Here is a 60,948-nt window from a genome sequence, read left to right as displayed (position 1 = left end):
GCACATGAAAGGTAAGTAATTTGCCTAACGTTAACAGCTAGTACATGGGGAAGCCAAGATTCAAATTCAGGCAGTTTGGTCCCAGAGAATACACTCTTAATCCAGAACCTTTGTTGACAATCAATGAGAAAGTTTATCAGAAAAACTTAACCTGAAATTTACACATAAGCATTTTTAAAACAAGACTGAAAGAAAAAAGGATAGACCCAGGGTCTCCAAAGCATTTTTTTGTCTCTTTTATTTCCTGCCGAACATTTAAAAGAATTATTTCTACTTTGGAAATGAGTTCCATTTTGCATTGTTCCTGCCTTTAAGATGAAAGCTTCTTTGTAATATAACAATCAGTGCACTCTTTCTTTTAACTTCTTTATTAAGTTTGTTGCATCAAAGATATACATTCTCATATTGACAATTCTTGTCATGAACAAACGCAACAAAAAATAAAGGCAACAGCAAGGTGTGCTTCACATATAAACAATCATGTGGTAAGAACAAGAAATCCCTCCCTGTACAACAAAAAGATTAGGAAGCAAAATGTGAATAATCCCTGTATTCAGAATATACCCAAATGTGTGTACAAAGACAGTGCACCCATAATACAGCTCACTTAAATTTCTCTTTATGATGCATAATTCCTTAATGATCTATTTATGAAATAAGAATGAACATTAAGAAACATGAACTCCAAATTGCATTTATTTTCACAAATATCAATGCTACACTCAAAATAGCAACTTCATTGAATCTAAATGTTAAGTTTCCAAAGTAAAAGGCAAATCTTAATTTTTTTTTTAACCCTGTGAAAGGGTCTGCAAAAACAGGTGGCTTATTTTACTCCACTTGCAAGGAGACCATGTCTCAAGCCTGCACTTAAGTAGGATGAGCAACGAAGGACAGCAAACAAATACCACTGAGAGTAATGCCCGTACGTATGAAAATATCTAGCTGAACTGTGTTCTTTCTACTTATACAGCAAGTCTATTAAACAACCAGCATAATGGAAGCTTATGCCTCACGCGACAGAATCACTAAATTAACTATACATCTGTTAGAAATTTCCAAACCCCGTTCCCCAAAACAGTTTTAGTACACCTATTAAGTACTGTAGGTCGCTTAGGAAAACAGAAATAAAACATACAACCAGTCTTCCCAATTAAAAATTTTTCATACCATATAAACAATGTTCAGATACAAATTCTGAACTAAATATGTTTTTCTAAATATGATTTACGTAATCAAGGCTTTCTTAAACAAAGACAGGTTTTAGGTATATGATCTGTACAAACTTACAGTAGTGTCTATTCCAAATAGAGATTTTCTTCCTATTATGATATGAAAATGTAACTCTTTTCTGAGTGAAGATATATGTTAAGGCTTAAGGTGTAAACACTTTGGAAGGCAAACAACTTAGTAAAGAAATAAACCAGTCATTTAAAAATGTGTATCATCTCATAATAGGCCCCTGAATTTTCAAATTTACATGTGAGAATACATTTACATCTTAAATTTCTAGGAAAGGCATAGGCTTTATATAAAAAAGCAGCAAAATTTTAAACCCACCAATTTATTGAAAAAGCCATTACTTTTATTAGAAACAAATAATGCTTCTCAAGATGTTGGCAACAGGTCATAGTATAGACGTATATTTCATACAGTGTACTTCTCCTTTTAATTACATTCCAGAAGGAGGTGGAATACCTCCTTGGCTGTGGGAAGCGGAAGTGCTTGATGGACTGTGTAAACTGGTCTCTTTGTACACAAACCACGCATTTCCTCCCCAAAGTATCAGATTCAGAAAGCCAAAGATCTAAGGAAGAGAAAAGTAAACATGAAAATCTATTATTATCTACTTAAAAATTTATACCCATCTTAGTTTTCCTTTGAATATTTAACATTTCCAGGCAGTATAGCATTATTTCAATTAAAATGTAAACTACATGTAAAGTAGAATAAAAAAAGACTTTCCATTTCAATGCCAAATTTGTACAGATAATGACTACTCCCAATGAAATAGAGCTAACGTCTCTAAATCTGTAACATATAAAATTACAACTAAAAGAAAGCTTTATCTTTGCATGCTCAACATTACCAAGAAAATGGGATTAAATCTGAGAAAAATAAGCAAAACCCTATTATTACTTTGCAATTAGACTTTAGTGCTTTCAGGTGAAGAGGAACAGGAATCCATGCTGCCTTCTTTTGGGGGCTTTCACTTTTCTCCATCTGAATGGTTATAACCTGCCCCTGGGTATCTCTTCCTATATCCTTTCTTTCTCCCCTACCGCTTACTATCTCTCCTACTCCAACAGCTGCAGCCAGAAGAGAAAAGGAGTCACACAAGATCTTTACATCACATCCTGCATTAATCAATGTAAAAGGAATTAGTTTTCCCAGTTACAAAGCTGACAAGATAAAAGTCTCAGAGATGAATAAACTGAAGTTACCCTTTTTTTGTATTTTTTTTTCCTCCAAATATAAGAACAATAGTGACTTATATGACATAAGACTGAGGTAAAGAACTTGAGAGTAGTATCATACTACTGAAGGCCAAATGCTTTATGTTTTTTGCAAATTCATGTACAGAAACATTTCTGAAACTGTCGATCTCAGATCACAGTCAATATAAATGCAAAAAAAAGACACTTAAATCACAAAGTGGTAACACAAAAAAATTGACCAAATTGCCTTACAAGGTATGGTGGCTTTATCCATGGAAAAACATTTTCTTGAAAAGATAGAGGACTTCCTTAAACATAATATATGCTGTATATTAAGAACATATTTTGTAATACATTTATCCGTATTTTGGCAAAACAGATTAAATATTATTTAAATTTATATATACCAATTTTTTTTAGATCACTTAAGAAACCATAAAAGTACTACTTTCATAGACCTAGAGCAGGTCAGACCAGAGAACCGGCACTAAGTTGGATCTGGTCCCCACCCTACTTGCCAACTTACCAGCTGTGTTACCTTCAGCAAATTAATACATGACCTACATTTTTTTCCCAATTGGAAAATGAAGATAATAATCCTATCTCCCACATTCCTCTTTGGGTTACTGGATAAGTTAAACGAGATGAGTGTAATGTAATGCCCTTAGCACAATGCCTGACACGTAGTCTTTATAAATGTTAGTGATGACTATTAGTGCCTTTCAGGCTTGCCCAGTCAATTTTAATGAAAAGAAAGACTCAATCACGATCTTGTTCAAACCTGTTAACAAGTAATAATTTTCCTGAAAAACTTTTCTCCATTGTTATAAAGGTAACAACTATCTGGTAGCTAGGGTTCTGATATCTTAGCAAACATGCAAACAATACATTCATCGAGAGATAGATTAAAATCTATTGCTTTCTTTTATCACTAGTAAGGTTTTTGGTTTTTCTAAGTGAAATAAAGTATCTTATAAAAACCGCATACGTACCACAGATACATTTAAGGATCCCATACTAGTCACAGAGCCAAAATAACACATCACTTCTTGACCGCAAGGCTTAAGTTCCTTTACAATGCCATGACCAGTAGCTATTTTAATATCTGTAAGAGCTTTAGCCCAGGCTGAAGTGCTCACCAACCACAGAAAAGTGGCAACAAGAGTAACAACAAAGTCCTAAAGTAAAAAAAAGTATGAGTTAATGATGAAGAGTTAATTTAAAAATACTATACTTCATGATGGAACTGAGATCACAGTGAACTTTATGGTACTGAGAAATGGCCTACATTACATACTTTATAAAAAAAAGGTCATAATCAGCATTGGACACATCGCTGTTTAGCATGACTAGCATACTGCCTGAGCAGTGAACAAAACTCAGTCATCTACTCAGCAGTCTAAGATTTTGACACTAGAACTCAGTTTCACGTAGCCCTTACCACAGCCTTGACTAAGCCACTCACTGCCCGGATCACACCGCACACCCTGTTATCACCAAGAACTCTCTCCCCTCATAATCCCAGTTTCACCTCACCCACTTCCCAGTCTCATCTCTCTTTCCAGCGCATGCTCCTTTAGGCACCCCAACTTGAAAAATCCTTTGACTCCGCTGAGACTACAATCTTATTTTACCACTTTACTGTCTCTCAACCTCACTCGGGCTCTCATTTCCCGTTTAATTTCTATTCTAAGGTCCTTCTTACAACCCTTGCACACACTCAACTCCCTCAACTTCTCCTGCTTTCTCGTACTTTTCTGGCAAAACTCTAACTTCAGTTAAATCCAATTCCCCATGACTGGAAAGAATTCAAATAAAAAACTTAAAAAAAAAAAATCCAACTGTCTATGATCTGGATAATGAAATGGTGAAAAGCACGAATCTAGGATGACTTGTTTCTTTTGAAATTCATGACCCTAAAATTTTAAGAATACTCATTATATTAAGGACAAAAAAATTTAATAATCGCTCAAGGCATCTTCTCACTAGTAATTTCCTTCTAAAGTCTTTGCTATTTATTACATTTCCAAGAACAGGGCTAAAGTTCTAAATATTCTGGACAATTTCTTATTGAATAAGATGAAGAAAGAAAAAAAATGTATTCTCTTTACTCAATCTATTTTGCTGGGGAACTAAAATTTTGTTGACCAGCACTGGTTACAAAAATCTAAAGACTTTTTAAATAATGCATTTGTATAATATAAAACTTCCTTTAAATTAACCACCAAAGTGGGAATAATGTAAAATTTCTATCTTTTAATGTTATGTATTCTTAGCATTCACCCAGAGCTACAAGTTCTTATACATCTGCAGCAAAAATCTCTGCAAGCTCAGAAATGGGTTTTGGAGCTTATCAGAAAAGTGGTTCCCTATCCCCATCTCAAATAAATCTGATTGGTTTTTAATTGCTTTTTCCAACCAGCTTTTAGTCATTTATTGAGACTGAACACGAGTAACCACTTATGACATACAGAAACTCTACTATATATAGCTTGTCCACCAGGTCAAGATGGCAATGAATAAATGGCTTGTGATCAGAGAACCAAAACAATGACTAATTTTACAAGGAGGTATTTGCATTTTGCATTTGAGCTTTCCACTGCTCCCGATACTCTTTTTAAAAAAATGTAGATCGGGGCGCCTGGGTGGCTCAGTGGGTTAAGCCTCTGCCTTCGGCTTAAGTCATGATCTCAGGGTCCTGGGATGGAGCCCCGCATCAGGCTCTCTGCTCAGCGGGGAGCCTGTTTCCCCCCCTCTCTCCGCCTGCCTCTCTGCCTACTTGTGATCTCTCTCTCTCTGTCAAATAAATAAATAAAATCTAAAAAAGAAACCATGTAGATCAAAGAAAAAAGGACAGAAATGCGGCTCCCATGTTTTGCACTGTCGGAGTACTCTGCTTTTCACTTCTGCACTCAGCTGTACTTTCGCTGCAGGTAGGTATTTTCTAGAAACAGAAATTGTGCTGGAAACACAATGCCTTTTAGAAAACTGATAAACAGTATAGAATTATCACACCTTAAACAAGTTCCCTCTGGGCTGAAGTTCATAGCTTTGGCCCATGTATGTCAAGTCCTTTTAATTTCCAGGTTTCTTCTTCCAACTTCCTAATTAAAAAACACTCTTGATGTTTTTCTGACAATGCTTTTTAAACCTTCTTTGCTGTGGTACGCCTGGGTGGCTCAGTTGGTTAAGGGACTGCCTTTGGCTCAGGTCATGATCCCAGCGTTCTGGGATCAAGTCCTACATCGGGCTCCTTGCTCAGCGGGGAGCCTGCTTCTCCCTCTGCCACTATGTCTGCCTGTACACTTGCGCGCTCTCTGACAAATAAATAAACAAAATCTTTAAAATAAATAAAAATAAAAAAATAAAAAAACAAAAAACCTTCTCTGCTGCTCGCATGACATTCTTATACTTCAAAAGCAGGGGAACTTTTCTGAAAATGATGCACAGAGTCACCTTAGGGTGAGGGAGAGGTGGGAGAAATGAGGGCCTCTGAAGATCATCTCTGTCATACTCAGGACTCTCTTTTTAGGATGCGGCCCACCCACAGTTCTGCAATGCACCAACGGTAGCTGCCTTGGTCCCACCAACGAGGTGGGATAGGATTCATGACAGGTGTTTAGGATTTGGGATACTTTATCTTTGTTTGGTTTCAGGTTTTTGTATATTTCTGATTCTCCGCATGGCCTAGCACCCTTAAGTTCCTGCTATTTAAAACAAACAAACAAACAAACAGAAAGCTACATTTACTTAAAAAGGGAAGTTAAAATGCCACAACTGAAATGCTCCTAGAAATACCTTAGTAGAGAATTGAGAACATTGAGAAAAAGGCATGTCCTCATTAACAAAGTGTACTTTTAAAAAAAATGTCCTATTTGGCTATATTTTAAATTTGGTTTCTCAAAAAAACTTTATATTTATATGGTTAAATTAAAAGTAGAATTCAAAATTTAATTTAGAAGCTTGAATTTTTACAGACAAGCATCCTTTATATACTGTATCAACAACAACAAAAAATACTTAAAGGGCTAGTTCTGGATTATCTATAACCACTAACTGATCACTCCAAGATGGAAAATTTCTTTTGATCTTCTGAATGATGCACCTAGATCAGTTTTACAGTTTTTAATAGAAAAACCCTCTACAAAAATAGATTTAGGTGCTGCCTTAGAAAGCGTGATTTTAAAAGTTCACTAAACAAAATATGAAAAATAAAAGGCTCATTCTAGAGTTACTTGAAAGTTTCTGGGATAATGACAAAATGGCAAGAACTGTCTTCATTTAGTATTTAAATTATAAAGAATTTTAACAGGAGATAGTATCTATATGATAATCACAATTCCTTTTTTTTCTCCTTCTCAAAGTAGGCTCCACAGGGGGCTTGAATACCCCTCCAAGTGCAGGACGTGAACTCAGGACCCTGAGATCAAGACCTGAACTGAGATCAATAGTTGGATGCTGAGTTGGATCAGCATAAGAGTTGGATCAAGAGTTAGCTGACTGAGCCACCCAGGTGCTCCACAGTTCCACCTACCCCCCACACCTTTTAAAAAAATTTTATTTACTTGATAGAGAGAGAGGGAGAAAGCACAAATGGTGCAAAGGGGCAGAGGGAGAGGGAGAAGCAGACTCCTGGCTAAGTGGGGAGTCTGAGATGAGACTTGATTCCAGGACCCTGAGATCATCATGACCCAAGCTGAAGGCTGAGGCTTAACTGACTGGGTCACCCAGGTGCCCCTCTACTTTTCCTTTTTAAGTAAGTCTTGGAAAGTCTACAGAAGTTACAGATTCTTCATATGTAATTTCTGTTGGTTAAGCACTGCAAATTAAAATAGTTGATGTCCACCTTTTTGAAAGACGTCCAAGAAAATATTTTATTAAAACGTCAGGTTTAAGAATCTTTTCTCAGTTACAAGAAACAAAATAAATAAGAATTTTAGCAGATTGTTTTATTCCTTACTTACCATTTGTATTCTTATGATCCAGGCAGCAAAAATTAAAAATAAATAAGAAATAAAACCCGTTATCTTATTTAATAATTTTTTCAAACCCAACTAGCCTTCCCTTTAAAGTAACTTCACAAATAATCAGATGACAGAGTTTTCTCAAGATATAAATGACTGGTATCTCAAAAGCACCCCTATTCTCCCTTCAAGTCAATAACACTTGATACTGACTTTGTAGTTATTCTATTGTTATGGACTTCTAGCTTAAAAGAACGGCTTATATGTATTTGCACCAATAATCCAGAGGAGATTCTACTACTTAAATCTCGGAGATTATTTTTATTTCTAGCTCAGAAGACCCTGAAGCCAAGAAAGATGTTAGAGGACTTCAAATCCAAATCCTTTGTTTCCAACCCCAAGATTCGAAATTAGCTCATGAACATCACTAGTGAGCATTCTCTAATTCTTATATAATTATCTGAGTCAGATTTTAAATTAAGGAATTTAGGGATATAGATCAGGAGTCAGCAAACATTTCCTGAAACGGGCCAGACAGTAAATACATTTGGTCTCTCTCACAACTACTTATCTCTGCCACTGTATTATAAAAGCAGTTATAGACAGCATGGAAATGTTTAGGTATGGCTGTGTTATATGACAAAAAAAACTTCATTAACTAAAAAAATAAATAAATAAAACCCACGATGAATCAGATTTGGCTATGGGCCAGTTTGCTGATTTTCGATGTTGACTATTAAGCTCAATAAAACATTGCATAGACATAAAAGAGGTCTTTGAGAAAAGAGAAAAAGGTAGAACACCATCATGAGACTACTACTATGGTCAGCAATTCCCCAAATTAAAGGCATTAATTTCCACTTAATTTCTCTACCTGCAACATAATATACTCTGTATATCTGAGATCTTTCCAGGTTAAAGTGAGACTGAGAAACAGACCTCTGTATGCCCTAGAGTACAGAGGTGGTGTTGCAAACTGGTGCAAAGAATCAGGCGCAACGTGACAACCAGAGAAAGCTCAACCTCATGGCAAACAGAGATCAAAACACGTTCACCTGGTTTATGTCACAGATTTTCATTTCCAGCCTAAGAAAATCTACATCAACTCCAAATATAACTTACATACAACTTTTGTATAAAAAGAAAGTGTTTACTTACAATCATGGGAAGTTTTCGACTATCCCGATACATGCTCGTATAACCGAGATAGAGCAGAAGAGCAGCAATGCAGTAAAGGAAGACAAAGACTGCAAACGTCACATAGAATTGTGCGGAGGAAGAGTAATCTCCGATAAGCACATAACTTTTCCAATTTACATCACACACATTTGCATCTGGATGTGCCTGAAATGATGCTTCATTCAACCTATTAAGAAAAGGCTCAAATAAATTTGTGAAGGACTTGGGACTAGAATACTGAAACGACATTTCAAAAAACACTTCCAAAATATATCACAGACATTTTCCTTTGGGGAGAAAAAGGAGAAAATTCAAATATTTAAATTAAAAATTTCCTAAGAAATATACATAAACTATGCCTTACAACTGGTTTATGATAGACAGACTATAGATTCCATTAAATACTTTCACACCCAGAAACTATCTTTCTGCAATAAGAATTTAGCAGATTAAGAGAGCTGATACAAAAATCTGCAATTTGAGACGCGATATTCTGTTCTAGGAGGCAGAGTCTATGTGACTAGCACCAGGAGAGTCAATTATGATTCACATTTTAACCCTAGATTAATTAGCTGCTAACTTGAGATTGTTTTCAAATTTCCTTATCTATAAACTACAAAAACACTTATCACTAAATGTGCCATAACAGTTCCTCATATGGGAACTTTTTAAGTGAAGGGCTGGGAAATGGAGTGGCAATGACCAGGCCCTTACTATCTGATGTATTTTTACTTTAAGGGTATATTTAATCATCAAAACAACCTTAAAAGGTAAAAGTTCTGGGGCGCCTGGGTGGCTCAGTGGGTTAAAGCCTCTGCCTTCGGCTCAGGTCATGATCCTAGGGTCCTGGGATCGAGCCCCACATCGGGCTCTCTGCTCAGCGGTGAGCCCGCTTCCCCCTCTTTCTCTCTGTCTGCTTCTCTGCCTACTTGTGATCTCTGTCAAATAAATAAATAAAATCTTAAAAAAAAAAAAAAAGGTAAAAGTTCTCACTCAATGGCTAGAGATTTCGAGTCCTAGAGAGGTCAGGTAAGTAGTACATGGAAGAAGATTTACACCATGGCTTAAACACAGGACATATTCAATAAGCTTTTCAATAAACACTTAAGTTAAACAGAAGAATTCACAAAATACTCATTTTCATCTTAGTAAGAAAATAAAGAAACAAAGAAAAACAAACTCCTTGCTTTAAATACATGCCTTAAAATTATATAAAGGATACTTATTTTTTTAGTAATTGCAAATACACGAGAAATTTAAATTTTTTTAAGCTGTGACTGCTTCCACATCATGGCTTCTCATGCTAAGGTGATGGAGCAGTCACTGTTTGTTTTTAAATTTTCAATTCACTGTGGGATGACAGAATAAAAATGTCAAGGCAAGGTCATATGAAAGTTTCTAAATGCTTCCTCTTGTTTTCCGTACTTAATTCCTCACAGGCCAGGGACACAGTCTGCAGACAGACACTGGTCCACATGGCACATTTTGAAGAGCAATGATCACCACTTCCAAATGAACATATGTGCAATTTAAAATTTTCTCCCCCCACACAAACTGCTGGAAATCTCAAAAAGTCAATATGAAAGTAAATATTTTCAACTATAAAAACAAACAAATATCTTACCTGAATGGATAACCAAAAGCAGCTGTAATCGTTTTATTTTCATGAACTTTAGCGCAAGTCACCTGAATTTCTGTTTTGCCCTTAAAACCTCCACAGGTGGCAAAAGCAAAGATAGAAGCAATCTATACAAAGTGAGACCAAAAAGGGGGGGAAGAAGCATTATTGTACCCAAAACATGGGTCATTAAAACCTAAATATAGTACTAAAAACAGGCTCACTAACGTTCTAGAAATTCTTAATTACAAATTAAATGCAGATGCTGAAAAACACTTAAAATTTCACTTCCAACTGTCAACCAATGGTTTTCTTTTCCCCTGAGTATAATACAGAAGCTAGTATAACAGCCCATATAATAATTCTTCTGTTCATACTGCAGTGTACCTACTAAAATATTAGTATGAAATTCACATGAAGTATTATTAGTATCAAAATCAAAAGGGGGTGATTCGGAACTATTTTTAATGGTAACTGTTTAAGCCAAGAGACTCCTAAGCAAAGAGGAGATGCTATTTCATGAGTTTGTATAATTTCACATTTGAGTATTTCAGTATTTTCAGGTCTCAAAAAGTACTTGGAAATTTGTTCTCCTGATCATGCATATACTTAAAAAAGAATGCAATGTTCTTGTAAATGCTATACATAACAGGAAAAAACTGGAAGCTTCCTAAATTTTGATATGAAATCAAATAAAATGTAATTCATTCATAGGATGGAACATTATGCAGTCTTCAAAAAGTTGGCAAATATTTAATGATACTGAAAAACATTCATTACAAATAAAGTTTGTTTATGGGGTGCCTGGCTGGCTCAGTTGGTAAACCATGCAACTCTTGATCTCAGGATTGTGAATTCGAGCCCCACACTGGGGGTAGAGCTGTATTTTAAAAAGTTTATTTACACATGCATTGCTCATTGTGTCTATGCCTAGGCATATGATGCACATGGGCAAAAATGTATCAAAATTTCAACAGTGGTCACCTCTCAACAGAAAATAAAAATAATTTCTTTTTCTATTTGAATATTCTAAATTTTCTACAAAACAAAACAAAAAAGCCAATATACAGTGTAGTGGCCAAAAGCTCAATCATTCAGCAAATTCTGATAGTGCTATTTAAAAAACATATTTGGAATCTGATCAACATCATCACAACATACTGATGTAAACCACCATTATTACCTCTTGCCTGAATTATACTCCAAGAGCCTTCTAAGTAATCCCGCTTCCGTCCTGTCCCTCCTTCAGTCTACTGTCACTATATCAACCAGGGTGATCTTTTAAAAATACAAGGCAGAAAACTTTACATCCTCTGCTCAAAATTCTCTAATGGCTTCTGAGTTCTCTCTGGATAAAAATCAAAGTTCATATTATGGTTTACCAGATCCTTTCTTCTCTTAATAATTCTGATCAGACTGCTACTTCTCCCCTTGTCAAATTTCTCTATATAAAAGGGTCTCCTTGGGGCGCCTGGGTGGCTCAGTGGGTTAAAGCCTCTGCCTTCAGCTCAGGTCATGATCCCAGGGTCCTGGGATCGAGCCCCGCATCAGGCTCTCTGCTCAGCGGGAAGCCTGCTTCCTCCTCTCTCTCTGCCTGCTTCTCTGCCTACTTGTGATCTCTGCCGGTCAAATAAATAAATAAAATATTAAAAAAAAAAAAAAAAAAAGAAAGGGTCTCCTTGCTATTCCTTAAAGATAAGGGGTAAACTTCTCCTACAGAGCCTTTGCACTGGCTACTCTTTCTGCCTGGAATACTTCCTACTTCATAGCTCCCTGTTCCAAAAGAACTTTATCAGAGAGGCCTTTCCTAACCACACTACATTAAGTTATAATGCCCTAACCCCACAGTATTTGCTCCCTTAATTCATGCTGCTTTATTTTTCCGCCACTGTAATTACCACTGCCTATTAGTACTCAAGTATTTGTCCGTTTTTCACTAGAACACAAACTCAACGGCAGGGACTTTGTTTTGCTCAGGGTCACATTCATCTAGCAAACAGATAAAATTCAGTGCAGGTCTGATTCCAAAGCCTATACTGTTAAACACTGATACAATGCCTCTCTCGGATTAATACAGGGCCTTGAATCAGGCCATAACCAGGATCACAACTATCAAGATTTTTTTTTTTTCTGTAAAGCAGAGATACATGAAAAGGAGTCTGAGGTAATGTCCAGTACACAGTTTGGAATCTTCAGTTAAGCGTTCATAGGTAAAGACAGAAGAATGGATACTCTCTACATATAAATGTTCATGAATGAAAACAGAGGCCACAAAATTGGGCATATACCCATTTAGGATTAGAAAACAGAAACAGTTATACAAATTTAACCAATGGGACAATAAGGAGGCCAGAAAGAGACCTATGTGTAACCAGATAAATTCTAACAAAGCTGGCACTGCAGATCACCAAGAAAAGGAGTTTGGTGGTTTTTAAAGATATGTCCACAAACTCTGAAACTCCTTCCTGCAAGAGGCAAAGATTAATTTTCCTCCCTTTAAGTGTGGATGGCTTCTAGTAAATTGAATATGGTCTAAGGAATGGGAGACATCCATCCTTTCCAAGACTAGGTGATAAAGGGACTACAATTTGTCTTTCTTTCTCTTCTGAAATCACTGGCTCAGGGGGAAGCCAGCTGCCATGCTGGGAGGATACTTAGGCAACTTACAGTGAGACTCCTGTGATGAGGAACCACAGACGATCAGCAACCATGTGAATCTGCAAGTGTATCATCCCAGGCTTACCAAAGGCCGTGTGAGTGAGCTGGGTGCTAGAGATGACTCAAGCCCAGCCAACAGCTAGACTGCAAACAGGGAGACTCTGGGCTGAAACCCCTCAGGCTAAACCGCTCCCAGATTCCTGACCCACTGTCTTAAGAGCTAAGGTTGGGGTAATTTATTATGTGGCAATAGATAACTAATACAAAGAAGGACTTCAATAAATGGTCCAGGGGTGCCAGGGTGCCTCAGTTGGTTAAGTATCTTCTGCTTAGGTCATGAGGTCCTGGGATCAAGCCCCATGCTGAGCTCCCTGCTCTGCGAGCCCACTTCTCCCTCTCCCCTCTGCTCCTGCTCTTTCTCTAATAAACAAAACACAATGGGGGTGGGGGGGAAGAGAAAAAAAAAGGGGGGTCCAGATGGGCTAAAGACAAATGCAAAATGCTGAGTCTTTAAAAAATTTTAATGTAAAAGAAAATTTGTGACCTCAAAGGAAAAATTTCTTATGATTAAAAATAAAAACACATACTAACCATAAAAGATGGTTAAATGCAACCACAAAAAAAGAACTTCAGAAACCAAGTCAGCTTTTGAACATAAAACAAGCTACAAACCAGGTCAAAGTATTTGCATAATGTCACGAAGGATCAGTATCTACAAGTATATAGATCTGAGAGCAATTCTCACCCATGTGTACTACAGAACATGCACAAGAATGTTCACAGTGACATGGTTTATAGTATCAAAATAGAGAAGAACTGGAGCAAAAGGAAAAAGGATAAAACATAATAGTATACACTTACAACGGGAAGTTTTAAAGCAATAAAGATACAGGAACTACAGCTGCCCACATCAATGTGGATAAAACCTAGAAACCTAATGCTGAGTGGAAAAAAAAAAAGTTGCTTACGTTTCATACAGTATGATGCCATTCTTTAAAAAGCTTTGGTTACTTATCTACACCACCCCTGCCATTACACTATTTTTGTTTAGGCCCTCACCATTTTTCACGGGGACTAACCAACAGACTCTTCCTCTCATTTCTAATCTCTTCCGTAGCATGGGCTCATGGCTGTAGAGCATTTTGAAAATGGATTGTCTTATGGCACCTGGGTAGCTCAGTTCTTTAAGCATCTGGCTCTTGATTTTGGCTCAGGTCAAGATCTCAGGGTTGTGAGACTGAGCCCTGTGCAGGGTTCTGTGTTCAGCGGGGAATTTGCCTAGGATTTTCCGTCCACCTCTGCAAACCACAAACCTCCCCATGCTCCTTCTCCCTCTCTAAAATAAAATAAATAAATCTTTCAAAAAATAAAATAAAAATGGCTTGCCTGAATTAAGATACCTGTAAGTGTCAAGTAGACAATGAATTACAAAGATTTAGTATATAAAATGTAAAATATCTCACTGGTAACTGTTTATATTGACTACCTGTTAAAACAGTATTTGGATTTATAAATAAAATATAATATTAAAGTCAATTTCACCTGTTTCTTCTCATGTTTTCAGTGTGGCCAGCACACTTAAAATTATTATGTGGCTTGCATTTGTAGTCTGCATTCTGTTTCCATTGAACAGGTGCTTTAGAGTGATGTCACACTGATCTGAAATGAAGATCTGGTCACATTACTCCCCTGTTTAAAAGGATTTCCTCAGTAACTTTCCAGAACTAAATTTAAGAAAAGAAAAAAAGCTCAAACTTCTTCATTTGTCCTAACAGGCATGGCTTAGGTACACTCAACCTTATCCTTCCAGATTTATACGCACTGTACTCACGGCCAGGTACTATACAACTCTGTCGCACTGTATTACTACTTACTACTGCCCCTCAAACACATCCTGTATTTACAGTGTATTTATTTCTTCTGCCAGGATTTGTCCCCCGCAACCCCCTCAATTGTTCTCTGACAAGCTCACCTTAAAGGCCCTACCCAGTTTCTTACAGCAGAACTATTCTGTCTCCTGGGCTGCCATAGACTTGGGTTCATTAACTCCACTATAGGCATTTTTCTTGTGTCCTGCCTTATTTAAAAAAACAAACAAAAACAAAACCCAAAATAAAAATAAAAACTAGTTTCTAACTAAATACAAAAATCAGTAGGGGCACCTGGGTGGCTCCGTGGGTTAAGCCTCCGCCTTCAGCTCAGGTCATGTTCTCAGGGTCCTGGGATCCAGCGCTGCATCGGGCTCCTTGCTTGGCAGGGAGCCTGCTCCCCGCCCCGCCGCCCCCCGCCTGCCTGCCTCTCTGCCCACTTGTGATCTCTCTCTCTCTCTCTGTCAAATAAATGAATAAAATCTTTTTAAAAAATTAGTAAATAAATGGCATACTGTACTTACTGCTCTTAAGCACAATGCCTTTCCCTGTCCCTTGGCAGACTGTCATGTCTTTGCACTTGGTCTTACTCAAGATTTTCAGTGCCTACCTAGAAGGAGGTCTGACACATAGCAAATGCTCATTAAATAACTGCTTAATTAAAGAAAAAACCAAATTCCAATATTATACAAATAAAATTGTATTTCAGGTCACTTCAAAGCTATCTTTTTGTTACAAGGATAAATAAATGTCATCTTTGCAATTCTGGTCTTTATCTCATGGGAAAAAGGGACAAGATACACACTTTTTACTTTATGAATTACAAAACAACCTGAGGGTAAAGGATCTGTCTCACTTCTTCCTCTTCTCTACTGCTATTTTGATTTAAATTCGAAGTTATGTATTGGCAGCCCAGGGTAAAACCTGGCCTACAGATAGTATTTGCGTGATCTTCCCAGAATTCATTAAAAAAAAAAAAAAGGGAATTTATTGTCTATTTTAATACCAGCATACCGCACATAAAATTTTGATTTACTGCTTACCCTTTCTGTGGGGAAACTAAAAATACAGCACCATCAGACCCATATTCCCATAAGCAACAACCACGTGGAACTGAGTGACAGATGACATGTAAGACAGGGCATGTGCTTTTTCTAGACTGTTGCCACTCTACGGTATCAACAATCCTCAGGATGCATGTTAGTTACCAGGAATCAATGAGCTTATACTGTTGTTTTTCTTCCAAGCAGCTTGTTTCACTCACTTACTTTATGTGGCTGGTTCCTATGCACGCTTCAGTTTGTATTCCTTGTCCAAACAAGGGAGTACTGGCATGCTCATTTCTACTGCCTCACCACTTATGAAATGCATTTTCCCATTCCTCTCCATCCCATGAAGAATGGCTAAAACTGTTAGCATGAAATTCTATATGTAGAGGGCGCCTGGGTGGCTCAGTGGGTTAAGCCACTGCCTTCGGCTCAGGTCATGATCTCAGGGTCCTGGGATTGAGTCCCGCATTGGGCTCTCTGCTCAGCAGGGAGCCTGCTTCCCTCTCTCTCTGCCTGCCTCTCTGTCTACTTGTAATTTCTCTCTGTCAAATAAATAAATAAAATCTTTAAAAAAAAAATTCTATATGTAGAGTAACTAATAAGAATCTAAGGACAGGATGACAGCAAGCGTCTACTCAGGTCAAATGGTTCCATATTTCATTATGACAGCCTCAAGCTGCCCAAGAAACAGCGCCACTTAACACTACCCACCAGACCAATACCAGACACAGACACTAGAATTCTGAGGTTTGTAACTTTGAAGTTAACATTTAAGCTTGGTTCTCTAGAACACTACTTACTCTCCAAAATAAACGGTAGTAGTCAATTAACTGGTATATGAGAAGAAAATATTTGAACTTCTATTTACATTAGACTTAAGGAATTAATCACTGCAACCCATGCTGGATCTGCGGGTCCGAGTCACATGTCAGTACCACATGCTGGTATCCTGAAGGCAGGAGGAGTCCCATGACATGCAAGGACAGTGATACCTTCACCTATCCTTTCCCTTTTAGAGTTCATGTATTATAATGTGAATGTGCCTAAGTGAGTTTATGGAGTAAGTTATCTAATTTTAATCAGACCAACCCAGACCAATGGCTTAAAAATGTCTTCAAAGAAACTACAGACTAATAATACAAAAACTCACAACCCAAAAGAGAAAATAGAAGTATTAAACCCCTATATGTGCTATATTCATTAGCCACATTCCAAGGAAAAACAGATTCTACTTAATCAGATCACAAGAAGATGGCATATATATCTACATATTTATATATCAGGTGAGTGTTGAAATAAGGATTTAAAAATACGAATGAAATTTACCCGAAGCATATAATACGACTTTAAGATACTGACATACTGGGGTGCCTGGGTGGCTCAGTCAGTTAAATGTCTAACTCAGCTCAGGTCTTGACCTGAGGGTCATGAGTTCAAGCCCTTAGCTCACTTAGGGGAAAAAAAAAAGATACTAACACAGTAAAATATCCATCTAAGTTATGGATGCATATTGGGGCTCTATGCATAAAATTTTAGATAGGCTTTCATGATAAAAAGAAGTTTGGAGACCCTTGGTATTTTCAGTGAGTTATTTAGCCTATAGTCAGAGTTTAAGTCCTCAATCCTATTTCTAGACCCTGCTCAACTCACTAATGCTTCTTCAGAGAACACTAGCACTCCTCTATATATGGGTATCTTTTACAAGTTTCTGACTGCTATTGGATTTCATCATTAATATGACGTCATTTACTTAAATTTCTGTCCAAGGTTTTGTCTAGAAACTGACATAATTGACATCTTCAGAAATAGGCCTAAAAGTACATTGTATTTGAGTGTTTATACGCAAATCAAATGTATGCTCTTTTACTAAATGAACCACTCAGTGATGAAAATGTACTATCATGGCATGTTTGCCTTTATAATCAGTAAGCTTAGATGCTTAGAACCAAAGCACTGATTTTTATGAGTTAAAGTCCTCATGCATTTACTAAAGACACTCATTTTATTTGTTTATTTATTTATTAAAGATTTTATTTATTTATTTGACAGAGAGAGATCACAAGTAGGCAGAGAGGCAGTTGGAGAGAGGGGGAAGCAGGCTCACTGCCAAGCAGAGAGCCCAATGTGGGGGCTTGATCTCAGGACCTTGAGACCATGACCTGAGCCAAAGGCAGAGGCTTAACCCACAGAGTCACCCAGGTGCCCACATTCATTTTTATTTTTTTTAAAAAAATTGTAAAAAAGATTTATTTGACAAAGCATGCACGCACTCATGCACAATCAAGGGGAGCAGCAGGGAGTGGAAGAAGCAGGTTCCTCGCTAAGCAGAGAGGTTGATGAGGGGCTCCTAACCTTAACCCAGAACCTGGATCATGACCTGAGCGGATGACAGATTCTTAACTGATTGAGCCACCTAGGAGCCCCAAAAGACATTTATTCTTAAAAAATTTTGTTATCGATGCTGCTATTTCAGTTTATTCCCACTATGAACCAAGCACTTAAAGTCCGGTACAAACTGCTTCGGCTTCATTCTTCTATGATCTCCCTCTGTGTAAAGTACAATCCTAGAAAGTTCTAAATAGCCTGCTAGTACGGTTCCATAACTCTTAGGAATTTGTATCATGAGAAATTAACTGTTCCTGCTGGAGGAAACGGAAGTTTTTTTTGCTAACTCTTAACTATTACATGTTGAAAATATCTTTTCTAAAATTTTATTTTTAAATAATCTCTATGCCCAATGTGGGGCTCAAAAATCACAACCCCAAGATCAAGAGTTGCACGCTCTACCCACTGAGCCAGGCAGGTGATCCTGTTGCGGGCACCATTATGGCACCCTCACCCTTAAATAATTGTTAAGCTAGTGAATAAGGAACTAGAAATCTCTGAGGAACTTAAATATATTTATTTTAAAATCATTTCAGACTGTACTACTTTTACGTTTTTTTGGAGTAAATCCGTATCTTGATTGTTGATCTGGCTGGCTGTCCTGAAGTGCATCTGTGCCACTGATTTTTGAACTTTTAAGTGAAAACTAGTTTTCTTCATGTGTTTTAAGATATCTGGTGTAGGCTCGAATTTACAGTTTTTCCCCCTTTTTCTGTCCCTGTCTAATAGTTTTACAGTCATTTCTACATGGTTGCATATACCACATCTTAACAATGGGACCCCCAAACTACCAACATGTGAGAATACTGAAGTGTTCACAAATTCAGATCTCGAGCTAGTGGCTAGGTTGATTAAATTAGAAGGCTGTATCTCTCTCTTTCCACCTGCTTAAGTAACTGGCTCTCTATAAGTTATAAATCCAGACAATAGGTTGAAGCTTTTTTCTGAATATATTACCAAGATCATGGACACTCCTTCTTCTACCCATATTTTGTTTCATTTCTGGTCCCCAGTGATGGTTCTCAATTCTCAATGTGTGTGTGGTCTGTGGTGCCTCTTTCAGAAAATCCATGAGGGCAAAATTATTATTATTTTTTTTCTTAAAGATTTTATTTATTTTGACAGACAGAAATCACGGAGGCAGAGAGGCAGAGAGAGAGGAAAGGAAGCAGGCTCCCTGCTGAGCAGAAAGCCCGATGCAGGGCTCGATCCCTGGACCCCGGGATCATGACCTGAGCCGAAGGCAGAGGCTTTAACCCACTGAGCCACCCAGGTGCCCCCCAAATTATTTTTGTATTATTAAGATATTATTTGCCTTTTACACATGTTGACACTTGCACTGATTTGAGCAAAAGCATTCGTGGGTGAAACTGTTGGGCTTTAGAAAGAATAAACAATAGCATCAGGATTATTTCACTGTCCTGCCCTTAGAGTTAAAAAAAGGCAAGTTTTACTTGACAATGTCTTTGATGAAGCAGCAAAAATTATAATTTTTATGAAATCCTGACCCTTGAGCCTTCTTAATATTCTGTATGATGAAACAGGATGTACAAATACGTTAACCGCACGTAATGGTCGTCTCCAGGGAAAGCATTTAAAATAACTGAGTTATACACTGAACTTTTTTTTTTTTTCATGAAACACCATTTTTTACTTGAAAGAATAATACACAAAAAGTAGTTATTCAGATGTGGATATCTGGCAGATTTGGAAAACCGGTAGCATTTGTTGCATTGGTGCAATTGAAGTCTTTAAGTGAATTATAACTGTGTTTTAAAATAAATAAATGTTCCCTTAAAAGCCTCTGTTTGAATTTCTGATGTGGTAAGTATCAGTAGATACAACCCACACAAACAAAAAGCTCTTTGAAGTCCTCAATATTTAAGAGCATAAAAGGGTTCTGAGACCAAAGTGTTTGAGAACCATTGTATTAGACACTGCTCTGTTCGCTTAATTTCCCCTTAAATTTCCCTTTTATATTTTATCAGGGATTGCTATTTGTATGTGTGGGGTGAGTGTGTATGAGTGTGTGTGTGTTCTCAAAGCACTTACAACACATATATGTTGTCTATGAAAATTATATCTGATGTACCTACAAGAGTGCTAAATAAAGAGTGATAAATAATTGAGAATCAGGTAGAAAAGCCAGAGAGGAAAGGCATAGAAGTGAGTCTGTAAGTCTATCAATAAGCTCGAAGTACAGAGAGTCCTACTAGGCATAAAATGCCATTTGAAATCTTTTCCATTATGGGAGTAGAGTAGGGGTGGGAAGAGGAAGTGTACCCAAATGGCAGGGCGGGAAGAAAGGTAAGCTTCCTAAAGAGCATTCTCTTATAGACTGATAGCCTAAAAATGTAAAAATAAAGCAAATGGACAAAACATCAGTCTGTATATGCTCTGCCCCACCCACTGTGCAATACAAATAATTTGTATTTTCTAGCGTGCTCCTCTGTGCTATTTTTGAATGATAAAATTAGGATAAAACATGGTCTCTATTTGCAACAATTTTATGTTACTTGTGATGACTAAATTTTTAAGTATTTTTTTAAAAAACTATTGTGTATATTTGAAAGTCTGTTGTTTAAACATATTGATATATGCAATACTCAAAGAATTACTTGTTTTCTTATTTCTTCTTTTTCACACTAATTTTCTTGGATAATAATTTGCCCCAAAGGAATGTCTTGGTGTCTTCTGAATTTGTTTGTTAATTGTAAATATAAAATTAGAAAAAACATTCAAACTTAATAAAAGAATCAAGAACATCCTACTTGTTTTTAACTCCTAGGATCTTATTATAAATAGTATCTAACAAACAAGGAAAAAAAAGTCATTTCAGATACCTTTGGCTTTTGTTTTTTAAACCTTTGATACTCTTTTTATTAATTTATTAAAAGACAATTAGAAACACAAAGGTAGTTACCAAAATGACTAAGAAGAGAGTGTTAAAGAGTCCTGAATGTAGTAATCATAATCATGGACACTGGTAAGATACTACATTTCTCTAACATGGAGATAACAACACTCATAGGTTGTTAGAGGATTAAAGGAGAAAACACAAATAAAGCCTAGCACATACATGTCTACTCAATAAATATGTTATCACATTTGACTAGCACAGACAAAAATACTCAAAGATGGTTAATAATCCTAAAAATTCAACTTAGTTTGTAATTCCTTCTATACTCCTCAAACAGTATCTCTTCCACAATTCCATGTGTGTGGAATGAGGAAGCATATTACTTAGATTAAGGGCTAAATATCTGTTCACCATCCACCCAATGCAAGACAGCAACAAGAAAGTCCAAAACACAGTATTTAATATATATATTTTTTAAAGATTTTATTTATTTATTTGACAGAGATCACAAGTAAGTAGAGAGGCAGGCAGAGAGAGAGAGAGGAAGGGAAGCAAGCTGCCGGATGAGTGGAGAGCCCAATGGGGCTCAATCCCAGGACCTTGGGATTATGACCTGAGTGGAAGGCAAAGGCTTTAACTCACTGAGCCACCCAGGTGCCCCACACAGTGTTTAATATTTTAGAAAGATAAAATCATTTCAGGGTACCTGGGTGACTCAGTGGGTTAAAGCCTCTGCCTTCCGCTCAGGTCATGATCTCAGGGTCCTGGGATCCATGGAGCCCCACATCGGGCTCCCTGCTTCCCTCACCCCTCTGCCTGCCTCTCTGCCTACTTGTGATCTCTGTCAAATAAATATATAAAATCTTAAAAAAAAAAAAAAAAGATAAAATCATTTCAATGAAAAACTTTTACCTAAATATTAAAGATATCTGACTAAAAGTAAGAACCAAGTTAAAATTTGCCACAGAAATATTGAATACATTAAAAAGCTGCTTTGATAAAATTAATCTTTGACTTTTACTTCTATGTTCTCTATACATGGGGCATTTATTCTTACCTAAATTTTATACTGTCACCTTGACAGACTTCTAAAGGCCTATCAGACAAATGAAAAGCATACAATTTATCATTTCTAAAGTTTAAAATATGTGATAGGGGGGTGCCTGGGTGGCTCAGTGGGTTAAGCTGCTGCCTTGGCTCAGGTCATGATCTCAGGGTCCTGGGATCGAGTCCCGCATCGGGCTCTCCGCTCAGCAGGGAGCCTGCTTCCTCCTCTCTCTCTCTCTCTGCCTGCCTCTCTACCTACTTGTAATCTCTCTGTCAAATAAATAAATAAAATCTTAAAAAAAAAAAATATGTGATAGGGAACTGAGCAATCTTAAAGGACCAGGAGATACATAGTCAGTCATATGGAGCTCATAGTTGTCTATCCACTGTTTGAGTCTAGTCTTAGAAACACAGCATCTCAGTCCTGAAGAACCTACTAAGAACTACACAAGTACATTATAATCATTCATATAATTAAATATTAACTAGATCATTCCAATAGCCCTATGAAGTATTGTTGTTCCCATACAAGTACAACAAAAATTCAACCTTTACTGAGTACTTACAACACATAGAGAAATAAGACAGTGTCACTGCCAGGCACTGTAACTAGGTGCCAGGGGTAGTTCAAAAAAAAAAAAAAAGAAAGAAAAGAGAAGGAATACAACACGCACAAGATGGCGGCTGCAGTTTAGAAGCAAAATGCAACACTTCTGCTCTGGCGATTATAGTTTTAGTCTGTCAATAAATATTTACTGGCATCTAATCCCTTGAAAGTTATATATCATCAGGTTATATCTTAATCTAACATATTCTAGAAACTTGCTAGAGATGAGCTGATTGAGGGAATTACTTTTTTAGTTACACAGACAGTAAACAGCCATTATTTAGATTTTAGATTTGTTTATAAACTTATTTATTAACTGTTTTTAGAAGCAACCTGCCACACCTCAATGCGTTATGAAACTTGACCAATTCATTCAAAACAGATTTAAAAATTCATATGATGGGCCCTTCTCCTCTAGAACCTTGTTTTATTATTCATCCCCTCCCTCCCCCTGTTTTCAACCTCCAACGATTCGCCGCCTCTTCTTTCCAGCCAACAAACACATTCAGTTTGTCCCATCTTTCAGATGAGTTACCACCCAAATCCCTCCCACCTTCAAGGTCAAATAGTGCTTTACTCTCACTGTCTTCACTTTCTTACCATACATTCTATTACCTAGCCTATTACCATCTGGTTTCTGAATTTATTGACGCTGCTCTTAAAAAGCCACCAACAGCCTCTGGATTACCAAAACCAAGGTGTGCATTTTAGTCCTTATTTTACTTAACCTCTCTCTTGCACTTCTTGATATTGCTTAATTACTCTTTTCTTTAAATTCTAACAGTGATGCCAAGATGTTATTTATTTTTTTGCGTCTTCTTAACCATTTCTTCTCTCTCTTGCTGGCAGGGATCTGCTGAATTTCCAGCCCATTCTTGCCTTTTTATTAACCTCTGTAGCCATACAGCTAACTGCCTAAAGATACCTCCTTTCCGTGACCTAGAGACCACAAACTCAATACACTCAAAATTGTACTGAGCTTCAACCAAAAATTTGCTTTTCTCCTTAGTGATGTATCTTGACAGAGATACCACTACCAACCTGTTGGAAATATGGCAGTCATCTTAAATATGTCAACTCAAATATGGAGTCCTCCAGTTTCTTCACCGTCCAAGTACATTCTAATTTCTATGCCTCTCTTCTCCATTCCCACTGCAATTAAGTTTAGGCCCTCATAATTTCTCAAGCAACATATCCTCCTTCCTTCAATTATGACCTTTCTAATCCATCCTCTACACTACTGACAAAATGAAAATTTCTAAAAAGTAAATCTAATTATATTATTTACTTGTTTAAAAACCTTAAATAAGTTCCCACTCCAAATGGTAGGAATTCTGGGCTTAAGAAGAAACTATCCAATAACTCCAAATTCTGTACCTACAAAATGTGTATTTCCCTAAAGAAAGAACCCAAGCTATCAAAGATTAACCCCAGAGTATAAACTCCTAACTCTCTATAAGCCCTATGAAACCTTTCAGAATCGTCTCAAACTATACCTTCCTTTCCAGTATAAGTTTAAGCCAACCCCAACTATTTTAAGTTCTCAAACAGGGCTATGCTGCTTCAACTTTTCACATTGTTGAACCCAAGTTTCTCTTTCCCTGGAAAGCCACGCCCTACATCTGCCCTAAGTGAACAAATACTCATCCTTCAAATGTTCTTTCATCTATGAACTCCTCCCTAGTTCCCTGCAAGCATCTGATTTCTCCTCTCTTTCACCCAATACATTTTGCTTATACTTTTATTAAAGTATTTATTGGGATCTCTTATGTAATGGTATGTTGTTCACACGGAAAGTAGTATTTTTTCAAAAAGCTTAAACAGGATATTTTTCAAAATACATCAGACCTATCTATGATCATTAATAAACCTATAACTGTTTTAAAATATAAAGGAAAAACTTATGTCTATGTTTTAACAAAAAACTGACAAATAATGTAAGCACAAACATAAATGGCCTCATTTATTAAGTGAAAACTTTAATTACAAATGTAATTAAAACCCTCAAAGACTTTTTCTTAACTTTATATTAGATAAGCCCAATTAAACATGATTTTCCTCCTGCAATTCCATATTTTTATATACTCAAAAGTTTTTCTTTATATTTGAAAATGGGTTTATAGAACCCTAAAAAGTGAGTGTGTGTGTGCGTATATTTATGTCTTTTTTTTTTTTAAGATTTTATTTATTTATTTGACAGAGAGAGTTCACAGTAGACAGAGAGGCAGGCAGAGAGAGAGAGGGAAGCAGGCTCTCTGCTGAGCAGAGATCCCGATTCGGGACTCGATCCCAGGATCCTGAGATCATGACCTGAGCTGAAGGCAGCGGCTTAACCCACTGAGCCACCCAGGCGCCCTGTATATTTATGTGTCTTTAAGGTAAACATTTGTGTGAAATCAGCACTACTTCAGTTTTCAGAGAACAAGTAAAACTCTGATTTTCTTTCTGAAAATCAGCTTCTTGAGTACCCATGTGGGAATTTCAGTTTCTGTGTGACTTTAAAAAAACAGCCTCAAGTCTTTTAACATAGGCAACTGGAAGTTCTTCCTCGTCACTATTCGATCGCTAAAATATAGGGTTAAAGAGTTACGGATGTACATGTCGCTGGCTATAAAAACAACCTGCTTGCACAGTGGACAGATGCCAGCTGCCTACTAATCCGGGCCTGATAATGAGCCCTGAAACGTGTACGAGGCCACGAAATCTGAAGCAAATGTGCGGTGCCTGATGTATTCGCTTAACTCCTCCAAGTGACTGATTCTGCCAAGGTCGAATTAATAAGTCTCCTTTGATGTTAATGATTGAGAGGTTCCCCGGAAAGGACGGAATGCTGACCGCAGGACACTGTTTGGAAATACCTAAACGAACTTGATGGCGACTCCTAGCCTGTGTTTGAGCCGACGCGACGGACTTCGACGCGTTCTGTAAAAGACGCCCCCCTCCCCCCCGCCGCTTGCCTGACCCGCAGTTTATTTTTGTCCGTTTTTAACTTGGAGCCGTCTCAAAAGCAAGCCACGAACGGACTGCTCGGCAGCTCACTTGGAGGAGGCACAACCAGCTCTCGACGGAGCGCGGCCTGCAGTCAGCACCGGGCAGGAGGCACCGGCTGGCCCTTTCCGCAGGACCAGCGGCGGCAGCGCGGGCCCACAGGTTTCGGTTAGACCGCAACAGGAAGTTTTCTCTTCTCTTGCGGGAAGCCGTGCAACCAAAGAGAAATTTGAACTCCCACACCCGCGGGAGCACCCAGAGGTGAGCCTGGGTGTGGGAGGGCGGCCTCGGCCGGGACCGAGGCGGCTGAGGGACTCGTGATTCGACGCGGACCGCGGCGTCCCCGCCCCGCGCAGGCCCAGCCCGCGGCCTCCCGTCCCCTCCCAGCTGTCCCGACCCTCCCGAGGGCGGCGGCGGCGGTCTCGGGGACCCGCGCGGGGTCGGACGTCCCTTCTCTCGCTCCCGCCGGGGCCCCCGGCCTCCCAGCCGAGGGCGCCGGCCGGGCCGGAGCGGGCGCTGGCGCGGGCGCGGTCACGGTCACGGCGGCGCGATTCCAGGCCTCGCTGGTGCGGGCTACACTCACCCACTCGAGGACCTTGATGAAGCCCAGCGGCTCCTTGAGGGGGTTAATGTTGAGCTGGAAGGAGGACATCCTCTGAGGGAAGGAGGGAGAGAGAGTCAGGACTGCGGGGTGGAGAAGGAGGGGGACCGACGAGACCGAGCAGCAGGGCCGCGAGGAAGGCCAAGCGGGGCGGGCTCTGGGAGGTGGGCCCGGGAGACCGTGGGGCGGGGCGGCCCGGGGAGGTGGGCCCGGGAGGCCTCGGGGCGGGGCGGCGGTTGGGCCGCTCGAGGAGGCGCTGAGGCGGGGACGCGAGAGGGGCGGCGGCGGGAGGCGAGGGTTGGGCAGGGGCTGGAAAGGGGAGGCGCCTCCCCGGGCCGCACCTGGCCGAGGCGGCTGATCCGCTGGCGAACCAAGTAGATGTTGGACGCCATGCTGCGTGCGCCGCGCCCCCTTCCCTGAGGTCCAGCCCCCCGGCTCTCCGTCTCTTCCCGCGCATGTGCGCGCCCAGCCCGCACCTGCGCAGCACGGGCGCCGCCGCGCGCAGAACCTTCGCTCGGGGCTAGTCCCGCGCGGTCCATCCCCGGGCGCGGCTTTCTTCCAGCGCTTGCATTCGCAGTTCCCAACTTGTAGACGGACTTACAAAATATTATTAGAGATGAAGCCACGTTTCAACGCTGGTGTTAGGGGCCTTTTGCCAAAATGGAAAGTTGTTAACAGAACAAGTCGAAAGCGTTATTCATCTCACATACTTACAGAAATTGAGTTCATTGCGAAAATTATCATCATTGGAGGCAGGGTTGAAGGATGTATATCGAATAGAAAAGCGCGTGGGCGGACCGCCTCCTCCTGACTCACCTACCCACTTCCTACCCTATCCGGCGTGTCCTCAACTTGGGGGGGCTCTAGGTGTCTTTCTACAGAAGGCTAATTCCTGCTCCTTTTCAAGATTCGGCTTAGGTGACGCTTCTCCTCGGCACCCAGTTATCGGACTCCCTGTTGTGACCTCCTTAGCGGCTTCCCCAATATTTTGGGGTCCTTGGAGAGCTGGAGTGGTGGCCTGTTGCCGTGTATGGTAAGATGGCTAACACCGTTTAACACTTAGTAAATAAGGAATTAGCACAGTAGGGTCCCAGTACCTACTTGCAAGCACTTGCCTATGAATTAGGTTTCTTGCCGTTGTAGGAGGGTTTGACAGCTATTACTGGGCATCTTTCTGAGTGCACCTGAGACCACTGGAAGTGGTAGTCCAAGTCTTCCGCTGCTTCCTTTATTGTTTCTCTTTTCTATTCCGTTTCTGCACTTTTTCTCCTGGCACTCACTTACCGGAGCTCCAATGCAGTGGATCTCCTTTCTGCTTCTCCTGATGCTCTACTCTTTGTATTCTCTTTAGTCCATTTTTTCCAAACTTTTAATCCTGTTTTGCTGAGACCTGGGAGTGGGTTGTGGATAGTAGTGCTCTTTCGGGTTTCATAGTCACAAAGATTCAGTGTTAGATTAGACTTTAACATTTCTGAATGAGCTATACACTGCCAGATCTGAGCGCTGTTCAATTTGCAATTTTATTTATTACCTTTAAAAATCTAAAATATTTGTAATTTAGTGACTCAGCTTTGGCATTTAGTTTTTCATTTTTTGAAGGTCTAAGAAATGAGAATTGGCCAGACGCTTTCTCGGCTTCTGAGAAGATTGATTTTGTGTTTTCACTTTTGTGCTCCTCCTTGCTTTCTTTCTTGCTTCTGGTCCCAGAAGTGGAAGGTACGGTTATTTCTGTCCAGAAAACCTTTAGTGCTAGAGTTTGCACCTTGAACTTTAAGAAATTCTCATCCTATGTGCCACTAGTTTTGAAAAGATAGAGACCACTCAAGGTGAGCAGAAGAGCAGTATCTGGTTACTTGTTGGGACTAATTCGCAGGATCTGACTGGGCCACACAACGAAGGAGTGAATTACTTCAGTTACTTTGCATTATGTAGAGCTTAGCACCACTTTTGCCAATCATCTCAGTTCAGAGGAACGCCCACTTTCCTGAGAAGGAGCTGGTAGTGGCTGGCAGAGCAAGTGAGATCTAATTAGGCAACCAGATAGTTGTAAATTTTTTTGATCCTGGGAAAACAAGAGTGTTTAAACAATAGCATCTTCACTGAAGGCACAACTGTTCAAAATCTGGGAAGAATGTTCAGATGACTATCACATTGACAGCAACACTGGTCATTTTCTGATTTGTTCTTCAAATCTGAGCTAAGAGCCAGTAGCCCTAGGCACAGCGTGTTCTACTCTCTACTGGGGCTGTTACGGAAAATAGTACTTGTAATGCAAAATTGTCCTGTCTGAGGTAGTATTATCATTATTTTTTTTTAAAGATTTCATTTATCCATTTGACAGAGCGAGAGAGCACAAGGAGGCAGAGTAGCAGAGGGAGAGGGAGAAGCAGGCTCCCCACTGAGCAGGGAGCCGGACCGACATGGGGCTCAATCCCAGGACCCTGAGACCACAGTCTGAGCCAAAGGCAGTTGCCTAACCAACTGAGCCACCCAGGTGCCCCTGAGGTAGTATTATTGAATCCTATCCGTGGTAGTATAATTATGACTGATTTGTCTGCCTAACTTGTCATTCATTATTTTACTTTCTCTTTGCTCTTTGTAAAACATGTGCCAAGTTATGATACTTGGGCTTTAAGAATGTCAAGAGGTAAGAAGGAGCCTGTGTTAGGGAAATCATATTGTTGGCTAACTTCCTTTGTGTTTCTCCATGGTAATACCAAGTGCTGGTCATTTTACTAGAAAGATGAGACTTCAAACTCATTCTCAGTCAATATTGTCTTTCTCCTGAAAAGAAAGTGTTTATTACTGCTGAATTCAAAACTGAACTTCGTCAATAAACACAGTTCTTTTCTTTTCACTGATGTAGTCAACAATCATTTTAGGAAGATGTAAAAATTGGGGTCCTCGCATGGCTCAGTCAGTTAAGCTGGTAGTGGCTGGGGTCATGATCTTGGCTTTTGGCTCGGGACATGATCTTGGGGTCTTAGGATCAAGCTCCACATTGGGTTCCCTGCTCGGTGGGGAGTCTACTTGTACCTCTCTCTCTGCTCCTTTCCCCTGCTTGTGCTCTCTCTCTCTCTCACACATAAGTAAATAAAAAAATCTTTTAAACTGTTTTAGAAAAATGTAAAAATCACTCTACATTTATTAAATTGTGCAATAGATTAACTCAGAGAGCCCGGTAAATTAATCTCAAAATAATTAAACTGAACTCTTTTTAAATTAAATTTTAATTTTAAAAATAATTTTCGATTTATAGAAAAGTTGCTATGTACTCTTCACCCAGCTTCTTCTAATATCTTCTATTACCAAGAGACGTGTCAAAACAAGGAAATTAACATTGGTGTTTTATTGAAGGGATTTTCAGGAATGGAGGGAAATGAAAAAGACAAAATCATTTTACTTTCTCTTGAAGACTGAACAAAATGCATGAGGATTCGGTAAATGGCAAATGGCTTTGACCCCTTTTGCTGCTCATTAACTATCTGGTGTTAGCACCTGCCTCCCCTTGGTTGTCTCCCTTCACTGTCCATTTCCCAGCAGGTGGCAGTGACCCACTGTGGCGTATGATTGATCCAGCTGTACACCTAAAGCCTGGTGTCTGCTCTCATAGCCATGGGCCCCACACGATGTTGCACTAAATGTGAGTATTTTGAACGCAGGGGAGCCTTCTTGCTGCTCCCAAGTCCATTAGAGCAGTGGTTACAATTTGGTGGTCAAAAGCAAGGCTGTGTTGTCAGACTCCTGGGTTTAAACCTTGCCTCTACTTTGGGACTTTCAGCAAAGGCTTTCACCTTTAAGTTTCCCTTTTCTCATTCCCATTTTGCAGAGAGGAAATGAGTGCTGTAGTGAGGTTTACATTTTATAATTGTCAGACATCACAGGGAAGAGGGCCCAGTACAGAGTAAGCGCTTAGTAAATGTTACCTGTTATTATCAATGTGTTTCAGAAACCGTGGGTGGCTCAGTCTCCCAACTGGGTGGTCAAGAAATAACCAAGACTCAATGGTAGAGCAAAAGCATAAGGAAGTCAGACTTTTATTTATTGTCCACAAGAGGATGAGAATTGTAAGTAAGACTATTCCATTGGTAAAAGGAAAGAAATATGAAACTTGGTAATAGGATTCTAGAAAGCAAAGAAAATGAAAATGTTCACTACCGCAAATCATGTGGGGCAAAGGTCACACTAATCCTCTTTGTGTGGGTCCAATTTTAATATATTTGTGGCTGAAGTGAGCACAGTTCTTATCACCATCTTAAGCTTAGCTCAAATTTAAGCAAAATAAACAGGAAAGATGCCCTAATTTGTAGAGGTTAATTTTATAGTGACCATCATGAGCACTTCAATTAGATTTCTAAAGAAAAAAAGCATATTGCATAATAACTTTTATAATAACATAACTCGGAATTTGGATGGTGTTTGGCATTTTTCAGAGACCTTTTGTTCTCCCTTTTTCATGTGACTCTTGAACTAAGGGAGGGTGTTGAAATTACGATATACATTTTGTAGAGACAGAGGCTCAGAGGGATGAAAGCATATTGGAAAGGGCCTCACAGCAGAAGTGACACAGCACCAAAGCTTGAGGGAGGTGAAGGGGCTTCTCCAGGAAAATGGGAGGGGCAACCAGATAGAGGTGCAGCAGAAGGTAGGGAGTGATGAGAATGGAGAGGGGAGTTCTTTTGTGGGACCAAATACCTCAATATATCTGATGCTTTGACTAAGGTGGGCAGTGTAGAAGCTGGTCTTTGTGTGCCCGCCTAGGAGTTCAGACATGATTCTCTGGCAGTGAGTTGCTTTGAGACAGAGGACGATAACATGATCAGGTTTCAGTTTAGGAATATCACTGTGGCAGGTAGAATAAAAGATAAGCTCCAAAGATAGTGGGTAGGTTCAAGAGAGCTGAATTTTCTTTTTTTCTTTCCTTTTCCTTTTCCTTTTTTTTTTTTTTTTTTTTTTTTTTTGACAGAAGGATAGAGAGAGAGAGAGCACCAAGTAGGCAGAGTGGGAGGGAGAAGGAGAAGCAGGCTCTCCATTGAGGGGGGAGCCTGATGTAGGACTTGATCCCAGAACCCTGGGATCATGACTTGAACCAAAGACAGAAGCTGAACTGACTGAGCCATCAAGGTGACTCTGAGAGCTGAGATTTTCTAAACCCACTGGTCATGGGATCTCAGGTCCCAGATGGGTGACAATGAGCAGAAGCAGCCAGCCAGGTGAGCGCCAGCAACAGAGCAACAAAAGCACGAGATTTAGGTGCAGAAACCACTCGGTCCTGCTCTGGCTTTATCAGACTTAGAAATTTTCCCGAAGCATTGCCATTTAATTTCCGTTTGCTTACCTCTCTGGTAATGAGAGTGTAGTATTTGTAGAGCATCAACTGAAGTAAGTCAATTAACATGGTTGGAGTGCTTCCAACAACAAATCAGGACTGGGGGATGAAGACAAATGTGAAAATGTCTCAGGCTGGTCCCCCAATCCTACCCAGGCTGGAGGGTTCAGCAGGCGGCCTGAGCTATGTAGCAGGGTGGCTGTGGAGAGTTTAGTATCGCGTTTTGCGCCGCTGCTATAAGTAATGATTCAAAGGACTTCCACGTTTTATTGTCTCCCTGGAAAGTAGAGTGGCCCCAGAGAGGGATACAGAGATTTCAAGTTTAATACTGTATTACACCCAGGGGTCTTTCTTGAAACCTGCCAGGAAACAAAACAAAGTGTCCACTAGTTCTGTATGGATGGTTTGTTTATTCTGTTTGCAAGTGCAGAGAACTGACTTCCTGCCAGAGAGAGAACAGGGTGTGATAGATCTGGGACAGTAAACTGAGCAGATGAAGTGCTTTGTTTTTAGCATGCTGGACAGGATCGCCCCAGGACCTGAACTTTTTGTATCTAACATAGGAAACCCAAAGAAATGCCCTTCCCTCCGGTTTCTGGGCCTGTGGACTTTGGGTCAGGACCACCATGATCTTCTGAGCATTTATTAAGAGAGAACAGGCGACCACAGGGGATGGCTTTCAAAGCTGATCAGTCACACGCCCAGGAGGTCTGTAATCTTATCAGCAAAAAAATCAATTTCCTAACATCATATGAAGAGAGTAAATAGAGAAATCCCTGAGTAAAAGCTGGCCAGGGAAATTCTGATGCTGACGAACTTTTGGCAATGGACGTTTGTTTACAATTTCTCTTGGAGGCAGAAGAAAGTATTTTATACAGTAGCATGGTTTCTAGAAAGTTAACTGTAGATGTTATTTTTGCAAGTGGAATTTTACTTTAAATGCACTTCAGGAGTTAGCCATTTAAAGGATTCTTTTGGAGAGCCTCCCTGTGATCATTCTTTATTCTTCATAAGTTTGTATTTTTTGTACTCTTTGCCCATCCCATTTTTCTAAAGCGACGATTAATTATAATTGTCTTACAAGCTAAATAAATTGGTCTTGGCTTTCTGAAACAATTTCGTTGGTCTTTTCTTTTTTCCCCCTTTTTTAGATAAAAGCAAGGTGTTTTGTGGTTAAAATCCCCTGATTTATTATTTTTTTTTCATTTCCCAGAATGACCATATGATAAGAAATCTGAGAATTTATTGACTTTGACTTTTTTTTTTTAAGTCAAGGCAAAGCCCTGAGAAGAGGACAGTCCCAATCATCCTACCACCTGCCTATAGAAATATATATGCATCATGCTGCCTTGTCACAGGGATCTTGAAATGCCACCCTAATACTTATGTTAACAATGTCACATTTTATTTTATTTTTAAAAAAGGTTTTATTTTTAAGTAATCTCTACATCCAACATGGGGCTTGAACCCACAACCCCGAGATCAAGAGTCTCACCCTCCACTGACTGAGCCAGCCAGGCACCCCTACAGCTTCACATTTTAAAATACCAACACCCTGGAGAATTACTGCATTAAATGATCTTTACAATAGAACACTCTAATGGAAAATTATCTAATTATCTGATTATTTTTCTCCTGGCAGTGAGAAACCTGGGAATTTTAGTGGGAGTGCGGGGGGGAGGGGGGGGGGACAAAAGGGTAATCTTGGAATCTGGGGTACCATCTTCGAAAGACAGGCTTAACCAAAGGAAAAAGTTCCAGGCTGCCAAGAAGTTGAAGAAGGGATACTGAATGCCTGGGAAGTATGCTAGAGAAGCTGTTCAGTATCGAAGAAAAGGAAAATGGGAAGCAGAACTAAAGTAAACTTGGATTCCTGCACAACTTAATTTAAGGAAGACTGGATTTTCTCAACACATTTAATTTCAGTAGTTGCCAACCATTCTCAAGTAAAACCATTTGAGAAGAAAGATAGACCTGAATAGAGACTTCTTTCCAATATTTATCGATCACCCATATGGACCAGGCACTTTGCTAAGTGCTCATCACACAGAGGAGAACCAGATATTTTTGTCTTCAGAGAATTTATATTCTAAAAGGGTGGGCCAAAAGCATAAAAAACTAAGGAAAATGTACTTTCAAGTTGTGATATGTGCAATGAAGAATACAAAACCTACACTATTGTATTTTTTTGTCTTCCACTCTACAATCTGAATACCTTGCAAAATCTGTGGTACAACAGAGATAAGTTGGCAATGACTACAATCTTCATAATTTACAACATCAACTATTATTGACTTAGGTCCCATGTAAGAAATCCCATGGAGGACTTCTAGGGATAATCTTATAGCACTCTCAGAACCCTCAGAAATTCTTTAAACTTAACATTCTAAGCACTGAGGGGCTCCCCAAAGCCAGCTATGATCATTAAGTAGGTGAGATGAACTGCTGTCCGTGAGGTTTGACTTTAGGATTTAGCTGCTGTCTGCTCTCCCCACCCTAATGCAGTGTCCATCCTTCAGCTGCATCTTCAGAAATTCTAGGGTTGAGAATTCTAATAGACTGGCCTAAGGACAAGAACAAAGGGAATGGTGGTTAAGTTATGGAGCTGCTAGTGATAAGAAGAGAGAGGCTTAAGGAATATACCCAAAGCCCCAGAAAAGAAGGTATTGAGAAAACTGATGGAAAATGCTTCATGTAGGAGAGTAAACTCACGACGCTTCCAGATCAGAAACCCCGGTCAAGAGTAGAGTGGGGAACAGGATTCCTCCTGAACTTTAAAGGCAAAGTGGGAGCCATTTGAGGTCCCTGCTTGCTCAACTGTTAGAGGGGACTATAAATCTGTATTACGCCAGGCTGCCTGTGCAGTCCTAAACATTCTTTTATGCATGTGATTACTAAAGCCACTGCAAGGAGAAGTCAAGCAGAGGACTTAAGTTATCTGTTACAAGGATCATTGTGCTACAGTCGATAGAATGCCGAGATAGAATGTAAAATATAGTTACGCCTTACCTCTCCCTAGTGAAAGAGGTAATAAGAGGAATATGAACTGGAGTAATCAAGTAAAACTGCTACCTTCTTGAGCCTTCAAGCACCCTTTTTTAAAAAAATCTGCCCAGCATCCTTTCTGGGGGAACACGTCCCCCACCCACATTCCAAAGTATTCCTGGTCAGGTGGTTTGGCCCAAGGATGGGTATGTGGTCCAGACTCAGTCAATCAGCTACAGTCGATAGAATTCTAGTCACAGTGATTAGTTCCTGAAAGAGTAGTTCCCCAGAAGTCTCTGTGTTTATTTACCAGCTATCCAGAAAAATACCCCCTTTTCCAGGATCATAAGCTGTAGGAACTCTGGAGGTCTGAGGTAACCAGAGTCCAACTGACTGACGCATGGAGTCAGCTTGAAGATGAAACTAAGCAGCGGCAAACGGGATAGGGAGTGAGGGCGGAGAGGTCCTAACCTATACTATATCCACTCTGTAAGATCTTTGTGTGGGTGAAGCTGAGTAGAAGGACAAGTTTCTACCAGTCTCTAGGAATGGGGCAACCTGCTCTCTGACTCACCGTAGAACCAGCTATCCTTGTTAGAAGGGGACAGTTTCTCAAAGACATTTATCGTGGAAGGGGACTGATGATAGCAAATAATGAGGTGGGACTATTTGAAGTTATTTGCCTTGGGGTAGCCAAGTTTAGTGTATACCTGTCTGCTCTCTCAAGCCTTCCCATGCACTGCACTCCCCTCTCCACCAATCCCTGTCCTCATCCCCATCTCCGCTGCATTCCATTAACCCGCCTTACCATTCACCTCGGGGGGAAAAAGAGTGAGGAAGAAAAAGCAAGACTGAGACAGCATCCAAACCCATCATAATTAGTCTTCTTGTCTTTCTCAGACATCAGTCTTTAGAATGTTTGAAAGCAAGACTGTGTCTCCCACTCCTGGATGGTCAAGGTCTTACACAGCCCCAAGACTTAGTAAGCATGTCAGTGAACTTGAGTGAATCTGGAAGGGGCTGTAGAGATGGAGGCCCTGTAGTATTCAGCCTGAGAAAGTCATTGCTTTGGATGGAAGTGTTGCCTCTCCAAGCATCCTCTTGAAAAACCCAAATACTCAGAGGAAACTTAAGGTACTGCACTTAATGAAGAGGAGCCCAGCAACTCTCATTTTTGGCAGCTATCAGAACAAGAGGAAACACAAACACTGGATTTTAGAGAACAGTCCGAGTATGATAGAAAGAGCACAAGTTTGGTTAACTGATTTGGAGAACAGTTGGATCTCTCTCCCAAAGTTGAACATTTGTGTGGATTTGATCCAACAATTCATTCCGAGGGATGGACCTGAGGGAAACTCATGCAGATTTGCAACAGGAGACATGTGCAACAATGTTCAGAGTTTCGCAGTGTGAAAACCTGAGAACAGCCCAGATGCCCATCAACAGGAGAGTGGATGGGTGAAATAACATTATCTATACTATAGTGAAATATAGTTACATAACATTATCTATACTATAACATTATCTATACTATCTATACTACATTAACTATACTAATATAGTTACATAACATTATCACATAGCAATAAAAACAAATGAACTATGCTAATTCACTACAGTGTGGATAAATCCTAGAAATGAAACAATAAAACATTAAGTGAAGAAAGTAGTTGTCCTAAAAGTATACAAAATCATAATTTGTATAAAGTTGAAAACAACTAATATAAGAATATACTTTATAATCTTAAATCTTAGTTCATACAAATATTGCCTGAAATCATTAGAAGCATTGATACAAGAGTTAAACTTGAATCATGAATAGAGTTGGATTGACGGAAATGGAGTGATCTGTTCCAGTGTGTGATTAAGCGTAGACTGAGGCGGGAATATGTTGAGTGACGAAGAGGATAAAAAAAATGACACTTCAAGAGTACAACTAGACCGTGAACTTTCTAAAGGCTGGTATTGTGTATTATTCATCTTTATATCCCCCTGGCCCGGCACGGTACATGAATGAATAGAGTTCAACAATTGTTTGTTATTTAAGTGGATTAAATACATAAATAAAAGCATAACTTAGAAAAAGAATATACTTTATAGAAATATATATAGATGCAATAAAACTACCTATTTAAAAAAACAAAGGAATTCTGGAGGATGGTTTTCTTGGGTGAATACATGAGGGGAGTGGGCTGGGGGACCACATGGTTAGATGAAGGTTATGTCAAGGTTCTAGCTTTTGTTTGGGATTGTGGGTACCAAACACATGATTACAAACAACAAAATTAATAAGTCAAGACAAAACTGGAAAGCCTGGGTCCCAGGCTTGCTTGATTTAGAAAGCGCAATCTTTGGGCCATGATGATGAGGGAAAAGTGAAGTGAGGCGGGGAACGTTCCAGGGAATAACGCTAGGGATGCCTTCCTTAGCTTGCTTCACAGAGAGCTCTGAAGACATAGGGCTGGTAGGTGGGAAGGTGTGTCTGCTCAGCCACATGGCAGGTCTTCAGGGGTTATGTTTCAAGAGATGGTGCCTTGGAGTCGTCCTTGCAAGGGAGGAGGGTGAAGACAATTGTCGGGCTGGGTCTTTCCAGCACAGAGATAACTACCCCTGGGCACCACTTCTGGGGAAATCAGATCTCACAGCCTGTGTGAGACCTCCTAGCTGAGGCTAGAAGCAGTAGGAGAAGCCACAATGTCAAGGTATGGGCCTAGCTGCTCCACAGCAGCAAGGGGAAGATCCTGACTCTCCCAGGCAGGACTCAAGCTGTCCCCAGGGGGAGTAAGTTCCTGGGCTGTAGAGGTCACAGAGCCAGGGCTGGGGGCTGACAGTCCAGGCTAGAGGGGACACCGTGGGAAATGAAGAGGAGCCTCAAATGAGTCCTGTACGAGCGGGGGGCTTGGGAGGTTAGACCCAGCTTTGAACCCCTGTGTGAGTTGGGGTACATTTCGTAATTTCCCTCGCCCCACACTGGGAATGTGTGAATGGTCCAAGCTACCACCGTGGGTGGTGAGGGTTTGAAAGAGATGATGTCTATAATGCAACCAGTAGTCTTCAGCACCTCAGAAGGCCTTAAAAAAATGGAATTCCCCTTTGTGCCACTCCAGGCCATGAAGCGTAAGTGAAACAGCACCCAATGGGGGAGCAGCCCTGGCTTCATTATCCTCTTTTCCTCATCCCACCTCACCCTTGTCCTGACCCTGCGCAGCCCACGGACCCCAGGCACCTATGTTAGAGGATGAACGAGAGAAGACAATGTTTACCCCTTTTCTGATGTTGATAGTCCTGGCCTGTACTGCTCCCCTGTGATCTTGGCTTATGCAGCTATGGGGAGTGAAGAGGCACCCCAAACAAAGATGGGTGCTTCGAGCAGGCAAGTAACTCCCCACCCCCCTTGCAATGATATTCTTCAAATATTTGTCTAATATTTGCTTTGGTTGGGGCAGAGCTGGCCCTGGCAGGACAGAGGGCCCTGTATTCCAGTGTGTCCGACGTTGGGCCTGGGGATGGGAGGTTACAGATGCAGATTTCCATTCATTTTAGGGATATGTTGTGTCGCTGGTGACTTACAACCTGCCGAGGTGGTCCTTCTTTTACGCGTCTAGAGCCCCTCAAAGGGTGACTAGGCCTCTTGGTAGCTGGTGGCTGTCCTTTTAATCGAGATCCTCTTTCTTTTTCATCCTTTCAGAGCATCCATTTCCTGGTTCTTTGCCTTACCCAATTATGTGCCAGTGTCTGTTTTAACCTCGCAGGTTCCTGTGCTTGAATTCTTGCCAAGTCCTAAAATAAATGCACACTGCTGTTTTGACTGGTGAAGTGTAGTATTGCATAAGCAGGTTTCGATTTTGCAGATCTGAACAAGGGATTTGAAGTTTTCTTTTCTTGCTCTTAATCTGTTGTCAAATTTGGGGGCAAAATGAAATTATATGGGGATTGGAAGAAAGCTCTCAGAAGGGGCCCTATTATCAACTCTAAGACACTCCTCCATAGGAGCCCTTTTGAGGACAGAGAACATTCCTGTCACTAGATTGCCTCTTGTCCCTTTGAGTTATCCCTGTGTCCTCCACAAATATGTAAACAATTCAGGAGGAGTGGCATTCCTGTGCCCTCTTTGCAAATTTTCTTTTCCCCCCTCCCCCAACGTCCACAGATCCAGTTGGCCCCAACTTCTTTCTAGTGGACAGTGGACAAGGAATTAGGAAGTCATCTAAAGACTTGATACCACAGACTGCAAGTATTACTGGAGAAATAACCTTCTGCCTGCTCCCATAGTACTTCTTGGGCCCCCAAGAACAAAGCCTAGAATTCTACTATTAGAATTTCTTTCCTTTAGCTACATTTTGAATGTTCCTAAAAGAACACTGTATTAGAGGACTGGCATTTTAGGGTGTCCTGAGTCATCTCTATCTTTAATGTGAATGGGGAGCAGCTTGGGTCAGCAGAGGCGCTAAAGACAGCTGGAGGACGGAGGAGGAAGAGAGGCTGTAATTATGTAGCTCAAGACCCAAAGAGAGCTTCCACTTTGATAGCAGCCATCCAGGGCCTACTTACAGGTGGCTAGTGGTATTTTGACATTAAATTCCCTCTCTCTTGCCAACAGAGGTGCTCCTGCTTTTAACTTTCAAATTAGAAATGTCTATTTATGGTAGCAGTGGAAAATTGAGTAGGTTAACAAAGTCAGCAGGGGTTGGAAATCCCCTAGAAAAAATACCAGGAAAGTGTCACCCAAAATCCAATTTATTTTTTTAAAAGTTAGGCACCGAAAAAAAAAAAAAAAAGTGAGAGCCAAGAAAAAAATGCTCCTGGAAAGGCAGAAACATGCGCTATGATATTTTCTGCCCTCTCTCTTTTTTTTTTTTGCCTGTGATATTAGGCCATCTTTTATGAAGGTCATTGTTTCTGAAAATCAATAACTTTAACTAATTGCTGAGATGTCTCCTGAGGCAGTGGGAGATAATAGAGTAAGTAAACACTAGGCAGTTGCTGTATCCGAGGAAGGGATCATTCCAGAATGCAATTAAGCCCAGCACGGATGCCCCCTTTTAATCAGATCCCTCATTCTCTATAGGGCTCACCCAATGGCCCAGACTTTATTGAGCTGCTGGATTAAAGGCATGAGAGTTGAGTCCTATTTTGTTCCATGTCTGATCTTAGAGAAGCCATTTATTGCTTTTACCAGTTTTCAGGACCATTCCCAGGAAGTATTGAGAATTGAGTGTGACTCATGATTACTAATGTTATATGGTTCTTTGTAGTTTGCAAAGCACATTTATATGCATTGTTGCATTTAGTCCTTCCAACCACTCCACATCATTATTATATCATTATTATCACAGTTTTGCCCCCGGGGACACAGAAGGCTGCAGAGATTCTCTGACTGGTCTAAAATCTTAGAAAGGGATGGTTCTAAACTGAGGTTTCTCCTCCCAGGGCCTGCTGCTCCACAGTTCGCATTGATTCCGAGGAGACGCCAGTGGTCCCCCACACTCCGCACTCCTAACTTTATTAATAATAACAGTGGCGATAGTGACTGCCACTTGGGATGGTCACAGGATGCCAGGTACTTCTCATTTCAACCTCATACCCAGCCCATGCTATAGATTTTATGACTCAACTTCTTTTATGTTTGAGTAAACTGAGGCTCAGAGAGATTAGGTATGCTATCCCAGGTGCATAGCTACGAAGTGATAGGGACAGGATTCAAATCAACACCTGTTTGATTCCCTAGCTCTTAACGACGCTCGTTACTATGACCCTGCTGGGGTTTCCTCTGGTTGCTTTTTCGAGGCTTCCTCGTCCTTCCAAACATCTGATTCAACAGAGCAGAAGCACACAAGGTGCTTTCAAGGGCAGAGAACAATTTACAGGCTATAGAAGGACAAGGAAAGGACCATGGGTCTTCCAGGACTTCCAGTGGGAGACATAACAGATCTGTGGAGCGAAACTGTAGTAACAGATACTTTGTCGGGTGGGGAGTTGGGGGGCGGATGGGCATGGAGCTCATGGAGGGGTACAGGGGAAACGGGACTGACCAACCCACACTGAGGCATCAAGTCCCTCCCTAAGGGACTCACTGTGGATCCTCTGGCTTGAATCATTCCCTTTTATAGCAGAATGGGGTGCTTACCTCCAGGCATCCTGTACTAGTAATGGCCCATAGTAAGGCACAAGGGCAGTGTCGCCAGCTTGGTTTGAAGGTAGCAGTCGGTCCTGAACATGGCAGCACAGACCTAGGACTTTAAGACTCCCTGCTTGCTTACAGATGCTCCAGGTCTGAGTAAGTCCTGAAAGATAAACTTCGAGATAAAGGCCATAACATACTTAAGGGCTACTTAAGGTTTGGCTTCAGTTAAAAACAATCAGAAGTCCCCTGCCACCTTCTCAAGATGTTTAGCTCGTTTCCTCACTGAGCGACACTGGCAGAAGGATAGAGGATGTTGGTGAGAGAAGGTCTGGGAACAAGACAGTTTGTCCAACGCCATGAAAAGAAACCCTTTGAAGATTTGGAGGAGGTCAGAGAATTCGTGTGTCTTCCATCTTCCACTATCCCCCCCGGGGAAGCAGTAGAGCAATTTTTCTCTCTGTCGAAGCTCATGGTTCTCAGCCCGGGCTTCACATTTGAATCAGTTGGGGGACTTTGTCAATCTACCCCGGCCTTGAAACCCACCACCCCAAAATCTCCTGGGGTGTGGTCCAGGTACTGTAATTTTTATAAGCTCCCCAGAGGACATTACTGCTCTAGAATTCCACAATCAGAAACAAAAGAACCAACAGAAGTGTCCAATTAAACTTTCTACCCTTCTGGTACGTTTGGAAGGGAAACAGTCATCATAAGTTACTTTTAAAGAGGGGAAGAGAGACAGAGAGAGGAGAAGCAATTTGTCAAGATGGAGGGCTGGTGAGGGCAGGGCTGGGGTAGGAGGTGCCTCCTTTTCTTTTTGCTCTCACACATCCTTTTTTTCTGGCGGCATATTACAATATCAGTAGTCCAGTCGGCTTTGCTTTCTATGTTCACAGGCAGGAGGTCTCTACTCCTTCCCCAGCATGACCTTTCCAATGAGAACTATACTACGGTTTTAATGTCTTTCCTGGTAAGGAAAATCCACATCTTTCTTTTCTAAACCTTAGCTCTTTGCAAGCCCAAGCAGTGGGTCATGTGATGTCTGCATCTGCTTAGGAGCAGCTAGGGACCACATTCAGTGCATTCTGGACAGAGCGGAACACATGCATATGCAGTGAAAACACATTCAGACCTACCCCGGTCTCAGCTTTCCATGGAGCTGTAAACCCATCATGTCTGCCATTGAATCTACAGAAGTCAATTCTTTAAGAGCATGGAACTCAGTCTCCCAGCGGGCCTGGCCTGGAGAGGCTGCCCAAATTCCTGCGTGCTTAAAGGTGCACTCGTGTTTCTTGATTTAACTGGGTCAGTTTTGTTGTTTATTTCTGCCATTCAGTTTCAGGGCCGAGTTGGCAATTCCCGGAGAGCGAGGGCTCTGAGTGACCTGGGCAGGTGTTCAGTAACCCCCTGGGAGTGTTATTGAATTTCGTTCCTCCCCCAGCCTCCCGGTTTATGTATGAGTTGTTATGTGACCGAATTCTATTTTTAACTGCCAGCGTGCTCTGTTCCACTGGAATCATGTTCTCTAGACACTGCATTATGCAAGCCAGCTCTAGGGTTTGCCAGGAGCACTCAGCTAAACCGTGACAATTCCCAGCCGTAATCACTGAGACACCCCCCCCTGCCCTGCCCTGCCCCAGTGATGCAAACAGCAGGCTTCCTGGCTGCAGAATCGAGTTGCAGTTATGTTTAGGACCTGTCTGGCTCTACCTGAGGAGAAAGTCCTGTCTGGCCACTTCGATCAGCCTCTCTCATCTTGTCTCCTGCCTAACCCCAGAATAAATCCCACAGGTCTTGGTCGGGGAGGGCTTTCACAAGGCTGCCGGTGAAGATGGAACTTGAAAGCAATCCTAATGAGGGGCAAGCATTGTAATGCTCATTGTAACGGGTCTCCTCCAGCTGCAAGCAGCAGAGGAGAAACAGGGGTTTAGATGGAGGGTTTCCAGTGGAGAAACCACTGTCATGGAAGTGTTCCTGTTCAGTCCTTCATTATCCTAAAGGGAGTAGTTTAGATGAAGTCCCAGGTTGTTTTTCTTTGGGCTAATCAGAGAGAAGTGGTCTTTGAGAACTATGTAGAGCCTGGGGTTTTCCCTCTGACTTCTTCTTCTTTTTTTTAAAATTAATTTCTTTTTCAGTGTTCCAAAATTCATTGTTTATGCACCACACCCAGTGCTCCATGCAATATGTGCCCTCCATAATACCCATCACCAGGCTTACCCCCCCCCCCCCCACTCTCCCCCTCCAAAACCCTGACTTCTTCTGTAGGACTGGCATCTGGCTTATCCAAGATGACCTAGAGAAGGGGCGGGGCCTAGGTCAGAGACTCCCAGCAGTCTCTGTAGGGAGAATGTTAGTATCAGTCAGGATTCCTTGGTGGCAAGCAATAGAAACCAATCCTCTAATAAGAGTGAACCTCCTTGGGCGCCTGGGTGGCTCAGTTGTTGAACATCTGCCTTCCACTCAGGTCATGATCTCAGGGTCATGGGAGTGAGCCTGGCATTGGGCTCCCTGCTTGGTGGGAAACCTGCTTCTCCCTCTTCCACTCTCCCTGCTGTGTTTCCTCTCTCCTGGTGTCTCAGTCAAATAAATAAATAAAATCTTAGGGAAAAAAAAAAAAGAATGACTCTCCTTAAGAAGAAAAGGACTTTTTAGAAAATAAGTTCTATGAGAACAGGGCTACCTTGTACATAGCTGCCTCCCTGGCAGAGCAGACCTTGAACCTAGTAGGTTCTCAGCAAAAGTTTGTGGCCTGAAAGAAGATATGGGGCAGGGGGCAAAGAATTTTTAGGAAAGACTGAGAACCAGTTTCAGAAAAGGAGCAGAAGGAAATGAATGCTTTCCAGCCACTCTTACGTTTTTGAATGTGTATACCCATGCATCAAAATCCAGAGGAAGAGAGGGAGAGTGGAGTTTTTCAGAGAAAAACTGAACCATTGGAATATACACAGAAAGGGGTCGGGGAGAGGTAGAGGGAGAGAGAAAGAATTATGACGAAGCATTGGCTCACACAATTATGGAGGCTAGCAAGTGCAACGTGCAGGGGGTTTGGAGTTGGGGTTGGAGACCCAGGAAGAGCTGATGTTTCACTTCAAGGGCCATCAGGCAGGAAGAACTGCTGTTGCACATGAAGCCCAAAGAGAGTCTGCTGGATAATTCTCTCCTACTCAGGGGAGGGTTGGTCTTTTTGCTAGATTCAGACCTTTAACGGATTGGGCAAGCACCAACCACATATGATTAAAATGTTAATCTCATCCAAAATTGCCTTTGCAGAGAATTCCAGGATAATTTTTGACCAAATAGCTGGGCATCCCATTGCCCAGTAGACACATTAAATTAGCCATCATAGGAGGAGAGAGAGAGAGAGAGTGAGAGAGAGAGAGCGAGAGCGCACATCTGGCCTAGTTTGAATTATAGGACCATCCCTTTGGCCAGTAGAAGGCAAGATGTTCTGTTGGGTAATTCCAGAGACTTTGCACAATGGAGCAGAACTTATTTCCCAAAGGGAAAGTGGGGAGCTATTACCAGGAGAAAGGGGAATGGATACTGGGAAGCCACAAGCCAAACAGCTGGCTCCTCTTTAAGGAGTCTTACTTCATCACTTGCTTCTGTGTGGGTTAACAGCAGAACACATCTCTCCGCTTTGACTTCATCTTTCAGCTCCTCTTCTCTGGGTGAAAGGGAAAGCAGGTGGGATGGGGAAAGAAACAATTTCTGTCCCTTTGCTCCTTTACCTCCATCATGAGTAGATTAAACTATCTGAGGGTAGGCCATCAGCTTCAGACCCTCACTTTTTTTTTTTTTTTAAAGATTTTATTTATTTGACAGAGACAAGTAGGCAGAGAGGCAGGCGGGGTGGGGTGGAGCAGGCTCCCTACCAAGCAGAGCCCGATTCGGGGCTCGATCTCAGGACCTGAGATCATTACCTGAGCTGAAGGCAGAGGCTTTAACCCACTGAGCCACTCAGGCACCCCAGGCCCTCACTCTTAATGCTTTGTTCTAATGCTTCAGTGCTCAAATGCTGGGTTACTGAAAATTATCCCCAAACTATAAAGGGTGCTCATAAGACAGCTCTGCCCCAGAAGAGTGTGAATCTGTTGTATTATGTGTATTTTACTTCTTTTTCATTCTTTACAGGTGTCATATAGCTGTGGCTGTGGCTAACCTTTCTGGAATTAAAAAGGCACCCATTCCTCAATGCTTTACATCCATTGCTCAGAAATTCTCGTAATGGACTGATTTTTTTAGAACATGATGCTACTATATACAAGAATATTGTCGCAATAAGTCTCACGTTCATACAATGTCAATGATGCCTCCCTAGGTGTGACACTCTTGTGCAGTGTACAACCTGACGACCCATACATGGTAGGCCTGAATAATCAAGGGAGAGGTAGACCACTAGAGGCCAGGAAAGCACAATTTGTTTGGTGTTCTTGTGAATGGTGTGTGTGTGTGTGTCTGTGCGCGTGCACGTGCACACAACGTGGTGCAGGGAAGGGGTGTTCCATTTCTTTGGGTTTTGACCAATAGCTGAGCCGCTGATCAGATTCAAGATAGAATTATGAGTCTAAGTCTCCTCTGGCATGGCAAGTTCACCATAGCTCCCCAAAACCTGCCTGCAAGTAATTAGGGGCTTCTGTTCTCCTCCCAGGATAGTTCCTAGGAGACGTACATAGCTCAAATCAGACCAGCAGGGAGAGTCAGTGACAGATATTGCCACTCAAAGGCACATCCTCTGTGATAATCTTTTTCAGAGGTTTGTAAACCTGACCTCTGATTAGCATGAATGGACGGACTCATTGCAAATTCCATGGATTCATGGTGGGGTAGGCAAGATCAAGTCCAAAATAAAAGCAGGTAAGATAAACATAAGAGAAATTCTAATGTGGCTTCCCCCATATCTCAAAGGATTATATTACACACATGCCCAGACCTGCTACCCATTTTTATAAATAAAGTTTCATTGGGACACAGCCACAACTCACTTGTTTATGTATTGTCCATGGCTGCTTTCATAATCCAGTGGCAGAGCTGAGTAACTGCCACAGAGACCACTCTGTCCCCAAAGTCTAAAATACTTCTCTGACCTTTCACAAATATGAAACCCAACCCAGGCTCTGGGCGGCCAGTATTGATTTTTCGGTGTTGGAAATGAAAGGTAAAACTTGTTTGCCATCCCTGCTCTACACTTAAGCTAGTGTTTGGAGAATAGTTCTCTGTGCTAAGGAGGCCAAGTTAGGCCTTGCTTTCTTTTCTGGCTATCTAATCTCCGCTAGCTTTGTTAGAAATATAATCCATCTGCCACAAGGGATGGAAGGGCAGAGAAGCAGGTGTGGATGAAACTGTCCTACACGGTATGGTCAGCAGCATCTATCCCCTCATCAGCCCCTCTGGGACTTGCCCCCCAGTGGATGTGCGCCCTTCTGTGCACCATTAACACCAAAGGCCCGACTAGAGGGCGGCAAAGATGCTGCCCATCATCAAAGAGGCATTGGAATCTGTGTCGAGATGTTTGGATTTTTTAAGAGGATTTTTTTTTTTTTTTTTTTTTTTTAAATTTCAGGTTTGAGGCGGCTGATGGGGCAGGAACCGAAATGGCTTAGTTTCTGCTGATCCTAACAATTGCCAACTCTAAGGACACTCCCTTATGCCTTCCGCTTTGGCTTCGGCCTTTGGAGGTGGGAAGGGAGATGAGGAGTGGGAGCTGCGAAAAGAGGGGAAGAGAAAAGGTAGGCAGAACGAGGGGGTAATGATGTTCTGAAATTCTGAGTGTTGAAATACGAAGAGGTGGCCGAATCTGATCAGCTTAATCAAGTGCCCCACCCCACCCCCGTCAGGTCCCACAACCATCACAAACCGTGAGGGAGCAGCCGAGCCCTTCGTGGGGCTCTGAGCAAGAGGGCGGAGAAAGGGGTCGGGGAGGGGCCAGCGGTTAGGTCCCGCCCCCGCCCCCAACCGCCTGGTCCCGCCCCCTCGCACCAGCGCGGAGCCCCCGCTCCCACTCCCACAGCAGCGCTCAGAGCAGGGAGCGGGGATTAAAACGGCCGACACCGGCTCCGGGCGGGTCTGCCGAGCTGGGGTCACGAAGGCCGGGTCTGGTCCCATCGAGCGGGCTGCAGCACGAAGAAGGCCCGGCACGTGGCGGGCACCCCGAGACGCTGGCCGCGGCAGCAGCGAGGCGTCCCCACGGCTTCGCGGGGAAGATGTGAGTAGAGCCAGAGCCGGAGCGGGAGCCGGAGCCGGTGCAGGGGTGTTGCGTTTCCCGATGGAGGGCTGACGGCGTGCGCACGTGAGTACTGTGGTCTCGCCGATGCTGGGCTTCGCCGAGTTCAAGGTCGCCCACTTGCGCTTTCTTTCTTCGGTCTTTGTTTTTATGTCTGCGACCCCTTTGGTGGGAACCGGGGCTTTCCCGTTCCAGAAGGTTCTTTGGAGCCGTTAAGTCAAGGCAGTTTTGGCTTTCTAGCCACAGAGGTGGTCCCTGTCGGGAGAGAGAGCTTTTAGATGCCCTGCGTGTGTGTCAAAAAGGCAGAGTCCTCATGGCTCCATGCTGGCAAGCATGCGTCAGGCTTGCTGATGCGGCCGGTAACCTCAGGAGACGAGCTGCTGTCTCCCCCAGACAAAGACCAGGCTTGCTTGCTTTAAAAGCAGTGGGACCCCCCGAGCTCAGTGTCCCTGCGCTGTGGTGCATACACGCAGGGTGCGGGGTAACCTTCTGGGTGATGCTGTCCGGCTGCTCGCGTGACACTCGGGGTGAGGAGGACCCGCGCAGACACGGACGTTCGTGCCGGGGGCTGCCCTGTGAGTAGTAAAATCTCTCGACTCTGACCTATCTGGGCGAACTTACTAGCTTGAAAGTGGGGTTAAATCTAAGTTCAAAAAGGGTGGACATTTGGTTTCCATAAATGGACCCAAATAGGGCTTCTGTAAAACACTTTCTTGGGGATTGGTGTGGATCTCGGAGAGAAAATAGTGTGCCTTTCTCCAAGTTTGCCAATTGTGTACACCATGATCTGGCAGCTGGAAATGCAGGGGTTTGACTCATACTTTATAAATGTAGTTGTTGCACCTGTTCTTACCCAGATCTCCCTTGAGGGCTTGGGCCCGCTGTCAATTGTAATTATTAACCCGGATTCAAATGTTCACCTGATGTGTGCTGTCCCTCCCTCAGTTTAGCTCTCATCTCCACCTGTTGGTGATGAGAACCACTCCCCTTCTCACTTTTTCCTGTCTGCTGGGGAAGTGTGTTTAGGTGCAAGCAATTTTCTCTTAGTTCTGAGAGCAAGCTAACCGGAGCTTAAAGGGGATGCCACGGTAGAGCGAACATTTTTGTAGCCTGGAGCCTCGACAGCCTAGGGTCTATGTCCCCAGGCACTGAAACTGCCATGGCATTGAACTTGTGTCTGAATGGCTCAGCGCTTGCCTCTGCCAGGACACTAGCTATACAAATGCCCCTTCTACCCTGTACCTAACTTGCAAGTGAACTGAGCCCATTGGATGCGCTGCCTGGGTGGTGCCGCTAGATGGGGCTCTATTTAATTTCCAGCAGTATGGGGTGGTGGTTTTTACTGGTTTTTACTGCGGAATTCCGGTCCCAGGTTTTCTGTAACTAAGACTTCAGTACTATGTGGAAAAACTCCAGAGGTTCATTTGAGATGTCCTGACTCCTGTTTGTATGTAGACACAACTATAAAATCTATATTTTGTTGGTGGGGATGTCATTTAGTACATTGTTCGCCCAGGGGTGGAGTGAGTCCTGTTGGACTTCACTTGCTCTGGAGCGTGTCTTTTTGTACTTTGCACAAGAGGGCCGCATGTCCATCCTAATGCTGGCTCTGGTTTGGGGCCACCAGGAAAAGGCCAAAAGAATCCCAAAGTCTCAGGCTTCTCCCCTGTCACCTCCCCACCCCCTCCCAATCACTGAATCAACACCAGCAAGCATCCACCTTGAAATTCATTGGTAGATGAGAGGAAATGAAAACCTCACCTTGCTCTCTTGGGTTCTATTACTCACACCTGAATGAAATTCCTTGCTGATGAATGAGAAAATTAAGGAAAAGCTCTAAGGGAGGGGAAACAGGAGAAACTTCCTTCTAGGTGCATGGATTGATGCTTCTGGCCTGGGCTGTGGTCCAGAACTCTGTGTGTGTGTGTTGTTTGTTTGTTTGTTTGTTTTCTGTGTCCCTGAGTCAGTTGCCCTACCCCCAAGTCTCAGTGTCAAGACAGGACACTGTGCTCTGAACCCTCTTACCCCATCCCTCGTTCTGATGTCCTCTATGTATGCTCTGCCTTGGACTCTAGGCCCTGGATATAGCAAGGAGAGGAGATTTTTCGCCTTCCTTCAGGTAGTTTACAGGCTGGGAGAATACGAATTACCTCTCTGGTAGGATGGGCACATTTCCAGAAAGAAACAAATACTTCAGCTTATTCCATGGACACTGGAGCTCAGGGTCTGGTGAAAAGTCCCAATCTCTTTGCAGTAAGGCCAGTGGAAATCCACAGAGGCTTCAGCCTACTATTTCATTTCAAAGAACTTCTTCTCCCAGGCAAACATGGTGGATAACAATGAGGGATTTCAGGCCAGATTTTTATTTTTTCCTGCAGAGTGTCTTTGACATTTATTTTTTACTTTAAAGATTTTGCTTATTTATTAGAGTGAGAGAGAAAGAGAGAAAGATGACAAGTAGGCAGAGAGGCAGGCAGAGAGAGGGGGAAGCAGGCTCCCCACTGAGCAAAGAGCCCCATGCAGGGCTCAATCCCAGGACCTTGAGATCATGACCTGAGCTGAAGGCAGAAGCTTAATCGACTGAGCCACCCAGGCGCCCCTGTCTTTGACATTTATTTTAACTCTTGTGAATTCTAACACCCATATAGAAAAATATATTAACTGTAATGTGTACTTTAACTTTGTAAAATATAAAACAAGACTGGGAGGGAACTTTGTGTCAGGCTCCCTTCCCCCCACCCCCAGCTTGTGATTTTTCTTTCTCTCTCAAATAAATAAAATCTTTAAAAAAAAACACTTGAAACATAGGGGCGCCTGGGTGGCTCAGTGGGTTAAAGCCTCTGCCTTCAGCTCAGGTCATGATCTCAGGGTCCTAGGATCGAGCCCCGCATCAGGCTCTCTGCTCCTCAGGGAGCCTGTTTCCTCCTCTCTCTCTGCCTGCCTTTCTGCCTACTTGCAATCTCTGGCTGTCAAATAAATAAATAAAATCTTAAAAAAAACCCAAAAAACAAAAACAAAAAACCCTTGAAACATAAAGAATAAAAGAACACCCACATACCTACCACTAAGTCAATAATTATTAACACTTTGGCATATTTGCTCTTTTATCCATATCTATCATCTGTTTTGTGGGTGTGAATTACATGAAAACAGCAGTTGTGAGGACACTTTTCAATATTTCAACATAACTCTACTAAGAAAAGGTATTTTACTATTTAATCACCCTATTCAAGAAAATTAATATATAATTTTTAATCCATAGTCAAATTTCCCAAGTTGACCCCAAAATGTCTTTTATGGCTAGGTTTTTGAAATCTGGACCCACTTAAAGTTTATACATCACATTTGCTTGTATTTTTCGTCTCCTGTTTTTATGATCTTGACCTTTTAAAAAGCCTAGGCTGGTTGTCTTAAAGGCTCTCATTCTGCATTTGTCTGCTCTGTCTTCTTGGTGTTTCACCTGCTCTCTGTTATTTCCTATAAACTAGAAGTTAGGGCTAGTGGACTCATTAGATGAGTCTTGTTGTGGTTTTAATTCCTGTCTGTTGGATTTCTAATGAGATTGAGCACTTTTTCATATACTTGCCATTTAGAGCTCTTCTCTAATGTGCATATTCAAGTAGCTTGCCCATTTTTCTACTGATATCTCTTTTTCTTATTGATTTGTGGTTTTGTTTTTTATTCTACACATGTGTAGAAATGTGTTCTCCCACTCTGTTGTTTGCATTTTTACTCTCATGAAGATGCTTTGAATAGTTTTTAAATTTAATATCCAATTTATCTAATGTTTCTGTGACTTATTACAGGAAACTTTCCTGAACTGGGGTCCAAAAAAAATTTCTTGTAGATTAGAAAGGCAACTGAAGGGGTTAAAATCCTCCTGGAAGGGTTTCTGTGTATGGTGTGTGGCATAGGCCAGGTTTCATTTCTTCCCCACAAAACTATTTATTAAAAAGAGTGTCGGTGCATCTGGGTGGCTCAGTGGGTTAAAGCCTTTGCCTTCGGCTCAGGTCACGGTCCCAGGGTACTGGGATTGAGCCCTGCATTGGGCTCTCTGCTCAGCGGGGAGCCTGCTTCTCCCTCTCTCTCTGCCTGCCTCTACTTGTGATCTCTGTCTGTCAAATAAATAAATAAATAAATAAATAAAATCGTTAGGAAAAAAAGAGTGTCCTTTCCTGAGTGTCCGGTGTTACCTGCACCCATAAACCAAGGGCCCCTATGAGTGGGTGTGTTTGGAAGATGGCCATTCCATTGGTCTATTTTGCTATCATCGGACCAACACATTTTCTTATTGTAGCTTTGTACAGTGTCGACATCCAACTGTGCAAGTTTTCCTCTGTATTACTTCAAGAAAGACTTGACTAAGATTTTGACATTTTGTCTAAGGACTGACTCAAACCTGGAGCTTCCCTTTTGGAATGAGTAGCATGGGGCTAGGATTCTTTTGGTGTGTTCTTTTTTTTTTTTTAAAGATTTTATTTATTTATTTGATAGAGAGATCACAAGTAGGCAGAGAGGCAGGCAGAGAGAGAGAGAGGAAGGGAAGCAGGCTCCCTGCTGAGCGGAGAGCCCAATGCGATTTGGGGCTTGATCCCAGGATCCTGAGATCATGACCTGAGCCGAAGGCAGAGGCTTTAACCCACTGAGCTACCCAGGGGCTGTGTTCTTGGACGTGACTTGCCAACTTCCCAGTAGGTCCTTCCCAGGGGCTTTCCCATCCGTGGCTTAAAATCTGATTTGATCCCATGGAAGTCCGATATTTGGAATCCCTATATTTGTTACATTCTGTTTCTTGGAATAGCCTGAAATGTAGCAGTTGAATCTGAAATAGTTTGACTTTTCTAAGAGAAATCACCTGATACTTGGAAATGGGTGACGGAGTGGCTGTTTTAACTCTTCTTTTGGGGCCTGCATCCTGGAGAGAGAATGAACTCTGGAGTCTGATTTTTTTTTTTTTAAGATTTTATTTATTTATTTGACGGATACAGATCACAAGTAGGCAAGAGAGAGGAGGAAGCAGGCTCCCTGCTGAGCAGAGAGCCCGATGTGGGGCTTGATCCCAGGATCCTGGAATCATGGCCTGAGCCGAAGGCAGAGGCTTTCACCCACTGAGCCACCCAGATGCCCCTGCAGTCTGATTTTTGGGTTCAGTTTTAGGGTGTATCATTTACTAGCCTATATCAATTACCAGCCATGGTCTCTGGGCAAGTAAGTGAACCTCCCTGGCCTCAATTTCCTTATCAGTAAAATGGGCTATTAGTATCTACATCATGGGTGTTGACAGGGCTTAAACGAGATCTAGATAGTATGTGAAAGGGGCCTGGCATCGAATAAGTGCTTGGTAAATGTTAGCCATTATTATTCTTGAGAGGAATTTCTCTTCCCTCCAAGGGCTTTGAGACTCACCAAGGAGAATGACAAAACAACATTCCTTTTGCTTTTCTGAGATGCAGGAGGCTTTACTCCTTGCAAACTCTACAGGGTGTTCCTGATATTGTCACCTGCCTCTCAGCAAAGTGAAGGGAAAACAGTTTATTTGTGTCCTTGGCTGAAAATCAGTTTTATACTCAACTCCTTTAGTTCTTTGAACCTAACATTTTCGAGGTCCCAGATACTGCAACTGGGGAGAGTCAGAATCACGCCCAGGGTCCTGTCCTAGATCCATTCCACAGCAGTTTAAAATCTGCCTTTGCCAATTCACTGCTGTAGAGGGCTTTTTACCACCCTGTGGACCTCTCTCAGGTCAAGGGTGTGTGTGCACACCGCCCCAAGGAGAGTTGGGTTCTTAGGGCTGCTGTACATCACAGGGAAAAACTTCTGGTTTATTGGCTCAGCAACCAAAATGAAAAAGCCCAGTGTAGTGGAGCCAAGAGTTGATGCCTCTAGTAGACCTGGAAACACCCAGACAGGGAGGAACCTCCAGAGCACACTGGATGGGGCAAAGGTCTGGGGAAGAGTTGAGCCATGTGGTCTTGGGAAAGTTGAGGGGTTGGGGTGGGGGACCCTCAGGAGACAGTTGGTGTTAGGTTAGTCTGCACCCCTAGGGACAGCCAGCCAATCTGCCACTGCCCTAAGCCATGCCAACGGATAGCAGTGTAGAGAAGTGGCTTCTGCTGTCCTGGCCCCAAGGCCATCTTCTGAATAGCATCACCACCTCAAAAGCCTTTCTAGAAACAGGAAAGTGGGGATATGGGAGGGACAGTCTTAGGTCTAGTACCCGTGTGGAGCAGGACAGGGGCAGGCCACCCTTGTTATACTGAAATGGAAAAATGTCTGTGATGTGTTCTAAAGAGGTTGCAATGACAGTTGCGTAACTGTACCTATAATGTGATCCCATCTAATAGTAAATACATGTGTGTGTAGATGACTGTCACAAAGGACCTGGGTGGTTACTTCCATGGGATTCAACGTACTTGGGGTAGAATTGTTGTCTTTAAAAAATTATATCTATTTTCTCTGTTTCTCTGCAGATTTTCCTGGTTAAAGGAGTTTCTGTATTTTGTAATTAGAATTTTAAAAAAGGAAGGTCACTGGGATTGTCTCTCTTAACCTAACTAGCTGGAAATAGAGGGGAGGAAGTGAATTAGTGAATTACCATTAGAATCAGCATTTATGATCAACTGCCACTCATACACATAATAAGTATCATGTATTTATACATCTGTAACCTGTAACCCTCCACATGTTGGTCACTAACCGGTTGCTAAAATAGAAGTTTCTCTCTAGTTTGGGGACATAGCCGAAAGATTCCCTTGGCCCCCTGACTCAAAGGTTCTGGCTGAGGTTCTTTCCATAGCAGCATGGGGGAAAAATTACAAGAGCTCTGTCTGGATTGGAGAGAGGCAAGAGGGCATTTTTCTTTCTGATTTTCGTCAGTGTCTCACAGTGACATAGCCTTGGTCAGGGATGGCCCCTCCCTATTGTGGGGATCAATGTCGGTGCCTTCAGAAAAGTAGGGATTTATTCTCTCAAGAAGGAGGGAGGAGTCCGGAGCTGGTATGGTAATACCTGAAGGTTGTTAGTACTCAGGGTCCTCCTGTCTCTGCCCTGACTCTTGGCACTGAGCTCACAAGACCATGGTTGGACCTTCAGCCGTCCATCCTTGTTTCAGCTGCAGTTGGAGGAAAGGTGGTGATGTGTCTTCCAAGAAGCCTCACCCAAGGCTTGCCCTCCTCTGGGTGTCACCCGGTCTGCTCAAGAGGCTCTAAATATGGTTTATTTTTCTTCTCTTTATATGTATATTTATATGTTTATGTATTTACTCATTTATGTGTGTATCTATACAGAATCTGGCACATTAAGAGTTCTGCTACTAAAAAAAAGAAAGGATTGTGGGCAGGCAACAAGCAGTCTGTCTAAAGCTCTACTTTTTTTTTTTTGCTTGAAGTTCATAATTTTATATGTGCTTCAAGGATTTCAGGATCAGACTGGATTTTTAAAAACTGGAAAACCAAAGGTGCTGTAAAGACTCCCATGGAAAGGTCTGCTCACCAACCAGGATGGTTTTCTTGCTGCGGTTGGTTGGCTGGGTTCTTCTCCGGTTCACTGTGAGGGCTCAGCATAGCAGATCCGCAGCTCGAGGGGAGTGCACAGCTGTCTCATTATAGCTGACCCCTGGAACCGAGCCCCGGAGCAAAAGGTTCTTGTCATCCCCGGTATTTCCCTCTGTCCCTGTATGGCTGGGCTTACTGGGGTTCTTTTGGTAGTCACTAAAGTCACCGACATAATTGGCATTGGAGTTTTCAGAGGGAACCCTGTACCCTTCTGAGGATGAGGAGGTCCATGAGCAGTGAGACCCAGAGACCCCCCAGTGGCCTGAGATGGGCTTTTTGTAAGACAAATGCTTTGAGTGAAAATGTCGTGGAATTATCTTTTCAAACACGTACTCTTTAAACTTTGAAATAAAATTTGTGCTAATTTGTTAGCTGGGCCTGAAGCAAGGATGGTCTTCCAAAACCTGAGTGGGTCAGCGTCTCACTAGAAAGGACCTGCTGACTACAATTAGTTAAGGTAGGGGCAGCTCACAGAAGAGAACCCACAGCTGCCACAGCTGCCTCAAAAACTGGCCCTGTTCTCAGAGAACAAAGGGGAAATTGCCTCTGGGGGAATCCTGGAGGGAAGCAGCATTCAGCAATAAGGTGGTGTTCCAGGATGCTGGTTTTGTGTCAGGAGAAAGATTGCTTCTGGATATTTCATAAAAGGAAATGGAGCCCTCTGATTCCCTACCTCCAACCGCTGCAGTCTAAACTTTAGACAAGTGCAGATCCCACCGGGGCTGTGGTCTCTCTGGGATCCAAGAGGCTTGTGGAGCACACTAGCTTTGCTTAGTCTCTAACTCTGGAGACCTGCTTTGGAATGAGAGATTTTCCCAGGTCCTGTCCTGACAGCCTAGAAATGGATCTTGGAGCCCAGCTGCAGGTTGCAGCCCTTCCCTTGACTCTCTGCTGCCCTCTGATGGAATGGAGCTGCCAGCACCACTAGAATTTACCGTCGGAGCATTCTAGGGCTCTTGGCCGATTCTTGATACTCGCAGAGAATCTGACAAGCAGGTTACAGACTTCAGTGACTTACTTGTAACTGAATCCTAAGTTACAATCAATGATGTATTATCACAGAATGAGCAACAAAGCAATAGTAAAGAGCAACCGATGAAGATAATTAAGTCAACTTAATTATTAACCAAGAAAGAAAAGACATTTCTTGTACTTAAGGCGGGAGGGGGGTGATGCCTGTTGATGAATGTACTAAAATATTGTGCTCATCCTTTACGCATAGAACAAGTTAGACAGTTTTTCCTCTGTAGTGAGTTTATAATCCTATCATCAAGGATGGGAAGGGAAGTAATTATAAAATGAGATAGATTAAGGCAAACCACACAAAGAGTAGCAGGTAGTGATGGGGCTCTGATGAGAGCGGGCTCTGATTCAGTTAGCCATCAGGGAAGGCCTCCAAAAAGCAGAGAATGTGGCTGGCTGCGAGGAAGTCTGCTCCATCAAAGGAAGAGCTGGAACAAGGTCTAGAATGGAGGGAAGATGGAGAGGGATCAGGGAGTGGTCGAGTGTGTGCAGAGATGAGAGCGTATAAGGCTTGGCACGGGAAGGCTGGGGAAGGTAGGAATCTAGTCTTTTCCCCCCTTTATTCTATATTGTGGCACTGTTGGAAGTTACTTACTGTTACTGTGTGTGTGTGTGTGTGTGTGTATACACATAAGTATAAAAGACATATATATATATATATATATAGATAGATAGATAGATAGATCTGCACTCATGTTCATAAAAAGAGTGGTATGTGGTTTCCTTGGGCATCTTGGAGACTGATACCGAGATCTATCAAATGCTTTATGTGGAACTGGATCAGTAAAGACTGTGATACAGTAATTGGGGGATGGATCATTTTTTTCCCCTGCCTTTTTCCTTTTTAATTGTAGAATAATACCAGATATGAAAATTACAAAAAAGTGAACATCTAAGGGTGTTATTCTAGACACTGTAGTTTGGCAGTATCCCCCTTGCCCAGCCTCTTAAAAATGATTGACATTTCCTTCGAGTCACTCTACAGGTGCTCCCTCCATCCTTTTATTTTACTTAACATTTATTGGTAGCCCAGGGCACGTTGACGTGGGCAACTTGACCTGTGATTTGGATCTTGTGATTGTGCATGCGTGTGCATGTCATCTCTTGTGTTCCCCTGTGTCTCCTGCAGACTTAAAGCTGAATCACACTTGGTTTGAGCCTTTTGGCAAGATGCTAGGTGATGAGGCTTCTTTTATCTCATAACCTCTGAATGTGATGTTTGCAGCCATTGATTCTCAATGTCTAGATCTACTAATTCACTGGGCTTTGAGAAATGGTGACATTCTAAAACTATCGTTTCCTTTTCATTTCATTTATTAGTTAGACTACATCTGTAAGGAGATGATTTCCCATGGCAGGAGTTCTCTATGCAATATCCTATGCAATCCTGGGATACTCAAACCGTCCTACTCAAGCCTGACCCCTTAGAAGTCTGCTCTCTCAGGACTTTACAGAGCCCAAGCTGTCCCTGGAGACATTGGTCCACTTGGCATTGGACACTTGTAACAACTAGAATCAAAGGGCCCTTGCCCTTCCTGGTGACCCCCTCCCTGGAGTAGGATATCTGTTTCTGTTCATCTACCAGACTAGATCATCTGCGCGATCTTCCAATTGAAAAACACCAAAACGTTAGGTAAAGGTTGTAAAGATGTGTTGTTCAGCCTCTCTAAGATATGCAGAGTTCATAAAAGGAAAAAGGAAAGCAGGAACCTTATAATGACAAAGCTGGCTTCTGCACAGATGGTTTCTGCTGAAGTGTGGAGACTGTGAGCTTCCTCTTTGATAGCTGCAGGGGGCTTGGGGGAGAGGGGTTAAGACTAGGCCATGCAGAAGGTGAAAGTCTATCAGGAGACCATTCTGCGTAAGGATGGGGATCCCACAGACTGCAATCTGCGGGTAAGCTTGAGCAAGAAATAAACCTGATGTGGAGCAGAGGGCAGCAAGGAGACTTGATTATTGCAACCTTGACACCAGCTGGAAGGGATAAAAAATCTCCCCTGAGAATTTGCAGTGACAAGCTGGCTCTCTTAGTTGTGGTTCAAATTTATGTAACCCATGTGGTTCAAAAAAACCTCAAACAGATCATTAAATTTAGAGTGGTTCTCAGTTCACAGTACATCCAGGGAAACGGGAGAATCAAACATCAGCCTTTTCTGATGGAATGCAACCTTGGCAATGGCTTCAGGAGACTTTCTGTAGGAATTTCTTCACTTGCAAATGAGTGAGTAGTTTCAGATAAAAAATTTTAAAGTTGGGGGTGGGGGATGAGGCACAAGGCTGAGACCAAGTTGAAAAAAAGGTAACAGAAAGAGACCCTAAAGATGTTAGATACCGGAATTATCCAACCTAAAGATAAAAAGGGACGTATCCGTATTTAATGTGTTCAAAGAAAACTTAAAAATAACATCCAAATAAATTTGAAGAGATGGAATTTCTAGCAATAAAAAAGTATTAATTGAACATAAAAATCCCAAGTATGGTTTAGATATCAGATTTTAGGTGAAGCTGAAGAGAGAAATAGGGAACTAGAAAATAAATTCAAAGAAATTATACATAATGCAGATCAGAGGGACAAAAACAAAGGAAATTTGAGAGGTAAGACTTGGAGGGAGGATCTACCAGATTCTCTAGCCAGAATTCCAGAAGGGAGACTTGTCTCTGAAAGTTGTTTCAGAGACAATGGCTGAGAGTTTTCCAAATCTGATGGAAGCAACCAATCCTCATATTCCGGAAGCCCAGAAATCTCCACTAGCACAGATAAACAGAAACTTACCATGATACATAAGAGGCAAACCATAGAACACTAATACTAAGAAAAAATAGCTATATTAAAAAGGAACAGCAATTAGAGAAGCTGGATTCTTTTTTTTTTAAGTATGTATGTATGTATTTATTTATTTATTTGACACAGAGAGAGAGATCACAAGGAGGCAGAGAGGCAGGCAGAGAGCGGAGGCACGGGGAGCAGGCTCCCTGCTGAACAGAGAGCCTGATGCGGGGCTCCATGCAGGGCTGAAACCCAGGACCCTGAGATCATGACCTGAGCTGAAGGTAGAGGTTTAACCCACTGAGCCACCACCCAGGTGTCCCATGAGAAGCTACACTCTTAACAGCAAAAATGGAAGCCCAAAGACAATGGCATAACAGCTTCAATTAGTAGAAAATTCGAACTAGAATTCTGTACTCAGAATATTTCTCAGAATTCTTCTCAAGGGCCACCTGGGTGGCTCAGGTCACAGTCTCAAGGTCGTGAGATTGACCCTCTTTGGGCTCCCCACTCAGAGGGGAGTCTGCTTGAGATTCTTTTCCTCTTCCTCTCCCTTTGATAGGGATTGCATTGTGTTGTATCTCCATATGGCTTTGGGTAGAATGGACATTTTAACAATATTCAATCTTCCAACTAATGAACATGGAATATCTTTCCATTCATTTGTGTCTTCAGTATATTTCAGCATTGTCTTACAGTTTTCAAAGTACAGGGCTTTCACCTCCTTGGTTAAATATATTCTTAGGTTTTTTGTTCTTATTGTAAATGAGATTGTGTCCTTCTTTCTCTGGTAGTTATTACTGTATAAAATGCAACTGATTTTGTATATAGACTTTTGTATCCTGCAAGTTTACTGAATTCATTTGTTCTAAATTTTTTTTGGTTGAGTTTTTAGGGTTTTCTATATATGGCATGTCATGTGTAAATAATAGTTTTACTTCTTTTAAAATACTTGTTACCATTTTGGATGACTTTTTTTTTTTTTTTTTTGAATGCCTTTTATTTCTTGTCTGATACCTGTGACTAGGCCTCTAGTACAACGTTGAGTAACAGTGATGAGAATGGACACCCTTGTTTTGTTCTTAATCTTAGAGTGAAAGCTCTCACCTCCTCATTGTTAAATATGATGTTAGCTGTAAGCTTGTCATATGAGCCCTTTGACATCATGAGATGTGTTTCTTCTGTGCCCACTTTGTTGAGTTTTTTTTTTAATTAATGGATGTTGAATATTGTCCAATACTTTTTCCTGCATCTACTGAGATGAACTGAAGATTTTTAGCTTTAATTTTGTTAATGTGGTATATCACGTTGATTGATCTCTTGGATACTGAACCATCCTTGCTGCCCTGGAATAAATGTTGTTTGATTGTGCTGAATGATCCTTTATTGTTGAATTCAGTTTGCTAATGTTTTGTTGAGAATTTTTCATCAGGGATCTGGCCTATAATTTTCTTTCTTTTTCTTTTTTCAGGGTTTTGTTTGGATTTGCTATCAGGGTAATATTGGCCTCAGAGAAGCAATTTGGAACCATTCCTTATCTTCAACTTTTGGGGAATACTTTTAGAAGGATAGGTATTAATTCTTCTTTAAATTTTTGGTAGAATTCCCTTGTGAAGCTGTTTGGTCTTGGACTAATACAAATTTAGGAGTTTTTGATTACTGATTCAATTTCATTAGTAGTAATTGGTTTGTTCATATTTTCTATTCCTGATTCAGTCTTGGAAGTTTGTATGTTCCTAAGAATTATCAGTTTCTTCTAGATTTTTGTTCGTGTCTGTGTTTGTAGTAGTATCTGATAATCCTTTGTATTTCTGTGTTGTCCATTCTAACTTCTCTTTTTCTGTCTGATTTTTTGAGTTCTTTTTTGTTAACTTGAGGAGTGTGGCTAAAGGTTTATCAGTTTTGTTTCAAAGAATCATCTCTTGGCTGACTGATATTTTCTACTTTTTTAAATCTTTATTTCATTTATTTCTGCTCTGATCTCTCTTTCCTCTTATATTTGGGCTTTGTTCTTTTTCTAGTTCCATTAGGTATAAGGTTGACTTGTTTGAGATTTCTCTTTTTCTTGAGGTAAACTCTTAGAACTGTTTTTGCTGCATGCCAAAGATTTAGAATGTTGGTCTTTTTTAAAAAAAGATTTTATTTATTTATTTGACAGAGCGATCACAAGTAGACAGAGAGAGAGAGGGAAGGAGACTCCCTACTGAGCTGAGAGCCCGATGTGGGGCTTGATCCCAGGACCCTGAGATCATGACCCAAGTGGAAGGCAGAGGCTTTAACCCACTGAGCCCCCCAGGCACCCTGTTGTGTTTTTATTTTCATTTATCTCCAGGTATTTTTAAAAATTTTCTATTTGATTTATTCATTGAGCAATTGGATATTTAGCAGAATGTTGTTTAATCTCCATGTGTTTGTGTTTTTTCCAGTTTTTTTTTTCCTTGTAATTTTTAGTTTCATACCCTGATGGTTGGAAAAACTGCTTGATAAGATATCAGTCTTGGGACACCTGGGTGGCTCAGTTGGTTAAGCTGTTGCCTTCGGCTCAGGTCATGATCCCAGGGTCCTGGGATGGAGTCCCACATCGGGGTCCTTGCTCGGCAGGGAGCCTGCTTCTCTCTATGCCTCTGCCTGCCACTCTGACTGCTTGTGCGCACTCCCTCTCTCTCTCTCTCTGATAAATAAATA

The 60,948-nt window shown here is 41.7% G+C and overlaps 1 protein-coding gene and 1 long non-coding RNA gene across 4 annotated transcripts; one reads left to right on the top strand and one right to left on the bottom strand.

The window, feature by feature from the left end:
- Positions 1-349: 349 nt before the first annotated feature.
- On the bottom strand, positions 350-26,432 carry SYPL1 (synaptophysin like 1). Its single transcript, XM_059170833.1, has 5 exons — positions 26,245-26,432; positions 10,206-10,327; positions 8,561-8,768; positions 3,431-3,616; positions 350-1,807 (listed from the first exon to the last, which is right to left on the bottom strand). The coding sequence occupies exons 1-5, from the start codon at positions 26,311-26,313 to the stop codon at positions 1,673-1,675; spliced, it is 720 nt and encodes a 239-aa protein (XP_059026816.1). The 5' UTR covers positions 26,314-26,432; the 3' UTR covers positions 350-1,672.
- Positions 25,358-36,882, top strand: LOC131829258 (uncharacterized). Of its 3 annotated transcripts, none has more exons than XR_009352797.1 (4): positions 25,358-25,922; positions 27,170-27,295; positions 28,604-30,329; positions 32,867-36,882. It is a non-coding gene; the product is annotated as an uncharacterized LOC131829258 (long non-coding RNA). The 3 variants fall into 3 exon arrangements; XR_009352796.1 differs by lacking the exon at positions 32,867-36,882 and having other exon boundaries at positions 28,604-29,905; positions 30,212-32,707; XR_009352795.1 differs by lacking the exon at positions 32,867-36,882 and having other exon boundaries at positions 28,604-32,707.
- Positions 36,883-60,948: the final 24,066 nt, after the last annotated feature.

This window comes from Mustela lutreola, chromosome 4, assembly GCF_030435805.1.
Source record: "Mustela lutreola isolate mMusLut2 chromosome 4, mMusLut2.pri, whole genome shotgun sequence".
In the NCBI taxonomy this organism is placed as follows: Eukaryota; Metazoa; Chordata; class Mammalia; order Carnivora; family Mustelidae; genus Mustela; species Mustela lutreola.
This window is presented reverse-complemented; position numbering and strand designations above follow the sequence as displayed.

Coding starts and splice junctions, on each gene's coding strand:
- SYPL1 (XM_059170833.1), bottom strand. CDS start 26,313: ATGTCCTCCTTCCAGCTCAACATTAACCCCCTCAAGGAGCCGCTGGGC. Junction 10,328..26,244: donor TCATCAAGGTCCTCGAGTGG/GTGAGTGTAGCC, acceptor CACTTTGTATAG/ATTGCTTCTATCTTTGCTTT. Junction 8,769..10,205: donor GCTTTTGGTTATCCATTCAG/GTAAGATATTTG, acceptor TTTTCTTAATAG/GTTGAATGAAGCATCATTTC.